Source organism: Lissotriton helveticus, chromosome 1_2 (assembly GCF_964261635.1).
Source record: "Lissotriton helveticus chromosome 1_2, aLisHel1.1, whole genome shotgun sequence".
NCBI classification, from domain to species: domain Eukaryota; kingdom Metazoa; phylum Chordata; class Amphibia; order Caudata; family Salamandridae; genus Lissotriton; species Lissotriton helveticus.
In genome coordinates, this window is record NC_136058.1 from 228,553,789 (window position 1) to 228,625,877 (window position 72,089).

At 42.2% G+C, this 72,089-nt stretch overlaps 1 protein-coding gene across 5 annotated transcripts; it reads left to right on the plus strand.

Annotated features, from left to right (window-relative positions):
• The first annotated feature begins 26,301 nt into the window (after positions 1–26,301).
• On the plus strand, positions 26,302–59,233 carry TAL1 (TAL bHLH transcription factor 1, erythroid differentiation factor). 5 transcript variants are annotated; one of them, XM_078671530.1, is made up of 4 exons: positions 26,302–27,060; positions 33,111–33,590; positions 39,336–39,436; positions 42,228–44,880. In XM_078671530.1, the coding sequence occupies exons 1-4, from the start codon at positions 27,038–27,040 to the stop codon at positions 42,647–42,649; spliced, it is 1,026 nt and encodes a 341-aa protein (XP_078527656.1). In that variant the 5' UTR covers positions 26,302–27,037; the 3' UTR covers positions 42,650–44,880. The 5 variants fall into 5 exon arrangements, with proteins under 5 accessions (XP_078527656.1, XP_078527667.1, XP_078527681.1 ...); XM_078671541.1 differs by lacking the exon at positions 42,228–44,880 and adding an exon at positions 56,569–59,233 and having other exon boundaries at positions 26,402–27,060; XM_078671555.1 differs by having other exon boundaries at positions 26,402–27,111.
• The last annotated feature ends 12,856 nt before the right edge of the window (positions 59,234–72,089 follow it).

Genomic DNA, 72,089 nt, shown 5'->3' on the forward strand with positions numbered 1-72,089 from the left:
AGTTTTCTAGGGTTAGATATCTTGCTATCAATAAGGTGCTGGCGCAGCTCTGGAAAACAGTTATTAGACAAGTGCTCCCAAGCAAACAAATCATAAAGAGCATCATAACTTTCCACTTTGCTGCCCTTTACCCAACCATCCATGGCTCTGCAAAAATATGACACATACTCCACCCATGTGGTACCAGGCAACTTCTTACATTCTCTAAAGGCCTGTCTGTACTTTTCTGGGGTGAGGCCATACCTTAACATTAAAGCATCTTTCATATGAGCATAAGACGTCCTATTCTCAACAGGCATGTCTAACAGGGTATCTCTTCCCTCATTCACAAAGCGACCCCACAACCCCGCTCCCCAATCCTTCTCAGGGACCCGGTGGGCCAACAATGCTAACTCATATGCTTTAAACCATTGACCAATATCCTCATTCTTCTGAAAATCTTTGATCACATCTTTGGGAAAATAAAACCTACTTTCTGCAGGCACAGATGGGATGCTGCCACCAGAGGGATTCAATTCTAACTTTTTAGCTTGGAGCTCCAACTCCCTCAACTTGGTATCACGCTCAAAAGCTAACTTCTCTCTTTCAAACTCTAATCTTTTGATCTCCAAATCAGCTTCTCTCCTGCCTCTTGCATTCTCTATCTCCAACTGCCCATTTATCTTAAGTTTTGCCATTTCCATGTTGTAGGCTCGCTCCTTCGCCCTTTCTTCTCTTTCTTCAGGGGAAAGACCTTTGGAGGAAACACTGCTGCCAGGAGGGGATACAGGCCCAGTCACGGGCACTTCCTCCTCCCCTTCCTCTGTCGGTACCACCACCGGATCAGAGGGATCTCTGGCCTCTAACCAGGCCTGCAATGCTTTGAGAAATTCTGGTTTGTTTTTGCAGCCTGTGGTAGGAACTTTAAATTGCTTGCAAAAGGATTTCAGATCCTGTAACTTGTAATCCTTTATCTTGCTCCTATCAAACTCCTCCACAACAACAACAACAGGGGCAGTGACTCCGGCGTCACTCATGGTCAAAACTGGCAGTTTCAAAAATCAAGCTTCAGGAAATTGGAGAACAAAAATAGAATATCCAACCAAAACAGATTGTGGCTGCGCTATGGTCTGCTTTCACTATGTAGCGCACACTAATCACTGCACATGGGTCATAAATGCAAAGTTCAAAATCCCACCGCTGACCCACCAATGTTAGAAGCGGCTGTCTCTAGTTGGCAGAGGTATACACTTCTGACAAATAGGGACACACCTTTTCTAGTCAGGGCAAGGAGATCACACACTTAGATAACCCCTGCTCACCCCCTTGGTAGCTTGGCAAAGCAGACAGGCTTATCTCAGAGGCAGTGCGTTAAGCATTTATGACCACATACAGTAATAAAGTGAATACACTACAAATGGACACGACACAGTAGTATTATAAAAATATGGATTTTTATATAAGGTTTAGCACAAGACCAAATAACGACAAAAATATACCACAATCTTAATAAATACTCTTGGAAGGAAAAAATAATAGTTCAAGCACGGTTTCTTCTTAGCACAAAGTCTTTAGTATCAAAAGCAACTCTTCTTCTCTAAAACACAGTTCTTGGCAACAATGTAACCCACACGGGAGTCACACGACGTCGAGGCAAAGTTAATCCAAAGGTTCGGCGTCGACCGCGAGGAGCGCTACGTCGAGCCCGGAGTCGCACAGACCCCAACAACACAGTACCTTGGAAAAAGTGAAGCACTCGATGATCAGCGGCGTCGAGATGTCCGGCGTCGCGTCTTCGGCGTCGATCGGGCCTCGGAGTCGGGGCGATCTGCAGCGGCGTCGACCGAAGTCAGGCGGGAGCAGCGCTCACGGGATGAAGCAGGATACGGCGTCGTCGATGTCGATGTTGCAAGAGTGAGCAGCGCTCACGGCGTCGAGAGGGCTCGAAGTCGATGCGATCAGCAGCGGTGCAGACACGGGGTCACTTGGAGCTGGAGCCGAACTCACTACTCACTGGCGTTGCTGCTGGCGTCGATCGGGCCCGGCGGCCGGCGTCGAGGAAGCGGGACACTGGAGCCGTTACTCACGATGTCGAGCTGGATTCGGCGGCGTCCGTCGGCGTCGAGATTGCTGGATTCTTTCAGAGGTGCTGGATTCACAAACTCCAGCAAATAGCACTTTAAGCAGATGAAGTCCTTTAGCCCTGTGACTTCAACAGGAGACTGGCACTCTTCCAGCCCTTGGAGATTTTCTCAGCAAAGAGTGAGAGTACACACACAGTTCCTCTCTCCTGGTTCCTTGGCAAAAATAAAGAAGCAATGCAGGATTCCCCCAACAAACAGCACTCTGGCAGAAGGGGTAGGCAGTCCTTAGATCAGCAGGCTTCTTGTCCTTGGTTCAGGTTTCCTTGTCAGAAGTGATCTGAATTCTTGGTTCAGGGGTCCTTCTCTTATACCCCTTTTTGGCTTTGATCCCTTTGTCCATGCAGGGGAATTTCCCCCCATCCTGGGTTTGTTGTGGGTGTTGCCAGGCCAGAGCACCTGGCCTATTCACGGGGCAGGGCAGAGTCCTCAGCCGCCCAGCAGGAGCGGAGCCAGCATTGTCACTGGCAGGGGCAGGGCCATCAGCTGCCCGGCAGGAGGCGGGCCAGGAAAGTCCCAGGCAAGCACAGAGTCATCAGTCGCCTGGCAGGGGGGCGGAGCCAACATTGTATCAGGCAGGGCAGGCTATCAAGAGCTACTCTCCCCTACTCTCAATGCAAATGCCCCACTCATCCCACACTGACTCATTCAGACTCTCTGGAGCCACCCAGCTCCTGTCACACGCACACCAGAACCAGCAGAGACCGGTAGACAGTTAGACAAGAAAATAGCTACTTTCTAAAAGTGCTATTTTCAAACACAGAGTCCAAAAACCATCTACACAAACGGATGCGTTATTAAACCCTGAGTTCAGGGATACCAAACTCGACATTGCACCATGCTCCCCGAGCCCGCTAGGATTATAGCATTAATAATCCTGGCAGCCCATTCTAACTGATGGAGAGCAGGTTACCTTACAATAGTGAAAAACGACTATGGCTGTAATTCACTATTAGGACATGCCAACCTTGTCAGGCTTGTCCTACCTTATGCTTACAATGCACCCTGCCCGTGGGCCTACCATAGGGGTGACTAACATGAAGTTAAGGGAAGGTTTAGGGACTGGCAAGTAGGTGTACTTGCGCAGTCCTCGTGACAGTCAGACTGCACGTGGTCTGGCAATGGCAGACCTTCAGACATACTTTTACTAGGCCGCTCTTGTGGGTGGCACAACATGTGCTGCAGGCCCACTAACAGCATTTGTATTTACAAGCCCTGGCACTCCTGGTGCACTCTACTAGGGACTGATAGTAAACCAAATAAGCCAAACATGGAAGTAAATCAATACAGCAATTTCACATAGGGAGCACTTGCACTGTGGCACTGATCAGCAGTGGCACAGTGCCCAAAGCATATACCAGCAAAAACATCGTAAACAGAGGAGGCAAACAGAAAAAAAATGGAGGAGAGACTCATGCCAATGATGCCAGGTCTAACACCTGCCCTTCCTGATACAATGCTGGCTCCGCCCCCCTGCCAGGCGACTGATGACTCTGTGCCTGCCAGGGACTTTCCTGGCCCCACCTCCTGCCGGGTGACTGATGGCCCTGCCCCTGCCAGTGACAATGCTGGCTCCGCTCCTGCTGGGCGGCTGAAGACTCTGCCCTGCACAGTGAATAGGCCAGGTGCCTCGGCCAGGCAACACCCACAACAAACCCAAGATGGGGGAAAATTCCCCTGCATGGACAAAGGGATCAAAGCCAAAAAAGGGGTATAAGAGAAGGACCCCCGAATCAAGAATTTAGATCACTTCTGACAAGGAAACCTGAACCAAGGACAAGAAGCCTGCTGATCCAAGGACTGCCTACCCCTTCTGCCAGAGTGCTGTTTGTTGGGGGAATCCTGCAGTTGCTACTTTATTTTTGCCAAGGAACCAGGAGAGAGGAACTGAGTGTGTACTCTCAAACTTGCTAAAGAAAATCTCCAAGGGTTGTAAGAGTGCCAACCTCCTGTTGAAGTCACAGGGCCAAATGACTTCATCTATTTGCTAAAAGTGCTTGTTGCTGGAACCTGAAATCCAGCACCTCTGAAGAATCCAGCAATCTCGACGCCGACGGACGCCGCCGAATCCAGCTCGACATCGTGAGTAACGGCTCCAGTGTCCCGCACCTTCGACGCCGGCCGCCGGGCCCGATCGACGCCAGTAGCGACGCCAGTAGGTAGCGAGTTCGGCTCCAGCTCCAAGTGACCCTGTGTCGACGCCGACGCTGATCGCATCGACCTCGAGCCCTCTCGACGCCGTGAGCACTGCTCACTCTTGCAACATCATCATCGACATCGACGACGACGCCGTATCCTGCTTCGCCTCGTGAGCGCTGCTCCTGCCTGACTTCCGTCGACGCCGCTGCAGATCGCCCCGACTCCGAGGCCCGATTGACGCCGATCGACGCCGAAGACGCGACGCTGTACATCTCGACGCCGCTGATCATCGAGTGCTTCACTTTTCCAAGGTACTGTGTTGTGGGGGGTCTGTGCGACTCCGGGCTCGACGTAGCGCTCCTCACGGTCGACGCCGAACTTTTGGATTAAATTTGCCTCGACGTCGTGTGACTCCCGTGTGGGTTACATTGTTGCCAAGAACTGTGTTTTAAAGAAGAGGAGTTGCTTTTGATACTAAAGACTTTGTGCTAAGAAGAAACTACGCTTGAACTATTATTTTTCCTTCCAAGAGTATTTATTAAGATTGTGGTATATTTTTGTCGTTATTTGGTCTTGTGCTAAGCCTTATATAAAAATCCTTATTTTTATAATACTACTGTGTCGTGTCCATTTGTAGTGTATTCACTTTATTACTGTATGTGGTCATAAATGCTTAACGCACTGCCTCTGAGATAAGCCTGTCTGCTTTGCCAAGCTACCAAGGGGGTGAGCAGGGGTTATCTAAGTGTGTGATCCCCTTGCCCTGACTAGAAAAGGTGTGTCCCTATTTGTCAGAAGTGTATACCTCTGCCAACTAGAGACGGCCGCTTCTAACAGTAGTCTTAATAATCTGCCAAGAAATTCTCTAAAAGGTTTCAGTCCGTACGAACTATTGTTCGGGACTAGAATGCATATCCAGGACCTCGATAGTCAAACTTCAGTGGTAGAAAGAAAATGCTTTGATATCAAAGATCGTTTGGCTATTTTACAGGACTTAAATGAAACAAGAAAAGACCTGAGCAACATAAAGTTGAAACAACAGCCAACAGCCACTGAAGAGAAACCACCTGTCCCAGCAAGGCCTGTCTGGATTCCAAAGATTGGGGATCTGGTCAGAGAGAAAATCGCGGTGAAGAAGGAATTTGGGCTTTCTTACAGAAAAGCAGTACCTGTCTTAGCTGTCAACGGAACAAGATCAGTTGTACTACCGCCCCTTGCTGGTAAAAAGGAGAACCGAGTTGTATCCATCGACCTGGTTAAACCACAATCATGTGGCCAATAATAAGTAGTAGGCCAAGTGGACTCCCAAGAAGTAGCAGAACACCAAAGTTTGCTACAAATCAAGAGGTTCAAACTGAGAGACTAATCACATTTGATAAACCTACAGTGAATCAACAAGGACTATGCAACAAAGCCATGGAACTTATGCCTCTTGAAACCCAAATTACAACAATTCGTCAAGAAACACCTGTCTACAACAATGTACCCACAGACTATGCTAATAAAACAAGGAAAAATCCAGAAGCAATTCCAATAATTGACAGAACTGCGTCAGGCTACTTCATCAACTTCGATGACTTTTTCGAGGATCCAAGCGAACCTGAGGAACAGCCAACATCAACAACAACTTTTAAAGACAAAACTAAAAAACTCTTTCATCAACTAAAGGAGACCTATCTGATTTCCCCATGGATTGAACTTTGGGTGGTGCTAGGTGTACTTTTCCTCCTGCTTTGGCTCATCATGGTATTATGCTTGGGACACTTCATTGAGGGAAAATATGGTACAATGGACACAGCAAGCCAGAACATCAACCTGGTCCTAAAGCCACACAAGTCTTCACACATCGAGAAAAGAGAACTTTCTTTAGTGAACTTCACAGCCAATCCATTACCCGGTGGGGTAGCATGGGACAAAACAGATTACGATATATATGGCCCAGTCGAACTCTTGAAGTATCCTCATCAATTTAAGTTTTCATTAAGTGACTTTGTAAAACTGAGTACATTCTCTGATAATTGGGACTTTGAAAGTATTAATGATATGATGTCAGACTTAGTTATGTCAGCAAAATTTACAGAACATGATTATTTACAGGGTTCATCGAATTATGATCAGATGTACTGCTACAACCACTATGGTAACCATTATTTGCATAAATCTGCTCAGCCTAGAAATGTTTTAAATTATATTCAATGGGAACATTGTGCAACTCCACCAAAAGGTAGTTAAAAAAACATTCTATGAGAAATTTCCATACTTCTCAGGGTTTAACACAAGTGAAGCAGAAACATTTTATTTCGAACTGTTAAATAAGACAGGAATGAAAACCATGCTAACAAATACAAAATTAATCTATTCAGAATCATTTTATGAAAAAATGAATGCATTTGGTTTTGATTTCTGGAATGATAACATTGAAACAAAAACAATCTGGGGTACTAAAGACTGGCAAGTCCGAGGTATAGAATCATTATTCAGAGCCTGCATGATCCCGGAACAAATTATATTTTTGAATGACACAATTCAACAAACAACCTGTCTTGGCCTAGCCAAAATTAAAGACTTAAACAAACCGTCTATTCCAAAGCCATCACCTGATAGTAATAGCACTACAGATGTTGAGATAAACGTAGCCCATATTTTTAACCAAAACAGAACACATCCTGATTGGAAAAAATGGTTGATCTGGCCCACAGACACAAATAACTGTCAAGATAGATTCCTGAACAAAATACAGGGGTTCAAATTGACCAGGCCAGACGCTAGATACTCCCAGCGACAACATCCAGGGATTGTAACAACCTACAGTGCGGGTAAACTATGCCTCGAATGGCTACATACATCCACACTGGAAGAAATTAAGCAACACTTAACTTTACTTAAAGAAGGTGCTGACTTGCGTGATTTTATTGTGGGACCACGCAAACAGCGTCAAAAACGTTTCATAGCGGCCTCTATATATGCAGCTTATAACGAAGATTGGAAAGTAGCTCAAATTAAAACAGCAGCGAAAATACGGGAAATTGACCGTATTCATTTGGAAAAATCACTTTCTGTTGTGGACAATGGGTTAATGACTCTGTCTTCCAGAATATATTCACTGGACAGTATTGTATCATCTGCAATCGATATAACAGAACAGGACATGCTAATGTTACAACATGGTCAGTCCCAATTGTGTTCTATTGTACAGCTTAGCTGGACGTTACAAAATCTGCGTTCAGGCTACGTGCCTTGGCGTTTAATGAACACAACGTCACTGTTCTCTATCTTTAACCTTACTGATATACAAATCAGATTGGCACAAAAGGGAGCAGAATATACAATTCTGAGCATTGAAAAACTTGAGAGATTACCATTGACAATGTCAGAACGACCTGTCATTGAATGGATAATACACGGGATAATAACTATTCCGATAACGACTTTCCAATTTCGATACTGCCAACAGTATATACAGAAAAGGGGGTGGTGATGAACAGAGTGTCTGAATTAAGCAGACCACTCTTACCCAGTCCAAAGATCAGGGCTTGATCCATCACCATTTTTTTGCTCACTGCACCATCCCAGCTCAGAACCTGGCTACATGCAAATTAGTCTGTTCATGTCCCAGTGCATGATGGGAACAGGGCAAACCAAACTACCAAGCCAATTCTTATACTGGGAAGGAAACAAGCTTCCGGGGACCGGTTTCTGGCATTTCAGCCGTCGTCGGCCCGGATTGCTTGAATCCTGATGGTGCAATGAGCAAGGGACTCACATCTGAGTATACCCTTCCACGCTTATGGTGGACAAAATGATTCAGAAAAGGGGGTGGTGATGAACAGAGTGTCTGAATTAAGCAGACCACTCTTACCCAGTCCAAAGATCAGGGCTTGATCCATCACCATTGTTTTGCTCACTGCACCATCCCAGCTCAGAACCTGGCTACATGCAAATTAGTCTGTTCCTGTCCCAGTGCATGATGGGAACAGGGCAAACCAAACTACCAAGCCAATTCTTATACTGGGAAGGAAACAAGCTTCCGGGGACCGGTTTCTGGCATTTCAGCCGTCGTCGGACCGGCTTGCTTGAATCCTGATGGTGCAATGAGCAAGGGTGATGGATCAAGCCCTGATCTTTGGACTGGGTAAGAGTGGTCTGCTTAACCCCTTTTCTTAATCGTTTTTGGCCACTATACGTGTAGCAGGGTATACTCAGACATGAGTCCCTTGCTCACTGCTCCATCAGGATTCAAGCAAGCCGGGCCGACGACGGCTGAAATGCCAGAAACCGGTCCCCGGAAGCTTGTCTCCTTTCTGGTGAAGAATTGGCTTGGTAGTTTGGTCTGCCCTGTTCCCATGATGCATTGGGCCAGGGACAGACTAATTTGCATATAGCCAGGTTCTGAGCTGGGATGGGGCAGTGAGCTAAATAACGGTGATGGATCAAGCCCTGATCTTTGGACTGGGTAAGAGTGGTCTGCTTAATTCAGACACTCTGTTCATCACCACCCCCTTTTCTGAATCGTTTTTGGCCACTATAGGTGTGGCAGGGTATACTCAGACATGAGTCCCTTGCTCACTGCTCCATCAGGATTCAAGCAAGCCGGGCCGACGACGGCTGAAATGCCAGAAACCGGTCCCCGGAAGCTTGTCTCCTTTCTGGTGAAGAATTGGTTTGGTAGTTTGGTCTGCCCTGTTCCCATGATGCACTAGGCCAGGGACAGACTAATTTGCATATAGCCAGGTTCTGAGCTGGGATGGGGCAGTGAGCTAAATAACGGTGATGGATCAAGCCCTGATCTTTGGACTGGGTAAGAGTGGTCTGCTTAATTCAGACACTCTGTTCATCACCACCCCCTTTTCTGAATCGTTTTTGGCCACTATAGGTGTGGCAGGGTATACTCAGACATGAGTCCCTTGCTCACTGCTCCATCAGGATTCAAGCAAGCCGGGCCGACGACGGCTGAAATGCCAGAAACCGGTCCCCGGAAGCTTGTCTCGCTTCTGGTGAAGAATTGGCTTGGTAGTTTGGTCTGCCCTGTTCCCATGATGCACTGGGCCAGGGACAGACTAATTTGCATATAGCCAGGTTCTGAGCTGGGATGGGGCAGTGAGCTAAATAACGGTGATGGATCAAGCCCTGATCTTTGGACTGGGTAAGAGTGGTCTGCTTAATTCAGACACTCTGTTCATCACCACCCCCTTTTCTGAACAGTATATACAGGCAGGCCAGTATGAAAGGTTGGGTAAAGGACACATCAAGTCATCATGGAAATTACCTTACACACACACATGTTATAGTGAAAAAGGACAGAATGTATTTCGTAGTGGTGATAATTGTGAAAAATCACTAAGTGGTGTACTTCTGTGTCAGGGCATGAATTTGCATGGGGCCTGTGAGGGGACTTCAAATAACCTTTCATGTCACCAGCTTGGCACACCTGCAACTCGAATAGAGCCATTCTTTAGACGGCTTTCTAACGGGAGCTACATTCTAATAGTGGACCACAGATGTTGTGGCCTGTTGCCAGGAAAAGCTTATCTCGTAAGTGTAACGTCCAGGGTCACTTGCTGTGAGCAAGTATTGTATCCCAACGACACTCCAGACAGGGAGGGAAACATTTGGCCCAGTCTGAAAATCTCTTCTATTCGAATTGATACTTTAAGCAGAATGAAGTCTGTTCTTCTACATACGCCAGTGCACTTGACGTCATCAAAAGAAACGTATGATCTCCAAGTTGCAAGGACAACGGCAGAGATACATAACCTTTTATCAACAAATTGCCCCCTACACTTCGCAGAAATGCTAAATGAAATCTTAAACATTTCTGATACAAATGGTATCGCGAGTGTATTTAAGTCAATTTTTTCGGGACTGTTGACACCTTTCAAAGCAGTCCTGGGCATCTTTCCTAATTTTGTCCATTCACTCTTTGGCGGCCTTCCACTCCTGTTGGGACTCGTAGCAGGCATTTTATTTTGGACTCTCCTGCTTCGTTATGGCAAGCCATGTCACAGACAAGACTCCAGCAACAATGGAAGAAACGATCCTAGCAATACACTATCGGGACCGCATTACTAAAGTCCTTGGATTAGCCCGGCTAAGAGATCTGAATATGACCTGGTTTCTTTCAATCAGACCCATCTGGCAAAACTGTATCTTACCTGTGTTAAGATGTATGCTGTGCGGAGAAGAATGCATGTTAGACGTCTGTCTTACACTACAATCAGAAGTACCATTGGATACAGATACTTTGCTGAACCCAGTAAAGGCTCATGCATCGTGTTGTCCCCAGTGGTTACCCATCCTGATGACGGCATTCGTTGAGACTTCACCACTGCGATTGAAGGGTAGTGAAGTGCAAGATGAGAGCAGCATCAACCAGGTACGACCTTCTGTGAGCAATGCTGATCAATACATCGATGATAACAATCATTCTCACGACTGCACAGTTGCGGCATTTTCCAACTTAGTCGAACTTTCACCTGAAGCGGTAAACTGCTTTTTTGAAAATCTGTCTGAAATGATGTTCTCCCCCGAACAGAAAGAATAAACTTTTAAGCAAACGAGCACTCAGCGTTCCCTGAACTCTGAATTTGGCCTTCAGCTTTGAATAAACAAAAGCTTCTGAAAATATTTGGAACTGTTTTGACTTCTTCCCATGAAAAACGAAACTATTTTTTTCCCCGATTCCAAAATATTTACTTTTTTTTGGCACTCATCATCTGCTTAAAGTAGAACTATTCTTAGAGAACAGAGCTTCTATTTTTAGGATCTCTAGTGACAATATATTAACTCAGCCTCTAGCATATTTACAAAAAACTGTATTTATATGTGATGGAATGGTCTCGCACTTTTCTTTTCTGTATTAAGAGTCATTTCATGTGTAATTTTCGCAAATCATTCATGCTGATATATATGTGCATCATTTTTTAATGAATGATTACAATGCTTGAAAGCATACAGTACCTATACTCATTTTCGTGTATTTCGCATATACCATTTCAGATGCAAAAAAAATGTATTTTTGGGGTGGATCGGTATACACATGCACCGTTAGATATGTTTACTATTGCTTAGTTTAGTAATTATGGACATGAATTCGTGGAGTGGGTGTAGTGTGTTTTATCTAGGTACCTGAATCAATATCCTATTCTTTGCCCTTGTCCGGTTATAAATCAATAATATCCCTGCAACGGCACAGAAACCTTTTTCATAATTCGGTCATAGCGCATGCTGTCACATTAAGCAAGCCTATTCCTCCAACCCCCTAGAAAGCACACCGAGTTCTTAAACAAATCCAAGCCTCCAGCAACCTGAGAAATCCCCGCTGCTATTGTTTTGATTTCGTCCGAGAACTCCTGTAAAGCACTGTAAGAATGACCAGTCCTTAGTGACATCTTTATTGACGTCTTATGTCCATCCTTACGTCAACCCCGGCACCTTTTCAGGTATAAATATACCAACGTTGCCTTAAGCAAACACACGGTGGTAATCCTGGAGCAGAGCAGCTACTACTTCCGAAGAGCCCAGCTGATGCGAGAGTCCACGGACGCTGCCCCTCCCTTTTGACGAGCTGAGAAAGACGCTGTCTTTTCTCTTGCCGAGAAATCCAGCCTCTGGCGTTTCCAGCTTACCCTTGCGGGTGACTGGGATACCGAGTCCTGAGAGAGAGATACCAGCCCTCCTGCCTTCTAATACCCAGGTACTGAACTGACTAAACCCTTACAGAGAATTCTTGAGTCAGATTCTTGGCAAAACAAACTTAACTTAAACTGCTACTTACTTACTCCCTCCCATGTATTAGGCTTAGGTCAGGTACACCGGGGTAGGCGTAGTTAGAAGCACCAGTTGAGTACGATTAGTCAATGTATATATGTATGTATCTATTTTATCCATTTTAAAGTATCATATGGCTAAGAAACCATATCAATGCTTTTACAGTATTATTTAATAATCCTGCTTTTACTGTATGCACTTTACTTAACTATAAGTATTGCAATTGTAGCAATTCATTTCTCTTGTATGAGGAAAGAGACTGCTCAATAAATAACACCTTTTATTGAAAACACCCGTCTCTCTTTTTCTCTGCAATCTGGTGAAACTAAGTACGCACTTATTGACTGAGTGAAATAGCTGTCTTTTGTTTTCACACGACTCTAGAGATATACTCTTATTCAGGGAGAGCAAAGTTGTCATGTTTTATGGTTGTCAGAAACTAAATCCCTTCTTGTCTATCCAGGGAGGTTAAACTCCTCCTCACTTATTCGAGAAAGTTTATAGTGAACTCTGAGCTAGCTGGCACAAAACTTAAGTCTAATATAGTCAGTAGAGACCTAGTTAACCTCAGTCCTACGTCTACACTACTGAATATATTATTCCAATGCGCAGAGCCTATTGGGACTATAGGAACTACACTACAGGGTCTTGGGTCAATGTCCGCGGACTCGATAATTCTCGCTTAGGTGCCTACGCTAACCATGGGTCCCACTCTGCAACTCTGGGCAATAGCTTGCTTAATCTCCACAACGGCCCCAGCAACGCCGGGGATGCCTGGCTTCACCTTGGGGTGCCCTCTCACAGGGAAAGCCAGGACGGGTTCCCCAGCGGTATACAGCGCCAGGACGCCACATAACGAGGTAACAGTGCGCTTTACAAGTATACATACATTACATTACACAGGAAGTGTTGTAACAATTGACAGTCCTTCACTCTCTTTAAATATAGTTCATGGCTAATACAGCTTCAGCCTCAAGTTTTCAAGTGGGGATCTGCCTCCTCAACAACGGAGGCAGATCCCTACTTGAAAACTTGAGCCTGAAGCTGTATTAGCCATGAACTATATTTAAAGAGAGTGAAGGACTGTCAATTGTTACAACACTTCCTCTGCGGGTCCACGTCTGTGGGCCCCCCTCCCCGAAAGTAAAGACCTGCAATTGCTGTCTATTGCTTACAAATCGTCTTGGCCACACAATATTGAAAACCAGATTGGCAACCACTGCTTGTCACATATTGCTGATGGTCACATCAAACCGGCATAATGCAGTCTGTTCGTGAGAAAGACTAACCCAGCCCTGATGAGAGTGCGGCAATTGATTTAACCGGCACTCGAAACGCGTCGACAGACAAAGGAACTCAACTCCTTGGTTAAATATTGTAAATACACCCCCTTATGTCCCTGATATTTCAGAGGAATTGGTTTATCCTAAATATAAGGGTGTTAGTTGTCTAATTTATCATTTTGTATGACAACTTTGTATTTCGTATTCTGTATATATTGATTGTTTTTTGTGACATTTCATTCGTTTGTATTGATGTTTGATTATTATGAGTTTATTTGTAATTGTATGTCAAAACACGCTTTCACGCTGTTCATTTTCACTGTGTAAGTACTAATGTGGTATTTCATTTAGTTGACTATGTGTTCTTTTTGTGATCAAAGACATTAAATTAAAAAAAATAATGAAATAAAAGGCAGAAATTACTGCTAAGGTAAACGTATTAGTTTGCGTTCATCTTACTTCATATGAATAAGTGTTGTGAAGTCACTAGAGGCATAGGTAATTTTTTTCTTATGCAGTGTAGAGATTTGGCATAAAGTGGCGGAGTTCTGCGTTGAAGCGCGCATTGAAAGTAACCACAATCGTCTGGTCGTAGTGCTAGACTTCCAGATGGGGGAATAGGTCGAGGCCCTGAAAACCCGCATCGAAACAACTTGGTTGTTGTTGAAGGAGGGAGGCGCATTCGATGGGCCACAATTAATCAATCGCCGGAAATATTGTTAAAAATGTACACTAGTATCATACCTTTGTTGGAGAAGGCAAGTCTTATGTCTGACAATCCAACTAATTTAGAACCCGATAGTGACCTAGGGAAAATTCACCAAGAAATGGTTCTAATTCTGGTGGATTTTTTTTTAATAGCGGACCTACTAATAATAATTCTGGCAGTGATCAAAATACCTGGTTAACAGGAATTGCAGGGAAGCAAAGCGAGCCCTGTTGTCATCACTCAAGGGCAGTGACAACGTTCGTATTAGGGAAGCTAGGGCTGTTTTTAAGAAAACTATTGTAAAAGCAAAATCTGATTGGGAAGCAGATAGATGGCAGGCCATAAAGATGGCTTTGGATTCAAAAGATAGTAGAGGTTTTTGGAACCTGGTCCACAAGGGAAAAATTGAGGGTAGGACCACTATTGATCCAAATATTGATGTGGAAGCCTGGCATCTATATTTTAAGGAATTATATTCAAGTCCGTCTATTGGTTTGAGTGTGAGTGAGACTCTGGTGCGTTGTCCCATCTCTGAACCCTTAAGGGATATACCCCCATGTACCATGCTTGAGGTATAGATAGGACAGATATCCTAGCAAAGCTTCAACCCAATAAAGCAACAACATTGGATAGAATCCCTGAGGATTTGTATAAAAATGAACAGGTAGTGTGGGCTCCATATCTATTATTACTTTTTAACACAATTCTTCATGGCCTTCCAGCACCGTCTACCTGGGCCGGTGCAGAGATCATCCCGATCTATAAAAAAGGTTCCCACATTGAACCTGCAAATTATAGACCAATTAGCCTCATCGATGTTACACAAAAAAATTTAGCAAGGGAGCTATTAGGAAGACTACAGGATTGGATAGAAGACTGTGGTGTTTTAACTACGTTGCAAGCAGGCTTTAGAGCTAAAACTTCAACTGTAGACCAGTTGTTTAGGCTTCAGTTGATATATTGGAAGCATGTGGTTCTGGAAGGTGGGAGCCTGTATCTTACCTTCGTGGACTTGAAATCAGCGTTTGACATGGTGGACCGTGACCAGCTGTGGAGTATCCTGTTGGACATGGGAGTTCCACCATATCTCTGCTTCCAGGTTAAATGACTTCATAAGGGCACAAACGCTAGAGTAAGATACGGCAAGAATGGGCAATTAACGGCTCCCTTCCCTGTTGGTAAGGGGGTGAGGCAGGGCTGAGTGCTTGCGCCGACCCTCTTTTCCCTCTTCCTAAATGGACTAATTGAAGATCTACTTTCCGCCAAGGATCTAGACTCCCCTAAAATAGCATTCCGCAAATTCCCCGCACTAATGTTTGTGGATGTCACCCTGCTCCTCTCGAAATCACCGATGGGGATGCAGCGAGTGTTAAAGGAATTTAGCCAGTTTTGCAAGAAGAGGAACCTTGTAATAAATATTAATAAAATAAAATACATGGTCTTCAATGCCAATCTCACTAATTGCCCACACCCAATGATGGACGATAGGCCTCTCGAGCAGGTCCATATTTTTGATTATTTAGGCCTTTCCCTAAATGTCAAAATGGGGTGGGGTCCCCAAATTAATAAGGCCAATCTGAAGCCAACCCAGGCAATTGGGGGAATTCTAAAAGTCCAGCAGAGTTATGTTTTAAAGGTCATAAGCCCACCGCTAGAAATATACAGGGCCCGATTCACAGAATGAACTTAAGACTCAATCCTAAACTTACTACTATTTTGGTATTCACAGAATGAACTTACTACTTTTGGTATTCACAGAAGTTAGGATTTTGTCTTAAGTTTGTCTTAAGACAGACTTAAGACAGACTTAAGACAGACTTAAGACAAAATCCTAACTTCTGTGAATACCAAAAGTAGTAAGTTCATTCTGTGAATACCAAAATAGTAGTAAGTTTAGGCTTGAGTCTTAAGTTCATTCTGTGAATCGGGCCCACAGAGTACAAGCCCGGTCGGCTTCTTTTTATGGGGCAGAATTGTGGTGGCACAGTCCATCTAATGCCCTGACCCTAACTGAAAATAAGTTAATTAGACAAATCCTAGCTCTTCCATCAAACACACCCCTAGTACTGCTGAGGATGGATCTGGGTATCCTCCCAATGGTGGATTTAATCTCGCTCGACCGCTGCTTTATTGGCGACGGCTTTGGAGTACATCAGAGCTGAAACACTATAGAGAGGAACTCAAAGCGGTAATGTCATCATTGGGGGCTGTGGGTAGTATACCCTGGCTGTCTTTTGTTAGGGATTCTTTCCGTGCAATGGGCAGGGAGGATCTATGGATCGCTCCTGAAGAATCCTGCCTACCTATCTCTAAAAAAACTTTAGCAAAAGCCTTGAAAGAGTTTAAATTGACTAGTCTACTACAGGTAGTCAAATTCACAAGTTTAACATACGGGTTCTTGGATTTTAAGTCACAATACCAATTCGAGCAGGTGTTAGATTTAATACAACCGCTATTAGCAAAGAAGTTGTTTCTGCAATTCAGATCTGGGACGCTCCCGCTCTATGCAATAACCAATAAGTTGGCCGGCGCAACCCATTGCCTTTGTCCTGGATGCCTAGCGGAGAAGGAAACAGTAATTCATGTATTGTTCTTCTGCCCAGCATATAAACAGGCTAGGTTTAAATGGGTTATACAATTATGTAGAAATTTGGGTATTAGGAACTATCGAGAATTCTTTAGGATCCTAAAATCTGATACTGACCCAGTTTATGTTGCTGTTATTTCAAAATTTCTCTTTGCTATGTGATCTAAACGAAGGTATTTGTTAAAAACTGATCTGACTCCTAGTAACACATAGTTCTGTTTTTCTTACATGCTGTGATTATCCAATCTGTAATAATTAACTCTGTAGCTGGCATTGGGAGTTAATTCTATGTGAGAGATAGAATTAACCCCATGCCGGCTGGCGTATTGACCATGGACTTTTTAAAAGATTTTGGACGTGTTTAATTATGTTCTCATATGCTTTTATTGTAAATTATATTTTTTATGTAAGTTTTAATTTTATGAATTTCCCACCAATGATGAGTTTGTACTTCCCAATATTTATTGTGGCTTGTGTATCCCTACACGTGTATATACCAGTGTTCCTAACGATCTTCAGGGCCGGACTGGCTACCGGGCAGTTGTGTGTGCTGCCGAGCTAGGGGCTAATTTCTCTGTGGTGGGGGCTTATTTCGTTGATGGGGACCTGCGTGCGATTTGAAATAAAAAAAGCAAAACGAATTTCATTTTGCCCACGCAGGTCCCCATCAACGAAATTAGCCCCCAGCACGGCAGCACACACAACTTCCCGGTAGCCAGTCCGGCCCTGACGATCCAGGGACCAGGAGCCTGTGCGAGATACCACCTGTGAGGAGGCCAGCCTCCACACACACCGGCATATATACCTATATCCGGTTACCGCAGCGCGGGACGTGCCGGACGAAGCCCAGACAGGGGCCGTACGGGGCCGGATGAGGCTGGGCTGGGCCACGAATTCTGGTTTTGCAGCTGTGGATTCAAATCCCCTAAGTGAGATTTTTAACTCTTGACTTTGGGCAGAGCCCTGTTTTCAGTCAGTTTCTTAGGACACATGTTTGTAACCCTTATATTAGGGTAATTTCCATTTTAAGTCTGTTTTGTTATTGAAACATTTAAATATTTATTGAATGATTTGATCATGTCTTAATCTAAATCTAATAAAACCGCATCTGGGCTGGCTACAATAGACAAATACTTAGTGAAAGTGGTCAACAAAATCAATAATGACCGGAGAGCCTCGCTGGGACGGGGGAGTCCCCCTGCTTTACACCCAGTCACTCCTACCCCACTGCTGGCACTACCAGTGGATGATAGCTCTGATCTGGGTAATCAGGTACCTGTAATGACTCTAGCGCAGGTTCACTCTGAGCCTCATCAGGATATCCCGGATACATCTATTGAGGCAACGGAACAGTGCCCGCCAGTCCCCAGAGTAGTGAGGGCTTGTAGGAAATTACAAACTAAACGTGGGGGGAATCGTAGTAAAAAAGCAGAAACAACCCAACTACCCCATAACAGCCCCTCTGGTGGAATTGATCCACAGGAAAGGAAAAGCGTAGCCAGTGTAAATATAAACCTTGAACAATTTGATTTACTAGTTTGTGCCATAGAAGCCAAGATAGAGGCTAAGATGGAAGAGTTGATTAAACCCCTAGTTCTCAAATTGGATACTGTTGCTCTAGAAGTTAACAGACTAGGAGGTTTGATAGCAACACATCTGGCCTCTGCTGAAAGAACTAAGGCTGTCGCTAAGGGTCCTGCTGGAGAGGGGCAGGGTACTAGTAAAAGTACTTCACATAAATCTACCCAGTTAATACCAGCAATTGAAACTGTTTTGCCTGATCCAACATTAATAGGTTGTCAGAACAAACAGTCTATAGCAGTACCAGAAAGTCAATCGGGTCTTAGAGTGGCAAGGAAAAGCCGCTTCATTAATCTTCCCCCTGACTGTGCACCCTATGTGGTTGTCCTAACCAATGTCCCGCCTATTGATCATCATCCTGCTCAGCCCCATGAGGAATCTCACGAGTTACTTAAAAACAAAACAGTGTCATGGCTGAACAAGAGATGTGGCTTTCCAATTACCTACTCTGAGCAAATATTGTCCACCAGAAGAGTAAATTGGATTGGCCCTTCTAGAAAGACATGCAGTGGGGACTGTGTTATTGTTAATTTTAAACACCCGCAACATGTTGCAACAGCCTTGTTAAGAGCAGCCTCCTTAGTCTATGATGTGAATAGTATATGTGTACGACCACTCGGCTACTTCTACACTCATCTCATTAAAGCGCCTCCTGATCCGAGTAGAAGTAGACCACTCAATCCTATTCACTGTCTTGCCCCTGTAGTTACACAATTTAATAATCCTGATAACTGCAGTAGGACTGGGTGCAATGTGTGACGCAAAATAGATTTGATCTACTTTCAGGCCTAGAGGCGTGTGATTGACGTGAGGACTCTGTGGAACAGGGTAGGGAGATACCGTCTGACTTGGGATGCATAGAAGCTACATGGGTAAAGAGGAGTCATAACAATGTAATTTCCTGGAATATTGCAGGTCTGGATGCTAAGATGCAGGACTGTAATTGGATTAGGTACATTAAACAATATCATATAATTTGTTTGCTGGAGACCTGGTCCATTTAATGCAATCACTTTTTAGAAGGGTACAAGGCATTTTACGTCCCCGCCATTGCAACCACCAGGGGAAGACCTAAGGGGGGGATGGTTATGTACATTTCGGTTGCATTGACTTGTAAAGTACGTAGAGTACCATCTGCTAACCTTGGAATTATCGGTCTAATTTTAACTGGAGAAAACTGTATAGCTGGTCTGGTTAATTTTTATAATTCTGTTAATTCACGCTCAGAATCTAGGCATTTATCTGCGCTAAATGTTTTTATTAACACTTCAATGAAACAGAGCCTTCATAACCTTATGATTATGGGCGACTTTAATGTCCACCCCTGTGGCAACCCCCTTTTTAAATGTATTCTGGATCTGAACTGTCCACGATCTAATGGTTTACATTTAGAACACACAACTGAGGGGGAACTGTTTAACGACCTATTGAAGGATCTCGATGTGACACCGACCATGGCACTGATGGATCCTGTTAAGTGTTTTGAGATTCCGACTTTTAAGGGGCATGGGAGGGGAACTTTCATTGACTATATATTAATCTCATTAACAATGCAGTCTTTTGTGGACTCTTTTACTGTAGAAGATAGTGAATTCAGTGATCACAATCCGCTCACTGTTCACTTGTCGGGACCGTGGATAGCCAAAGAAGGGTCGAATCATACTCAGGGTAGGGTGAGCACAACTGATGGGAGACGCCGACTGAGAAGGTCCAAGATCACCCCAGATCTGCTGTATAAAGACTTTAAAGTCATTTGTGCAGATGAAATCACTACCTGCACTCAAGAAGGCGTACAGCCGAGTAAGGTACTTAGTGCGTTCCAAGGACTCTCAGATAAGGTCTCTAAGCTGCTGTCAGTAACAGCAAAAAATTCAGTCACTGTGGGACCAAAGTGGTTTAACCATGACTGTTCCAAAGCAGCAAGTAACCTTAGGCTGGCTCTAGTAGCTAAACCAAGAGTACAGGCGACTGTTCAACTTTGTCGAAAAGAATATAAATCTACTATTGCCAAACATAAGGAATTCCTATGGGCAGAGGCCTGGAACGAGATCCTTGATCCCACTGTTTTGAAGTGCAGTACCAGATTCTGGGCTGTAATGAAAAAACCTTTTTTGGTTCATGAGCCCGGTGATGGCTTAGAATGTTACATACCAAAGGGGGAGTGGGAAGCACACTTCAAGCAATTATACTGTTGCCCGCTGGATGAAACTTCTAACCTACCACCTTGTACTTCCGGTGAGCAGATCAGTATTGATAGGGGTGAAATCATTGAGGGTATTATGGGATTAACAGCCGGGAAAGCACCCGGTCCTGATGGGATCCCTCCTGACTTATTCAAGTCTGAACCAACCTTTTGGGCTCCTATACTAGAGTCTGTCTTCAACGCTGCAGTGAAAAGTGGTTGCCCACAATCGTGGGGGGTCTCCAAGATTGTCCCGGTCTTCAAAAAGGGTGACAAGTCTAGTCCACACTGCTACAGACCTATTTCATTAATAGACTCTATGGTCAAAATAATAGGAAGGATACTACTGCAGAGACTCTCAGACTGGGTGGTGGAAAACAACATCATGTCCATCTCCCAGTATGGATTCTGCAGTGGTCGCTCGACAATACCCCAATGCCTTAACCTATTTTTAATCCTAAGCAAGTACACAGTGGCTCACAGGGGCACCATCCACCTCGCCTTCATGGACTTGTCCTCAGCTTTCGACTGCGTGAACAGGGGGAAGTTGTGGCAGTTCATGAGGGCGAAGGGGGTGGACAGTGGTATTGTTGATTTTCTTACAGATCTTCACAGCAATACCAGAGCTAATGTCAGATACTCTCAATACTTGAGCGTAACAAACAATTTCGACATTAGAAAGGGTGTTCGCCAAGGATGTATCTTGGCCCCCTTCCTTTTTAATTTATACATTGATGATCTTGATAGTGTTTTGCAGAAGGTACCGGCTGACTGTCCTAGAGTCTGCAGGCGGGGAATTCCAGTACTTTTATATGCAGATGATGCTGTTTTAATATCTAGAACTGAAAGGGGCCTCCAAGTTTTATTAAATGCTTTTAAAACCTTCATGACAGATAGAGACCTTATGATTAACAACTCGAAATCATCTGTCATGCAAGTTGGGCAACAACCAAGTAGGATTTTTTTATTTAAAATTGATGAAGCAGTAATCCCGATATCAAAAACGTTTTCCTATCTTGGGGTTCTTTTTTATACCAAACTAAATTGGGGTCCGCATCTCGTTAAAAAGAAAGAAGAATTGGTCAGGGTGAATGCCTCCATCTTTAACTTTGCCTCGAAACCAGGGAAAAAACCTACCGGTGCCATGTTGAAACTTTATAACGCTAAATCTGTGGCATCGGTTACATACGGTAGTGAAATATGGGGGTATGTCAGTGGTGAGCAGCTGCAGATTGCTGAAAATTCCTTCATGAAGCGTCTCCTATGTGTCCCCGCAGGCACATCCAATCTTGCAGTACACGAAGAACTGGGGATGCAATATTTATGTGACATTTTCTCCTTACGCCCGTTGACTTGCTGGATAAAACTGTGGCTTAATCCGGATATTCCATTGACACATTTGATTGTGAGGGACTGTTTGTCCCAGGACAAGGCCCTGGCTATCCCTTGGATAAAATACCTGAAATCCAGCTTTGCCAGGCTGGGGCATCCTGATTTGTTTGAACATCCAAGCCGGATTGTCAAGGGGGATCTGGAGGTAATCAAAAGGGCCTTCCTTATGGATAGGAAGATCCAGAGGGAAGGAGTGGAGCTCCAGAAACAAAGTGTGAGAAAATGTGTCATGTTGAAAACGTGTGTTACCACGAGCCATATTTATTGGGCTCCCTGACCTCCCATGAAAAGTTCCTACTAACAAGGTTCAGGTTGAATCTTTTTCATCATCTGCTGGCTAAGCCAAAAACTGCTAATTTTAACAAGACTGCAGTACCTTGCGGCTGCGACGGGAAGTCTCCGCAGGACATGCTGCATTTTATATTTGTATGCAAGTTTTATGAATACCCCCGCAAGCGCTATTTGGTGACTCTTTTAAAAAAACTTAATTTTATTCAGATCAGACCGGCGTTAATTTATTTACAACTTTTACACAGTGATAGTATTCTCAAATTACTGAATTTTTAAAATTAAGTGTTATACTGAGAAAATGTTTGGATCAGTAGTGGATTCTTGCATTGAATTTTCTTAATCTTTTGATTCGTATGTAATGAAGACAGTATACTCTTGCACTCTTTGCACTTTATCAGATATGTCTCTATAACAAATGTATTTTTAATTGTGTTATTATCGTATATGTACTTTTATGGTTTGAACAAAAACCGAAATAAAGTTTTCTAAAACTAAATTATACAGCCTGCATTATGCCATTGAAATGGCTTTACAACTTCCGTCGCGTGTGATGCCTTCTCACCCTGGTGTCAAGGATTCTATCATGTGCCACAGTGTTGTCAGTAAGAAATAAGCAATATAAGAATATATTATGTTTTATTCTTAATAATGAAATGCATTGGAAGTATGTTGTGTATGGCTGGAGGTGTAGACAAGGTGCTGACGGAGTTAAAAGCTTGTGCTTTGTCGGATGTGTTTGCATGTGTGTGAAATAACTGCATTTATTGAATGATCAGGCATTCAATAAATAATCTCCCTGCTTTTCTAGATTGTCTTGAGTGGGTGTAACAAAAATCTGTTTAGTCGTGCACTGTTGCATATTAATATTGGGTAATGTGATGGGTGAATCTGGTGGTTTTACCCATCTAAGTGGCATATCTGTTTCAGTGGAGGATGCATGTGTGGTGGTGTTTGTAATATTTTGTGTTAGTAGTTCTTGTATGTTATGTATTATCCATTTAGTCATTAAGTGCCACTGCAAGCATGTCTGCACTGTGCTGTTTGTTTGTACAGTTCTGTGTAGTATATTCTGTAGGAGGCGGTGTGAGCATTGAATGCTGCTGGGACTCCATAACATCGATTGAAATCATGTCTGAGCTGCGTTGAGTGCATGTGCTGTGCTCTATTCAGGTGCATTGTGGGACTAACCTGTGAAGCATCACGAGCAAAGTAATCAATTGCCTTAACAATGCAAGGTAACCCGTATATATTGCACTTATTTTCACCAAGAGGAATGTTTGAATGAAAGAAGGCATAGAAATGCAACATGCGAGACCAACCAATGTAAATGGGTTCCCAAGGCCACTCATCTCCAGAAGTGGAAGTGCCTTGTGCGCTTTACACCTAGCTCTAGCGTGGGATCAGTGAGCATCCATGAAAGATGGCGGACCAGGGGGCAGGAAAGCCTTAGTTCTTCTCTCACCCTTCATCATAAATGCACCTGCCCTCCATGTTATCTTTGTGCACAGCTATAAAGAATGATGACGAAAGCTTACTTTGTGTGCATTTTAAGGGAAGCATATTCGGGGATGAAAAAGGGGTGTAACTCCCACTGGTGCAGCAGGTGCAGTGGCACCAGGGCCCATCAACGACCTGTAACAATGCTGCATTTTACTACCCGAACTACAGTCAAAGTAGCCATTTTGCTTGCTTGCACCCGGGCCCATGCACCAGTGCTACCTTACTGGATTTAAGAAACTATGCAGAGATCGGCCTGGCTCCCCACTACCACTATCCCACCACCAGTGCCAGAGGAGCGCCATCATGGTGCTGTTGTCACTTGTCCCATCAGTACCACATGCTCTCCACTGCTGTAGAGGACAGCTCACTCACAGAGCTCCTGGTTACACAGAGCCAGGCAGCCGGACGTCACAGCCACTCCCTCAGCAGTCAGCTGGTGAAAGGGGGCCAGGCGTTATAGTGCAAAGCGGCGGGTACAGCGTTACACCAAGAGCACACCAGCCCAAATGACTTGTGGCCCGTTTAACCTAGAACCAATTAAAAAACCAATCGGTAGATTATGCAACAGGTTGTGGATTACGTGGAAAGTGTGGCAATTTCCTACTCAAAGGGTAAAGTCACTACCACTAAACTGATTTTCCATTGGCCCTCCTTATATGACTTCCCCAAATGGTACTTAGAGAGAACTGAATTTGCAAAATGCAAATGTACGTGTACAGCTAAAATAAAATGCAATATGCATAAACCTAATATGTGCATATATCAAAAGTAATTTGAAAACCGCTCATGTTTTCATCAGATTTTAAAGTGATTAAGCATAAAAATTGATTCAAGGAGGGCAACATAAATGCATTAAAAAAATATATCATAAATATAGTGGACGTTCGGAAATATATTCAGCATTTTCCCTTCTTGTGCCTAAGACATTAATAAGGTGCCCGTCAAAATGTGAAACCGAAGGACTGTTCTGTATAGTACGATATTTGAATTGCAGCCGAGGGAGTTTGTGGAGTCTACGGTGCTGTTTTGGAGATTTACATAACAGGAACTAGTGTGATGTAAACAGTTATTTTCCGTGGTTTCTCACCGAAGAGCGGGAGACACTTTGCAGCCAGGAATCTGTCTCACTGGTAACAATATGGCTGCAGAGGAGCGTTTTTTGTTCCACGAACATTTCCTTCAGGGCTTCGAGTCTTCGTGGAAAACGAGAGACACCGTTGGGCGCTCGCAGTTACCGTCCAGAGACAAGGGGCGATGCGGACTACTGGGCATCTGTGGTCGCCTGTACACCTTTGTTACACGCGACTAGATGCACCATTTTCTTATTACAAGAGAGTTCTGATATTAAAACGTGTTTGTAATTAGAAAATAGGTGATGAGCCTGCAGTGGGAGCTTGTAGTCTGTCTGATATCATATTACGTGATCGAATTAATACATGCATTAATATCTGCGTACAGCTGTATTTTACCCTCATACGTGGTAACAATAACTGTTGACCATATCTTTGTATTTTGAAGAATTGTAAAAGGTTTTAGATGTTTCCTTGGTGAGGTGGTCGGACGCACTAAGGGGGGTGGATTTTTACAACTGACTCCAATGCCCTTGTGCCTCTGGCCTAAGAGGGGGTATACCCTGAATAAAAATGTAATTGATATTTCAAAGAAGGCGCCGCCATCCCATATTCCTCCCCCATTCATCAGACCTCTCTCTACACCCCCCACCTTACATCTCACAGTGTCTCGTGTCCTATTTGCAAACGCATGGCGTCAGCCGCTGTTGCAGCTTCTTAGATAATGACTTCCTGTTCAGAAACCAACGGAAGTGTTGGCGATTCGTGTCCGATGGAGGGTCCTCGTGCAGTTATTAAGGAAATCGCCCCCTGTCTTTGCTTTCCCTCTACTTCCGCCTTCCATCCAAGAGCCAACACATACCGTTCACTTGAGATGCCCACAGTAATGCAGATACCGACTGGGTCTCCCAGTGGTTACAGATGTTTTATGTTCATGCTATATAGATTGTGCATTCTTGGCAAAATAACGGATTATAATCCCGGCCCACTTCTACTGCACTTTGTATCTGGCGTTTAGCACAAGGGAAGTATTGAGAGGAAACTGGAAACCCAGTGGGATTATCCTGCTAAAAATGTCATCTTCTAGACCCTTGTGTGTTAAAAAAAAGCAGTAATAAATACATTAATGACTTTAGAAAAACGATCTAACAGAAAAATAATATGCAACGTCCTCCTTCGCCTGCTTTGTTTATCATGTCTGTATGGTGGGCAAAAAGCATCTCGAAGTAATTTCCTCTGGCTCATTAAATGTAATTAAATGCTGGAGTAGGTGCTCAATGTTTAGTATAAAGGCAGAAAAAACGCATCAGGACGCAATAACCTTCATGTGAAAAAAAGAAATGAATTAGAACAAACCATACGCTGGTTAGGCATTGTGCATTTTTGTTTCCAAGCGCCACCATGCAGAGATGCACACAGAAAAAAAGTGCCCACCAGGCATAGAATCCAAAGATATTCCTAGGAATATAGCTGTGCAATATTCGCTCGCTTTCCCCCCACCGCTCACCGCCAGCACCTCGATAAAAATTGCCAAATAATAATGAATCATTTCATAAATAATGGGTTTAGGGGCTTATCGGGGCAGGCGGGCCGGGGCTGCCTCCCTTATCTCTGCCGGCCACATTGCAACAGTGTTCCTCTCCCTCCATAATAAGTAGGGAGCTGGGCGTGAGGCCACGCGGGGCTGAGCCCAGGCTGTGCGTAGCCGCGCGCCTCCCGGCCGCCACCTCCGGCGAGCGGGAGCGCGCGCGCGCACCAGCACCAGCTCGCGCTGGGCCGACCTGGACTGGCCACAAGATGGCCGCCAGCGCAGCCGCCAATGAGAAGCCGACGGTGAGCACGGCACGCGCAGCCTCCCGGTCGGCTCGCGCTTTTGTTTCAGGGTCTGGCGCGTGAAGGGCCGGGCGCGTCACGAGGCCCGTCTCTCTCTTTTCGACGCCCCTCGCGGCCTTTTCGTCGATTTCGTTTCATCGCCTTCGTTTTCCCATCGTCAAAGCCCATGGAGAGGAGAAGGCACCGCAGGAAAAATGGGATCTGACATTTTCCATAAATAAACCTATAGCAAAACGTGAGTTCCGCGGGGGCTTTGCCTATCTGCAACCGGAGGATGGAGTTTCCTGGTCTACGTTCTTGGGATGTGGATTCTGTAAGCAATTTCGGCCGGGATGTTGCAATTTCGTTATTTTTTGCATTTATAATTTGACATCAATTGTGGAAGGCCGACTAGGTCTTCTCCGGCAGAGAAGGGCTTCGCCTGCTTCTAGGCGCTTCAAAGACATAAACGTAAGAGCGAGAAGTGAACGGGTGGGCCCCTCTACTTCAAAGGGCGCTTGCAGGTGATGGAGCTGGGGGTGCCAAGTCCACAGCCGGGGGCGCAGTGAGGCGCTGTTGGAAGCATCGGCCGTGAAGCTGTCAGATGACACCGTATTCTTCGTCCAGGCAAGTGACCTATTGTCAGCAGAAAGATTGCAAATAAGGGAGGCCATATAAGTAAGATGTGTGCATATTTGATCTTTAGCTCTTTGGTATAGTGCCATGACACCAAATTTCAAGTATTTAGCGTCCCTTTATGAATTACTATAAGGATGCATGGCAAAAACAGGATAAATGCCCGTGATGGAGAACACCTCATTTTTTTTTCTTAGCCAGTACGTGTGCACTGTGTATATTCCCTCTTCGGTGATTTCTGGTGTGCGTGAGATGATACACAATTGACCCTGTTACCAAGATCAGTGTCCCGTTGACATGTGGCAAGTCAAACCGGGCAGGTCTCCCGGTGAAAAATTCTCCACCAAATCTTCTAAAAGAAGGACTTGCACTCAGAGTCAATACCAAAGGTTTGGTTTATTTCGCCGAAATAAACCTTTGGTATTGACTCTGAGTGCAAGTTCTTCTTTTAGAAGATTTGGTGGAGAATGTGTATATATATATTTTATACACACACACACACAAATATCCCCCAATCCCTATGTTTGCTTCCCTAAATGTTCAGGTATGCGCAAGTGTTGCCTGGGATTTCAAAAGATACAGCGTGTTTTACCTTCTTGTTTTCGTTTTTTTGTGTGGTCTTTGTCAGCATGTGTTAAGAGATTTAGTGCATTTGCTTTTGACGCTCTATGATGTCTTCTTACCTTTACATTCGAAACAACGAGTTTATGTTTGAAATTGGGGTGCAATGAAAATGTATATTTTTGTACATCTCACTCTTTCACAAACTAAAAACGTCACAGGCATTTTCCTCGTTCGCTTCTTTCTTTGCAAGGTGTGTGTGTTTATTTGCAGATGTATTTATAGGGGTTAATATTATGTAAAAATTCAAGCAGCGAACATTGCTTTATCCTCCCATATTCCTAGCAATACTCTGACGGCAGTGAGGCGCTCAAAATGTCGACATACGAATCCGGGATACTTCACATAACAGGCGAACGGACTCGATTGCGTGCATTTTACTAAAGATAAAAAAAATCCATAATGATACCAGGTTTGCAGTAGTGGTGTCTGCATGGATCATGGCATGTTACAGTTTCATTTATTCCGTTAATTGCTTCGTGCGTCACTGGGCATTCCTTCTCAGTGGCGAATGCAGATTTCCGATGTCCATAGGCACAGTGAAGGGCCTCCCATTGGACACTGTAATATCAAGAGTGCTTCTAACTAAACGGTTTCCTTTGAGCTACGACTCTGGACACGTGCTAATTTTACTTAGTGAAATGTCTAACCAGAACTTGTTTTCTGACAGATACAGGCAAATATATTCATATTTTTTCGATCCCAATTTTTAGGAATAATTTAACATGGCCACGTTTTGCATTTTTATCAATGTTTAGGGTGTTGTGCATTTGACAGCTCCGCGTGCGCCACGTGGTTGAAGACCGGGGCCTTTGGGCGCCTCGCCATCTCCAGTCGTGAGGCGCAAGGAGGCCTTTTTTTCAGCCAGGGCGCCCATGTGTCTGGCAGTCTGAGTCTAGCGCCTGGGAAGGTGGTGGCGCTGGATAGACGGAAAGATATATTATTGGCGACCTTTCTCCAGACGTCACAGACCTCCTTCCCCAATACCCTTAGCGCCTTTCAACTGGCTACACCCAATGCGTGGTAGGTTTTAGGCTGTTAAACATTCCACTTGCCCAGTTATAATGGTTTCTCCTGGATCCCGCTGCATGAATATATATGGATTGTTTTCACATTGCCTCCAGTTGGAAAACCGGTATTTTATGTGTGTGTAAAGAATAATGCCATGCGAAGCGAATAGACACCCAAGGACATCCGTAACCAGTTTCCAGGTATAACTGGAAACCAGTGAGCTTCTCTCAATAGATGTCCAAAGGGCAAACAGGAAGTGAATTCGGCACAAGGTCGGCGAAAGAGACCCTTAGCAACAAAAAAATATATACACACACGTGTGTGTGTGTGTGTATACACAGACACACACTCCTCCTCCTTGTCTTGGGCGACAGAACCCGTAAATATAACCCTAAATATAAAACTTATGGGCGGAGCCATGGTGTCTTGACATTGAAAACAATTAGTGGCCGCTTGTCAAAAGGAATTATGGATACAGGAATATTAGTACAGGAGTACTCTTTTACATACCCTTACATTTCTTTCTGAATCGCCCCCATGAGTCCAACTCATAATAAAAAAAGAAAGCAAGACGGGCACAGTTGTGTTAGTATACCCTTACTATTTCCATTTCATGTTTTGGGGCCAATTCACTTAAATGTGTAAGATCACCTGGAAGTGTATTATAGGAGCATGACTTTAGTACTCCGCTGGCACAGAGTAATGCTTGATATACTTGTTTTCACAAAATATCGTTAACCTACTACAGGCAGCCTTGTAACCTGGTGGAAATTCCAGTGGACCAGTTATACATTTTGCTCATGACCCTGGTGCTCATGTTTTTTGGGGGTTTCGCTGAGCCACTTGAAGCAAGGTCTGTTTGAAATCTGCGTCAATTTGTGTTTCCAGGTTTCAATTGTACTTTCTATCAATCGATAATCTCTTGTTTTTAAAAAAAATGAAATTAAATAGTCACAACCCCAAATTATGCACCTTTGCCGCTTAATAGCATTTGTAACTGATGAACTGGGTTTACGGCGGGGGCGTTGTTGCGTCACATGAAGCCTAGCCTGTCAGGGGCAGCGGGTGCACGTTGAGCGTACCCTGCGCGCGTCCGTGTGTATTCTTTGAGCCAAAGTGATGCTTGCTATGGGTTGCGCATCAGCCGCACGCGCGCCTTTGCGTGCTTGCGCGCGCCTCTCGGGGCCTGGGAGAGACTGGGGATGCGCTGGGTGCTGCCTCGAGCGCGGCGGCAGGAGGGCACGAGGCAGCGGATCACCAGGGTTTGGGTCAAACCTCCGAGGCATTGGATTTAGGTTCAGTGAAAACAATAACGCACACAATTGTCGGATGTGCACGGTTGTTTTACTGTATTTTATTGTTGGGGGAAGAGGATCTATCAGTCCCCAAATGGGGAGGCCCGAGGTAGTGGCGAGTAGGAATTGAAGGTACAGTGTATGAAATCTTAGTAGTAAGTACTGCTTTCCGAATGTTTTCCACGCTGCGTCTGTCTGTACTCCCATCGCTAGACAGATAACCTGCAGCATTACATTTCCCTCCCTGTCCCAGCCACCCCTTCGTTTTCTTGGTTACCGTCCCTTCCTTGTACAAACTCAGATGAGCAGCATTCGCACCCCACACTGTATCACAAGCATCAGTGACGGGTATCCCACCGTGCAGCTGTGATATCCGCCTGTGTTAGCGGTCATTAACAAATCAATAATGCACTGTTTACAGTATTCCTTTTGTCAACGTTTTGATTAAGGTGAATTATGACATCAAGGACTTCGACCGTATTTTTTGTCAAGTTTTGGTTGCAATGTTGATCTAATAATTGGTGGAGGAGACAGAGTGGATGAAATAAAAACTAGATAAATAAACCGACCGACAGAAAGGCAGATAGACTGATAGGCAGGTACATTACTAGACGGGCTGATCGATAGAGTGAGAGATGAATATACTGTAAGATTGGTAGATAGACAGGTATATGTGGACGGATGGAGGCGCCGTAGGATGGATGGGTAGGGTCCTTTTAACCACGAGTGCACATTTCAATAGATCAGCTTTAGCCACATTTTATAATCCATTTCTGCACATGTAATAGGCTAATCGCTACATGAAGAATTGGCATACAGTGCTGTGTTCTAACTGTAAGGGGAGAGGGCTTCTGGGCGCCCTGTGCTTCGCTGAGAGTTTTGGAGGGGGAAGAAAGAGTGCAAGGGCAGCAGGTACACAGGTTAAAATGCAGATTCTTGCTGTTAACGCCCGGCAGTCGCAACACTGAAAGTCGGCAGCCCGCCACTGCTTTTAATGTGCAAATCTGAACACACGCTGTATTGTCCGCACAGTTAATAACTGTAACATATTCCTCATTTCAATATGCAAACAAGTTAAATCATCACGAAAAAGGGACCGTGCCTACACAGCAGAGCATAACAATACGTCCACCGTACCTACCCGTAACCTAACACTACATTTTAAAACCTGTGGGTGGGGGGGGGGGGGTATGCCCCGCGTCACTCACAGTGTCACAACCTCGCACCCCAGGCTCTGCCTTTACTCATGCTTGCCGTCGTGCGCGCTTGTCTGATTGGTTCAATGGAAGCAGACCACAATTACGACTCCCAGAATGCACCCTCAGTACAAATAAAGCCCAGGCTTGGGGACATAGTGCTGTGACACACAGAGTGAGGCTGTACGCCCAAACAAGTGCTGACTAAAAAAAGCACGTAGCATAACATAGCATTACGTGGCGTGGTATACTACGGGAAAACAGCAAGGTACAACATAATCATAACACACCACAGCAGCAAAGCATAACATACAACAGAGTACTGCAAAACGGCCTAGTGTCGCATAGCATAAACATCACAACACAACAACACATAACATGCCAAAGCACGACAAAAGACATAGGGCAGTATAAAACAGATAAACAGCATAACACAGCAAAAGAGAACACAACCACAAACCACAATTTAGCATAACATAGTAACAGGCAGCAAAATAAATTGTAGGATAATTAACATAACAGCAAACACAACACAGCGCAAGATAACATCTCAAAGCATAACATACTTAAGCGTGAAATAAGCATAATACTACCTACCAGCTTACCCACGTGCACCAGAGCATAACTTAAGACGACATAACCAAGCAAATCAAAACATGGCTCGCACAATGCAGTACAAGACAATAGAGGGTGGCTGCTGCTTTCTAGCAGTCCCAGCCGTTCCTGGGGAATGTGCGTTCACTTTCCTGCCTTTAGTGGGCGTACTCGGAAGCGGCAAAGGGAAACGTGTGCCCAGAAGTCTTGAATAAACACATTCGGGTTTTGGGGACTTAGTGAAATAAACTGAATTGGATGGCAAATACTGGACCTTATTATCAAGAAAGGCCCGCTTCAGAAGACTCCGGGTAAATCATTAGAATGCAGGTGTGCTCTCCCTTATACCACATTCCTAGCGCTTTGATCATGTCGTCATCGGTATAGCGCACACCCCATAAAAAATACCGAACAGAGTGATACTTTTGAATGGGATGAAAGGCTGAGCTGCACTAATCTGACTCGCTCTTTCATCCATCTCCTTATTTCGTGCTGGAACCGCACATATCGACGCAGCGGGAGCTCAGTCTAAGATGGGACCAATCGCGTTCCTCATAGGAAAACAAGTGGGCTATTTCTTAATTTCAACAATTGTGTTAAATTGTAATCTCTTGCCGTCGCGCACATATGGGATTCATTCACTTAGCTAAAATGCCCTCTAATATTGCCTGTACATACCTGTTAAAAACACAATAAACATTTGAAAAAGCAACCACGCGTTACTGCGCAAATAAACACACAAAACGCTCTTGTATCATTTCATAGATCTAATTTTGAAAGATAGTTGCAATAAATAAACGCAGTTCTGCCGAATAAGGCGTTATACGTTGAAGCACTTTAGACGATGCAGCCGGGTTCATCTCGACATCCCTGTTAATGAATTTATTTCATGTAGTTATAAGGCGCTTGCCATGGAGGTATGCGCCCTTTGCAGCTCGCATCACTGCATACTTTGCATATGACAACACACATTGTCGTGCGAGAGAGTGAAATGTTAAATAAACATATTTCCTACGTAAGATACTACAAACCTATGGAATAGCATCTAGATACGTGCCCAGGACGTAGCGCCAAAGACAGCCGAGACATTCCCAGTCGTGACTGCTGCTGATCCAAATGTCACTTTGTTATTGCTGCGGTCTCTGTGGTTTGCTCTCCACGGTGTGGGCACATTTTTTCCACTTGTTTTCTCCGACTGCCTGTTCGCACCTCGTGTTAAAGTATGTTTTCCTCTGTCGGATGCACTGAAAATCTGCTCCCTGTCTGTTTTGTTCTCTGAGATATATGGGACTGAACGTGTATGTTTTTGTTTTCCCCTTCTTAGGATGATGGAGAAGGTGAAAAGTGAAGCTCGGGATGTCACGTCCCCTGGTCACGATCCTTCCGAGAGGAGAGCGGAAAGCACGAGTGCTCTGGGGGCGGGGGCAGCCGACGAGAGGCGGGGCGGAGCCCCCCGGTCTCCGGGGAGAAGCGGAGGCGTCCTGATGAATGGCGGCTCCGAGGAGGCGGGCACCCCGAGCTCCCCCGCCCGGGCCGTGCCTGTGATCGAGCTGGTGCGGAGGGGGTGCGCTCAGCCTATAAGAGCTCGAGAGACGGGGGCAGGAGGCATGCAGAGAGTGCAGACCACCGAGCTGTGCAGACCCCCGATCCCGCTGCCCTTGAGCAACCTGCCTGCTCCCCCCGCAGAGCCCCCCGCCGAAGCCCGCATGGTGCAGCTGAGCCCCCCCGTAGCGTCCCCTCTGCAGGCAGCCACCAGAGTCAACATGCTGTACAACCTGAGCCAGCCGCTGCCCACGGGCAACAGGTCAGTGCAAAGCCCGTCCGTCCGTCCTTCCTTCCTTCCTTCCTTCCTTCCTTCCTTCCTTCCTTCCTTCCTTCCTTCCTTCCTTCCTTCCTTCCTTCCTTCCTTCCTTCCTTCCTTCCTTCCTTCCCTCCCTCCCTCCCTCCCTCCCTTCCTTCCTTCCTTCCTTCCTTCCTTCCTTCCTTCCTTCCTTCCTTCCTTCCTTCCTTCCTTCCTTCCTTCCTTCCTTCCTTCCTCCCTCCCTCCCTCCCTCCCTTCCTTCCTTCCTTCCCCCCTCCCTCCCTCCCTCCCTCTTTCTTCCTTCCACTCACCATTACCCTTCTCTCACCTACTGTCTTCAAACTCACCTGATCCTTCCTCCGCCTCTTTTTTTCTAGCGCCACCTACTAGCCCTCCTTCCTTCACTCCACCCCCGTGCCATTCGCAAAAACCCTTCTCCCATCTTCGATCTAAACCTCCGTTCACCGCACTCCACGCACTCCACGCGCTCCCCATTCTTGCCCCGTCCACCAATCCTCCCCGTCACCCCCTCCCTTGTAGCCGCAGATTCTGCCCTTTAATTCAAGTACCCTCCTCTGCCTCCCCGTGACCCCTCCACCCTCGCCTCGTCCTTTTCATTCTACCCCCGTCCCCATCATTCAATCCTCCCCCTCTCGTGAATCTCCCCCCTCCCCTCTCCCCCCCCCGTAACGCGCATCCTCTCGCGGTGCGCTGCCACAGGTGGTTCTGCTCGTCCACCGCCCTTCTCTGCCCCCCTCCTGTTCAGCATGCTTGCATTTGCCCTTCATTATTGCGGCACCCCCACCCTCCTTTCTTTCGACTAACTGCAGGTGTCTCCCTGCGCAGTTTCTTTCCTGCCGCCTTTATTTTATTGTTGTTCTATTTCATCATTTTCTGTCTCCTTTAGCTATGCAAGTAGTTGTGTGGGTGGTGTGTAGGGGGTAGTGGAGGCAGGTACACGCAAGCGTTTGTGTGGGTGGTGTATACTGAGTAGCAGGGAATGGTATATTCAAGGGCTTCTATGTGTGTACTGGGCAACGGCCACTGGTACATGCACGCGTTGGCATGGGTGATGTGTAGTGGGTAGCAGAGGCAGGCACACACAAGCGTTTGTGAGATTGGTGTGTGGTGGGTGCCAGGGACTAGTAAACGCAAGGGCTTGGGTGGGTGGTGCGTAGTGGGTAGTAAGGGCAGGTATACGCGAGGGCCTGCGTGTGTGTTGTATAGTGGGTAGCAGGGACTGGTATACACAGGAGCTTGCATGGGTGGTGTGTAGTGGATTGCAGGGACAGGCATGCAGAAGGGTTTGCGTGGATGGTGTGTAGTGGGTAAGTAGGGACAGGACAGGTGCATTCATGGGCTTGCCTGGATGGTTTTAGCGGGTAGTAGGGACAGGTATTCGCAAATGCTTGTGTGGGTGCTGTGTACTGGATAGTGGAGGAAGGTAGATGCAAGGGCTTGCAGAGGTGGTGTATACTGGGTAGCAGGGACATTTACATGCACGGGGTTGTGTGGGTGGCGTGTAGTGGGTAGAAGAGACGCGTACATGCAAGGGTTTGTGTGGGTGGTGTATACTGGGTAGCAGGGATAAGTAAATGCATTGATTGTGGGTGGTGTGTACTGGGTAGAAGAGAGACGTGTCTATCTATGTCAGGATGTGCGTGGATGGTGTGTAGTGGGTAGCAAGGACCCGGCTCCTATTGAGATGCTTCAGCTAGCTTGGTGAGTGGGTGTGCTCGGGGGCGGGGCATAGAGAAGTCCAGGTGTTACATTCATATCCAATGTAAATATAGTTATGTTTTCCGCCTTTCACCTGCAACCGTGCTGCATTTAAGAACAGATGTTCGCCAATAAATTGTGCACTTGAGAATAGCAGGGACCATTTGTTTAGCACGCGCTGTGCAGGCGTCTGCAGCGCGTCTTGCTAGAGAGTGCACCCACTTCAGAAGGATAGGGGGCGTGATCTGGTCCTGCTGGGATTCAAGCTCGTGCTTTTCGAGTAACACAACCATTTTCCAACTGATGCATTGAGATAAAGCAGGTTCAGTCGCAACTTTCGGCTTAAAGAACACCTGAATACTTTAGGGTGCATGATTTAGTCCGACTGCTAGCACAGCGGCGGCCAGGGAAGTGCTACAAACGGTGCGGCGGGTGCAGTGGCACCGGGTCAAGGGGCGTGAGGGGTCCGGTGTAGCACAATTCTAGTTTTTTTTGGAACCACTAAAACGGGGTGGTGGGCCAGTTTCCTTTCTTGCATTAGAGCCCATAGCTCTCATGCTTCCCTATAGGTGAGGGTTCAGGGACTGACCATGGACACGCAGATTGTATGGTCACTTTATCTGAAGTTGCCCATGTAAGTACACAGGGCTTTAACAACGATGACAAATGTGGGATCTCTGGGAGGGGCATGGCCTATGTAGTTAGGGACTTGGTTTAAACACAAACCCCACTTCTGTGATTTCCATAGAGTGCCGCCTAACCAGTATTTTGGTTTCTTTGAGCTACGATATTGCATCCAAACATACATAACACAACAACTGACGTCCACATAGAAACACCCAGGACTATTGGCTTTGTCAGCAGGTGTTAGCTGTTTAAGACAAGTGAGAAATAATAATTTTCTTGTAAATAATATTGAAAATGTTTCAGTTCTGAAATTGTGAGACTGTGGATTGAATACAGCCGAGGCCTGTGGAAGGGGCGGTGGTCTTCAGAGTTTCTCAATCACTCCTCTTATGTTCATTCTGTGCTTGTCATGCACACACTTTTCTCTCCAAATCCCGTCTATCTGCATATCTTAAATCTGACCTCGTTCCTCTTCAGCATCCTGTTTTCACTCTCTCCTGAATGCAGTTCCTTGCATCTGCTTCACTCCATCAACCCCAAACACACAGCGCACCCAGTCACCCATAAGCATTGCATATTCTTTTATTCTCCCATTGTCAATATTTTGACAACTGTGTACCTTCTTCACACACATTTAAACAGAATCAAAACTGCAACTGGAATACAAGACCACTGTTGTATGCGATGTGCAGAGAGGCCACAGATTGGATGGCTATGCATTCTGAACCCCTTTTGGCCCACTGACTCTGAAAACCTCTTGCTGCCTTCAGCCTCAACGCTAGACCTCTAAATTGTGGCCTTTAGCATCACTCATTGGTAACTCAGTTCAAGGTATGCACTATACAAGAGTAATATACTACACAATTTTTTTTTTACAGAAAGACAACATTCTGGGAACAAAATACAGAAAGACAACATCTAGGAAATAGCTAACACTCATAGGAAATGCAGGATTAAGTAAACATATGAAATACAAACAGTAACTAAATCGCTTACGTGGATTAATTTAACATTTCTTACATTCATTGTTCACACATCGATCTGTGTTTTTGCAAGTAACGTTAGGGACATGAAAATGGAGCCTGATAGAGACCCCTTTCAATGTCTGTTTTTAATTACTGCCTGGTCTGAGACCCGGAGGGGGCTGGCACAGTTAAAGCCCTCCCCAGACATGCCATGGTACTCCTCACGATCATCGATCACCATAGCCTAGTATGAACACATGACCTGAATTCCTTCCTAGTTAGATACAAGTGGAACTGGGAATTCTGCTGCACTATCTTCCAGACATATAGGGTACCTTCTATATTAGCGCAAAAGGTATTACCAGCCTATGGATTTATTAAAGATCATACAGAACTTTTCTGCCCATATTTTGGTTGTAACATTGACAGTTCACAAGCAAAAAACACAATAGAATGGAATATGTCCTGTAGTAATTACTTTTGGTTAAGGTAATTGATTCATCTCATCTTTCACACTTTTTGTTTTTGTCAGTGAGTCGCCCTTGGTGACTTGGGCGTGTCACTTGCTCAGCGTGCCAAAAGGTTTCTCAAGTTGCACCTCACTGATGAGACCCTCCTGCTCACACACTGAACAAATGTGCTCTGGCAGTTTGGGCTGGACTGCCCTCTGGCTTGGTTAAGGTTGGTTCCGGTCCAGAATGACACAGTGAGCAACAAAACGACTGGATGGAATGTGACCCAGAGTAATTATTAGTATATGAGCAAAATGCAAGCATTCCATCCATCACTTTTTGTTTGTCTATATTGCTTTGACTTGGTACTTTAAATAGAATATTACCAGATAGGTTTGTTATCACATGCACCACTAATCCGACCAAAATGCCATAAAGGCCCCTCATCAGAACACCAGACGCCTATAAATACATGATAGCCTGTCATGAGGGAAATACTTGGAACATTTGAGGGTAGGGGCATAGAGATGTGACCTATCAAAAATGCCTTACCTGGACCATTGATCACAGATGGGCTGCATACTTCCAAACAGATATACAGGCACGAGAGATTGTCATAAAATGGCTACCAAGTGGCAGCCATCTTTAAGTGGAAGGGAACTACATCACGGGTGGGGGTTGGAGGAAACACGAGGAGGCTAAGAACTATTTTTCACTAAATGAATAAAACATCTCCGTCAAAGTGTCAGGGACAAAAAAATCCTAAATCAATTTAAAACAGATGCATCAAGGAGCACTGGTACTAAAATAAAGAGTAATTCAGACGACCGTGTATATGTCGTGGGGTGAAAATAGCACACAGGAAGTATTTTACCTATGGAAACAGGAAGACACATTAGGCAAACGGGAAGTCGGTTTGTGGGATGAGTTAATAGGGGCACGGGAAGACAGTGTTGGGTTGCAGCAGCCCTTACCAGCTGGCATGCACATAGGCACACGCATGCAAACTACCAATTGCAGATGTTTTGTCAAAATAATTGTAAAGTACAACAGTTTATAAACCAATTTATACTGAGCAATAATTTAACATACATTTATACTGAATAAAACATTTCTTTCTTACTTTTTGTTAACAAGAAAGTAACAAGCAAATGCCACACAGTATTGCAAGAAACTCGACATTGCTACATATCAAATGTACACGTCTGCTGTCCATGTCCAATGACAGGCAGGTAATCACAGTGAGCCGCGCTGTAACAGCAATGGCGACTGAAGTATTATAGTGGCGACCGTACAATGAGCGTAGAAGAACAGGAACTTTACAAAACCTACAATCTATAAGAGGTAGCATGCATGACAGTGGCGTGGAGTCTCTTGGGCTTATGAAGGGGCTGGGCGCGCGGACGTGGGGAGGAGGAAAACTAAACTGAGTGTGGTGGATGGGGGAAGGGAGAGGGTTCCAGATGGAAGGATCTCTTGATGTTTGTGTGAATGGGGCAAGGTTCGGTAATGACTGTCACCTGCATGTATTCGCAACGATTTCACGAGTCGTACCCCTGGAAAAGGGGGGGCGAGGGGGCACGGGGCAGCATTGCTGAGGGCAGTAAAGAAAGTCTCTTCAGGTGTCCTCAAGGGTCGGGGTGCTGCAGCAATCGTCTATGGCGGCCTGTCATCAGTTTTAGCTCCCACCCGACATCCAGTTTATACTTAAAGAGCAGAAGAGAAACAAAGGTCATTCCTTAGCATATCAATAATTAAAAAAAATACCGATTGAAAAAGACAAACAAACGTTACAGATTCTGTAGTATTATTATATGGGGGGAGACAGTAATACTCATGGAGATGTTTTCGGACTTTGCTTTATCACATGGCTTACCTCACTACTGATGTACACTTATGAACAAAAGTGACTGATGCTGCTGTTGAAATGTTTAGAAGCGTTTTTACCAATACTGACCATCCAGTGTTTTTGTGTGTCGATGCAGTGTGTACTACGAAGACACGGACCCTTTCCCAATATTCAATAACAACACCAGGGTGAAGCGAAGGTCCGGGCCCTATGAACTCGAGGTTGTCACTGAAGGAGGTATGGAGGAAATGCTTGTCATTTGGTATTATTGTTATTCACTTTTGTATAGCACACAATCTGTCATGAATATGTGTTGCTGCTCAGTAGTGCACAACTAGTTCTTAATTTGTAATGAGGAGCAGAAACCCTGCTTGCCTATTTGCATATTTCACGATTAATGCAGGTGTACACACGATATTGCCTCTTCTTGAACGTTAGTCAAGTGAATGACTGATTATTGCCATCATGGAATAATAATACACGCCCAATTTTCTTTAAAAAATGTCCAGTTTCTCAAAAGACACACTCGACTCTACTCATGCTGAATATTTTATAGGAAATTGGACTATCACTTTAGGCAGACGTCTGAAAGGCTGATGCACGAAAATCAAGATGCAACAGTTTATAAAATCTCGAAATATTAAAGTACAACTCACTTAGGCCCTGGTTGCAAGTGCTCTGGAGGGATAGTTGGAATTCACCTCCTGCTGATAAAAACTGACAACCCGGGGTTCAGAATTAATTGGGTGTCATATGTGATAAACTGTACCTGTTCTTTATTTTTTTGAGGAATAACATGTAGATTTTGTACCAAATTTTTACTTCCCCTCTTTTTACGTTCATTCTCCCAAGAAACCTCCTTCAGGAAAGCATTGAAAACTTGGATCTTTTCTTTGCCCGATGACATGTGTAGGACTCTGGTGTAATTGTGGTGTAGAATGCAGGACATCCTTTTTTCCACTCCAACTCTTCCACCTGAGTTGTGTGAGCGCCAAGATACTCCTTGGAGTGAAAGTTGCGCGTTAGAAATGTCTCTTACATTACATTACATTACAGTTACTTAATCACACCTGGTAATTGTTATCCAAGATCGCACCACTTATAATTTTCGATCCTTGCACAAAAAGGTGTAATGAAGCCCATTAAGCCTTGCCCAGCTCCTCCTGAGAGTTTATTGCAGCTGAGGAGTCGGGCCATTGACCAGAGAAAGCATTCCACATCAGTTGTGCATACATTACTTATGAGTGTTATACGAATATAGATCAGCACAAATCTTTGAAACAGTCCCTCCCACACTGCTCTCTTCTCACACTGTTGTACATACTGTACTAGCTTGCGTGCTATAGTAACTGATTGTTGCTCATGTTCCTTCAATTATACCTAATTTATTGACTACTTATTGTGTCCCAAGTGTGCCACAAGACCTATCAGACACTATCATAAAAACATTTTATTAAAGAGGTGTGGCCTATCACACTGTCATGTTTTTCAGCTACACTAACACTTTATTGTCAATATTTCTTTTTGTCTTTGATGCTGGACCCCAGTCTGCTACAATTTGAATATGTAGATAATGTACAAGAATGACGCTCAGTGATCTGAATAATCCTATCTGGTTACTAGTGTGATTTTTTTTTATTAATGTGATTCCCAGTGTAGGTGATGATGGGTAGTCAGTCTCTTTGGCTCTTGAAGAAGTTTCATCAAACGTTAGTATGTGCCACCCATCGATGCGAACTTTATGTGCAAGGTGTCTGCCCAGTTCAAAATAAACTTGAACGAATGGACCAAAGATGCCTTTACTCATTGATGGCTTATCCCTACCAGTTAATTTAAGATTCTTCTATAGGCAAGCCACACTATAAGCTTGCAAGTAGTTTTATGTAATGGTGGTACCATGAAAAATGTCCATTAAAATAATTTATTACTAAAATCCTAAATGTTATCATCTAAAAATTCAGGTTAATCAATTTCTCTTAGCAAAAGGGCAGGCAACTGACTGAAGATTGTTACAACTTTACTGACTGACTACTTTGTTGCACGAAGCAAGCGATTCTCTGACTATATGCCCATTAGAGAGAACTTTTAAATAGTTGCTACAATTAGGTTCTCTTCATTTTCTTATTATGGCTGCGTTTTTAATGTGCCTTCTCACTTTGTGTATTGATTTCCAAAGAAATTAGCAAATCTGTACTTGACTTTTTTGTGAATGCCTGATTAGCTAATTTCTTGTGAAATGCAGAAGTCCCATAATTGGGATTTATGCACTTCCAAGTGTGTGGATGCGGAGCATGCACAATATCCTCTATCGTGTTTTAAATGGGCTGGTGTTGATTGTCCATATGTGTAAACTAAGCATTAACCCTCTAAGATTCTCCATGCATCTTCACATGTATCCCAGGCCAAATAAAATGAAAGCCAGCAAAAGAAACCATTATTCTGGCCAACAAAATACAATAACTCATATCGGGAGATGTGTAGAGGAAGTCTGGAGTGTGCTACTCTGCTTTGACCTAGTGCCCTAATATTGGGGCTGCAACACAAACAGCCATTCCAGAAGCCGTACACCAATGCTCCATGTAAGTTGAGTACATTTCAATTAATTCTCTCTTCATATGAGCATCTTCAGAAAAAAATATTTTGGCTTGACCAGATCTCCCCAACAGCAAATTTGGCGAAAAATCTCAGATCTTACTTTTAGATCTTCTGATTTCTTTCAGAGCACAATTCAGTGAACATTGTCTTTGAGCGTGGCATCTCGTATAGTGCCCCGGAGCATATCTTCAGAAATATGACCTATGAGGATCTAAAACGTATGTTTCCTTTTCATGATTAAAGTATATACTTAACATTTGAAAGAAGAATCACAAACAAAATGACTTTCTAACAGATGACGTACTGATTCAATTCCATGTAAATTAAAAACATGACATCCATATACTTTCATAGCTATTCACTACAACATGAAAAACCACTAAGGCTTTATTTAGCATTACTTCTCTCAAAATATGATTATTTCTTTCTTCAGTAGGTCCTCATACAAAAGTGGTTCGACGAATTTTTACCAACAGCCGTGAACGATGGAGGCAGCAGAATGTGAATGGTGCTTTTGCAGAGCTCCGTAAGCTGATACCTACTCACCCTCCGGACAAGAAGCTCAGTAAGAATGAAATCCTACGTTTAGCAATGAAGTACATCAATTTTCTGGCCAAACTACTTAATGATCAAGAAGAGGAAGGTGGGCAGAGAGGCAGAATCAGCAAGGACACAGGTTTAATCCAGGATGAACTTCTTCAAAACATGATGTCCCCAAATTCCAGCTGTGGAAGCTCCCTAGATGGAGAGGGGAGCCCAGACAGTTTTGCAGAGGACCACGAACCACTGGACTCCAAACATTCAAGGGGGCTTCATTCAGCCATCCATCCTGTTGAGGGCAATGGGCAACGATGACTGCCTCAAGAACTAATCAGAGATGCACATGTGATAACACTGGAGATATGAGTCTGCAGCTCCTCAGATATATGTGTACTGGGCTAGCCTCCCTCCTGAAAACAATAATATTTGTCCTTCAGTTTGCCTTCTAATATTTTCATGAGAAAAGCAAAAGAAACATCTTCTGGTGGCACAAACATGGGTTCGTTAGAAAAGACAATACATATGGAATTATATCCGCTTTGGAACTGTAATGAACAACTACGTAGGTTGTACATTTGTGTATGACATTCGGTAAAGCAAAAAAAAAAAAACCAAACAATAATATCACTGGTACCTTTTACTACACAAAGAGGACATTTCTTGGTGACCGTAGGTTCAGAGAATGCTAAAAAGTCATGCTTTTGATGCTCCTCACTCTATCATCTGCGTTTGAGTTGGGTGATGAATCTCGAAACTTTTTTTATATTGTTTCACATTTATGGAAAATTAATATGCAACTTTTGCGTTGGGGAGTTATGGCAATATGACCAAAGAAATGTGAACTTTGGTTAACGTTTGTAGAACAAAATTCCTTTTCCAACAAAGGATATTGTTTCCTAATTTAAGACTTTGTAAAGCACATGGATCAAAGAAGTGCTAAAACATGATCTGGAATTGATGCCCCTTTGGTAAATGTCATGTTGCTTTGAGTGAACAAAAGGTACATCTGTTTTCCTTTTTGTCAAAACAGTCATTTCATTTCAACTCGAGTTGAAGTTCGGAAGTGGCTAAACTGGATTAAGGAGCAGTGTGAAGTACCAATATTTGCTTAGAATTGGCTTGTAAGGTGCAAGGTAGAATGGAAAATTCATTGTAAATACGATTTATAGCTTTATTTGAGTTATCTGATATGCGTTGTATAGTTTTCCATGTCAATTGTAATGAATGTTTCACAGGCATCAATTTTCATCATAATCACAATATGTAATGTCACCTTCAGGTGGATCTTCTTACAGCTACTTTTAAACCTATCCCACTAAGTCGATATGTTGAAATTTTACAAGCAATAACCCCATAAACCAGTAGAGTCTTAAAAGGCATTGTAGGACCTAGAGTTGGTTTAGGGTTTCCGAGGAGATACCACAGGCCCTGCACATTACAGCAGACCTCTACTGCCTTATCTGTAGATGTCCAGAACATATTTGAAATAGGATTGAGATTCCCCTGAGCAAATTCTGACACATTCTGTTTGACTCGGTGCAAGTTTTGAAGGGTGTACTCTGTGAAGTCTGGTGTAACTATGACAAGCTCTGGACATCTCCTAAAATGACAGCAAATCCCATTAAGTCAGGCACACAATGTGTAAAGGCTATGTCAACAATATAAGGACATCTGTCTGAGTTACCTCCTGCAGTCCAGTGTTGAATGTGCTGTCTTGTAATTGATCAAGGTAGCTTCCACCCAAGAGATACTAAGATGGGGTAGGAGCAATAGAAAAAGCATGCAAACATGGCTTCTCATTATTGGATGGAAAAGGACAAAGGGAATTCCTAGTATTTCAGTCTTGATGGTGCACTAATCCTAAATGAGGTGGTAACTCAAATTTGCACTGCAATGGGATTACAACCAGGGAGCACTTTTTTGCAACTTGTCACAAATTGTATGGGCATATAGTTCACATTCAAAGTTCACACGCCTCATAAGGGAGAATGCCAGTTAAGGAGTGTGTTAACAATTTTAATTTCATAAGTAGGTATATTTTAACAGTCCATAAAGCCAATTTCATCACAGAGGTCTCCCTTTAAGTGCTTTGGAAGACGCTGACTAAGTGAATGGAAAGACATGACAAATATATATTTAAGGTATTTTTGCACTTAATCAGTAGCACATTCGAGATTCAAAATGTTCTTTCCATGCTGACCTTATTCGCTAGTCTGCTACAGAAACATTTTTAACTACATTTTTAAATGCAGAGTTTTATTTTGCCTTTTTAAAATGTCACCTGCCCCATTAGTTACAGGTAGAAACAAAATGGAGGAATATTGTCGTTGACACTCATAGAATCATGTGCAGCCATTGATGCAGTAATTAGCATGGAATTCAAGTACTGCAAATTATCCTGTGTGGAAGTGGAATCATTTAGTATTAGGGTTATAATTGACACAGTTTGTCAAATATACTCCAGCTTGGACCCAGTATACCTTCGACATGGCCGTAGGTGGTACATATGATGGTACATATATATATATACATATATATATATATATATATATATATATATATATATATATATATATATATATATATATATATATATATATATATATATATATATATATATATATATATATATATATATATATATATATTCCAGACAATTTGCGAGCTATATCTTCCATATATCAATGACATAGAGTTTTATTTTTCAGCTTTGTATATAAGCAGCTATGTTTGTGTGTTTATCAAATATCAACCCCTATTCCCATTGGTGGAGCTCGTTGGTCCCTTGGTCTTCCTGGGTGTTCTCAACTTCTCATTTGGGACTGTGCGATAACTTTTGGAAATGTTTACAGACTGCCGGCATGCCTCTTGAGAAGGTCTCACTGTGCATGCATGATGTCTAGATCAGACCAGGCTGTGGAAACTAAAGCAGACTGAACAAACTAGCCTCTCCTGGACGTTGATGTCACTTCATCTGAAATGCCAGGGGATGGCAAGTGACATAACACAATGGTTGATCTGCTGATGTCATCATAGAGTTGACCTTCTTTCTTGCCCTTTGCTGCAGATGAGGCTCCAAGGGAAAGTGGTGGACATTCCAGAAAGTAAAGTTTCTAAAGTCCTTTTTTCTTTCACCTGCTTCTGTCAAAGCCTTGTGTGGAAAAGTCTAGCAAAAGCAGAGCGAGTTGTAGCAAAGAGCAGGTCAGAAGGGCTTCCTCTATTTGACATCTATGATCTTGGTAAAATAACTGTGGTAATGTTCCTCTTTCGCGGGGTGCAAAGATGGTTCAATCCCTGTTACTAAATGCATGCCATGCTGTATGGTGATTGAAAATATTTTGACAAAGGGCAATGTTATCAGTGTGGATACAGAGGAAAACACCTTGCGGACACCTTGACTCACTCATTTGCAGTTCTTTATTTTGTTAACTTAATCTTGTGTAAGCAAACTTTATAGGCTGTAAATTGAGTGGTAGGTAACGGCTTTACCACCATTCACAAGGGCACGTAAATATTCAAACTGTTGAATCAAAACATAGCATTGCCACAAGCATACAAGGAGTTCAGATAAGAAATTATGGTATGTTCCACCAATATTTTGTTCTTTTTCTGTTTATATCGTTTATTTGTGGTTTTTAATAAGCATCTCTTTCCTTACTGAAACACAGCATACACATACACTTGGTCATAATGCAAAACAACTGCAGCCGCAGGTGAAGGGCAGCACTTTTACAAGTAATAAGGAGAAGAAGTTGATGCAGCTTGTAGTTTATTTGTAGATAGGACCCTCAGATGTCACCAGTACAGGAGCTCAGCAGCAACTGACTCTCACATTCCTATGTACACACAGTGGTCACTAACATTCTACAAGAATTAAAGGAACAGTAATAATGTAGGAGAATGTAACACATCCCTCTTCTTAAAATAAAAAAAACAAATAAAAAAACTATGTACATTGCAATGACGCATTATATATATATATAGAGTTACATAACATAATCTTTAAGCCTGACAGGTTTCACAATGATTCGTCCAGATAACCTTCTGGAATTGGAAACATCTAACCTTGGAAGATCAGATGACGTGGGTTGAACACGCGGAGAATGAACGGAATAAGGAACAGATCTGGAACCAGACTCCTTTTTTAACCAGAGGTCAAGCTCTAAATCATTGCACTTAACAACATTACAAATATTCCACTTCTGTCCATCATCCAGCAGAACGCAATTACCCAATACTTTCAACACCTTCTTGGGACGAGACCACCTGGAAGAACCATCCTTGGACAACCCAAAACGAGAAGACTTGACCCAATCACCAATTTGGAAACTACATGCATGTTTTATAATTTTGTCGTTATGCCTGTCCACATACTTCTTTTGGTAAAGACTCATTCTACTGTCGAGATTTTCTTTATAATTACGGCCAGCAGAAACCTTGAGCATCCAAGCAGGAGTCACCTTGTTACCAGCAGAACGCCCCTTCAGAAGATGAAATGGAGACACCATGGTAGCAGAATGTGGAGTATTCCTATAACTCCAAACCAAGTTTTTGATAGCAACTTTGCAATCATCACCACCAGAGACAGCTAATTGTATACAATCCTTTAAAACACGGTTGAACCTTTCTACCATGCCGTTCTCTCTTGGGCAATAAACAGCCGTAGTGATGTGTCTAATTCCGCAAGAATGTAAGTAACTTTGGAACTCTGAAGCAACAAATTGTGGACCATTATCAGTAGTGATGCTCTCAGGAAAACCTTCCCTATGAAAAACCTCCTCACAAAAGTTAATTATGCTGGAAGCTTTAACTTCTTTAACAAAAGCAACTTCAGGCCATTTGCTATAGTAATCCATCAATACAATGGCAAATTTGCCAGTAATACTACCTACACTGAACGGGCCACAAATGTCTATAGCTAGTTTCTGCCAAGGCCCATCCGGAAATGCTACAGCAGAAATTGTGGTTTCTTGAGAAACATGAGATTTGTCACTGCACGTGCAAGCAGCGCAATTCCTTACACATCTGTCAATATCTTTGTCCATACCTGGCCACCAGAAATCACACCTACACCTTCTTTTCATCCCAGACATGCCTGAGTGCCCTTCGTGCATAAGATCCAGTAACCTATTCCGTAAGGAAGACGGTACAACAAGTTTGTCAGCTCTTCTAACCACACCCATCACAAGGTCATAAGAGAGTTCAGGCCAAACAGTTTTATATTCGGATAAGTCAGAATCACTCCAAGAAAAATTATTGAATGGTGATGCTAAACGTGTAATTACCTCCTTCAATACCACATCATCCTGAACAGCTTGTTTCCATACCTCTAAACTTATAGCACCACTACAAGCTTCATCCACAGAAGCAATTGACCAGTCTTCATCTTGTTCAACCGGAATATCCTCACCCCCAATAGGAAGTCGAGAAAGACAATCAGCATTGACATTTTTGATTCCAGGTACATATTCCATTGTAAAATCATACTCTTGTAACTTATATATCCACTTGGCAATTCTAGGCGTGGCTTTCCCTGCACCCTTAGTGGAAAAAATATCAACAAGGGGCTTATGATCCGTTCTCAACTCGAAATTAGTGCCCCAGACATAGTTCCTGAAATAATTAACACCCCAAAAACATGCTAAAGCCTCCTTCTCGATGACAGAGTAAGAAGATTCAGCACTCTTCAATGTTCGTGAGGCAAAAGCTACCACCCACTCAAATTTGTCTTTCCCTTGCATCAAGACAGCTCCAAGCCCATATGCACTAGCATCCACCACGATGATCGACCTCTTGCTGGGATCGTAGGGTTTGAGAGCAACAGCATTAGCAATCTCTCTTTTTACATCATCAAACACTGTTTGACACTCCGTGGACCACAAAAATTTTGCATCTTTTTTCATCAACAATCTTAAACAGAAAACTTTAGAGGCAAAATTCGGTACAAATTTCGAGTAATACTCGGCAAGACCTAAAAAGGATCGGAGCTGGTCTTTATCAGATGGTGCCGGAGCATTCTTGATCGCATCCAATAAATTCTTTTTAGGTTTAACACCATCTGCAGATAAAATGTGCCCAAGATATTCTATTTCATTGGTAGCAAATTTGCATTTCTCAGCAGCTACAGTCAAACCAGCCTTTTGAAGTTTACTTAATACATCATGCAAAATCATGTCGTGGTCACACTTGTCCGCACCCCATACAAGTACATCATCTTGAAACACTAACATGTTAGGTATGCCTTCTAGGACTTTGCACATGACTCTTTGAAAAACGGCTGAAGCAGAAGATAATCCAAAAGGCATTCTCAAAAATTGAAATGCACCCTCAGGAGTGATAAAAGAAGTTAGATGACGGGATTCTGGGTGTAACTTTATCTGATGATATGCATTTGATAGATCAATAGACGAGAAAAATTTTGCATCTTTAACAGAGGCAACCATTTCATTAATCTTGGGTAAAGGAAAGCGATCTACCCAAATATTTTTGTTTAAATCTCTCAGATCAACACACATGCGCAATTTTCCATTGGATTTGCGTGCCAAAACTACTGGACTAAGCCATTCAGAAGCTTCGATTGGTTCAATGATGTTCAAGTGACAAAGGCGATCTAACTCCACTTTGAGTTGAGACCTTAACACTAACGGTACATTACGTACTTTATGAACAATGGGGGTACAATCAGATTTAAGAACAATTCTGTGTTCAAATTTTTTAAGACACCCTAATTTGGGATTAAATAAATCAGGGAACTTTTTATGTAATTCTGACACACTGTTATCATCCTGAGTTACTAGTACTTCTTCAGAATTTATTTTACGCCAATTGGGAGATAGTAAAACTTGGTCAGGATGATTTGGATCAAGGGTCAAACCTAAATTCCATACTTCTTTCCATCCTAATAAGGCTCTTCCCTTTTCTACCACATAGACAGTTCCAGGAGTACTCCTATCTTTAAAAATGATCTCAGATGAAAAACATCCGATCACAGGTAGTCTAATGCATAGGTACACCACAGGAGATCTTTGTGAATGAACTAAGGTGGGTTTACCACACGTTTCCCACATAGTTTTATCGATAATGGTATACAGGGAGCAAGAATCAGCCCAAAGGAATAACTTGTGGTTGTTGATAGTGACTTCACATTTTGGTGGTTGAATTTCTTCAGAAATATGATTAACCTCATCCTCATTCCAAATGGTCATAACTTCAATATCACTATCGTCATCAGATTCATCAATAAAATTCACAGAGCTTTTCCAAGCATTGGGATTCCCAGACCTGCACATTTTGGAAAAATGGCCAGATTTGTTACACTTGAAACAAGTGACATTAGACGCCGGACACCAAGAATTTTCAGTGGTATGCTTGGCATTCCCACATCTAAAACAAAACTGCCTATTGTTAGGAAGCATAGTCTTATTAGAAGACATCTTGTTATAAGATACAGTGTTTTTGTTGGCACCAGAAAAATTGCGAGGTCTAATTCTACTATCATATCTGACATTATGCTTGGTGTCGAAAGTTTTTGGCTTACTGGATACCGCACATACTTCGCCAGAATCTTTACTGTCAGTTAGCTTTCGATCTGTAGTATGCGTAATGTTTAACTCTTTGACATAACGTGAATTATTTTCCACCCTCCTGGCAATAGAAATAGTTTTGTGGAGAGATGGATCTTTTAAGTCAAGTAATTTCTCCTGTATTTTAACATTGTTAGTTCTATTGATGAACTGATCCCTTATGATTTCCTCATGTAACTCTTTAAACCTGCAAGTGACAGCTAACCTTCTTAAGGCAGTAACATATTGTTCTACAGTTTCCCCAACCATCTGTGCTCTTGAGAAGAATTTATGTCTTTCTACAACAATACTAGTTTTTTTACCGAAATTTTCCTCTAGTGCATTAAGTGCATCTAGATATTCATCAGACAGAGGTGGTTCAAGTTTGGAACAATCAAACACAATTTCCTCTTCACTGAGATCTTCATCTCCTCCTGCACATACCTTTGAATTAACAGAAGATACAATAGGTAATGTTTTTAGTACTTTTCTACCTTCTACGCCAAGACTGTGCTTGAGTAAAGCTAATTTTCGTGATGCAAGAAATACCTCTCCTCCTATTGCCTCCAAATAAGTTTCGAAGGATTCACGCCAATCCTCCCAATTCATAGGAGGTATACCAGGGTCTTGTAAGAATTTGGGTGGAGCTAAAATATTATTAGTTTCCATGTCGAATTATGACAAATTAATATAAGATACACAATAACATCACAGGAATAATATTATAATCAAAGTTGGTATTTTGAACAAAATAAAATTAACCACAAAAGTAGTCACCGTTGTCTGCGTCGATTCCTAGAAGAATGCTGAGAAAAAAAAACTGTTTTCCAGTAAATTTGATGCTGAATACTGTTGTTTGTAAAACGAATAAAGTATGTTTTTTTTTTTTTTTTTTTTTTTTAAATGTCCCAGAATGCTTTGTAATCAATTTCCCAGAATACAATGCAGAGGAAACGAAGAAAGGCAGCAGGTGAGTGTCATATCAATGTTGTAGCAGTAGTCAAAGTTAAAGCAATAGTTAGTTGTAAAAATATAGTTGAAAAGGAAAGCTTGGCGAGTGCTCTGTTTGGTACGAGTTGATCGTTGTTTGCGTTTTTTTTTATTTGGAAGATAAACGCTGGGTTAACGCTGGGTTAATGTTGTTGAAATCGGTAAAAGACGCGTTGCTATGCAACTGGAGATATAAGATGGCCGCTACGCAACGTGATGCCTGACACTGTCTGCAGTTCGTGCGCCTGACGTATGACGCTTATGACGCTGGTGCAGAGTCAGCTGGAAGTTGCATGCCGATGCGCTCGAGCGTTCCAACAGATGCTTTGTCTTTTAAAGGATGCAAAAATGAAATTACACGCCTGTTGTGCGCTTACATGCCTGTTGTGCGCTTACTCAAATAAACGAAAAAGGTTGTTTAACGAGGCGTTTTAACAATTTATCAGCGCTTAGTAAAACACAATAATAGTTTTGGAAACAGAGTTTCTTGGCATTAACGAGCGCTTCCAGAGTTTGGAAATAATAAAAAAATGATAATATTATGACAACTCACTGCATGCGAAGCTGTTCTTGTTGAAAGTTGTTTTGCAGATGGGTTTTGGTTATTGATTCCTCAGTTGAAGGCGATTTCTTTGATTCCTTTTTTTTTTGCTTGTAGGAAAAAAAAATACAAGAAATTTTAAAATGAAAAGAACATCCAAGGGTCAAATGGGTCGTTTTCCTCGCTCGTCGCCACTTTTACAAGTAATAAGGAGAAGAAGTTGATGCAGCTTGTAGTTTATTTGTAGATAGGACCCTCAGATGTCACCAGTACAGGAGCTCAGCAGCAACTGACTCTCACATTCCTATGTACACACAGTGGTCACTAACATTCTACAAGAATTAAAGGAACAGTAATAATGTAGGAGAATGTAACAAGCACATTTAATAATTATATCACCTGCTATAACACAATCTGAACAGAGGTACCGCACTATGATTTGTAGACAGCTGAGGTTCTCCTTTAGGCTGTATGCTCTGCCGCGCGCCTGTGGAGCTATCCTCTGTGCTTTCCCAAGCATTTTCCTTTATTTTAAATTGTGTATGTTTTATGTTTTGCATTTTTACATTACCATGCTGTTCGTACACAACGAGCACAGTAAATAATATGATGCAGGGCACTCATTTTTAGCAACTATTCTTCTATTAGACCCTCCCAGGTAATTGGGGGGAAAAGGAGTCGGGACAAAAGCACACACACCTTGCTCTGCCAATGGGTTATCAGGAATGATTGAGTGCTTAAGGTTCCTATCCCAAATTTGCCTTTTATATGAAGTGATGTAGCAGTGGCAATTCCCATCATCTTTGAATATAGAGGTTGGTGGATGGGATACTGGTTAAAAATGTGATGGCTATGCCATCCTCTGTATCACAAGTGCCATGGGCTACAACTCACTTGTAATACAATCAGTGAGATATCCGCAATGTTTGTCAGGTTAGTCTGTCGACCAAACTCTTAATAAGGTCTTTAGTATTACAGTTCGTTAAGTTTGCAGTGAATAAACATCAAGTTTAAATACATTAAGGTCCGGTTAAACATCTGGATTCAATTCTTGATACATTCAGTGATCCTGTGAAAGTCATGTTATCCCCCGTTATCTAAATTACCATACAGTGAACTTAGTGAAACTAACAGCACCAAAATATATGTGCTCATAAATATGGCCCCTTCATAGCAGCTATTGTCAAGAGCAATGGAGCAAAAGAAGATGGTGGACAACATCTTACAAATCTGAGTAAACGGCGTTCCTGTGAATCTCTATTTATAATATTGGATAATTAGAGAATTGCACAGAAGTTAGTTTCAACAATGATATTGTTTCTCACCAAGGGGTTTTCAAATGACATCAAACACGACAAAAGGAAACCAAAAGTGTAAATGTCATACCAAATACTGAGGTAGAAATCTTCATTTTGTTGATACTTAACAGTATGCCATTTTACGTTTTTTGAGTCCCCTGCCCCATCGTAATAGCAAGTGCTGCCCTCTTGGAAAATTATATGAAGGGGCGAGAAGAGGTGTAGAGGAACCGACAAAGGGCGAATCGGGGAAGCTACGATATAGAGCTGCGGGTATAGTGCCGTCATTTTACCACGTTGAATGTCGAGTGCAGTGACGTTACAGCTTTAACATCAGCTGCCAGAAAAGTCTGTTTTATGTAATGCCTTCCTATGGAAGCCATGTACAACCGTACACCTATTTTTTTATACACTTCTATGAAAACAGAGTACAAAAACACAAGGGAAAATGTTCTTTTGAAACTAAATATATATTTTAGTGCCAAAATAACATGAAGGTACAACTATAACATCCAATACGAATGAGATTCCCATTACCGAAACTTATGAAAGGTTTACTATACATATATATATATATATATATATATATATATATATATATATATATAGATATATATATATATATATATATATATATATATATATATATATATATATATATATCCATGCTTATTGGAGATTTGAATGGTACATTCTGTATTTTTGATCCCGCCATCCTACTTGCTGTACGTCTTGATGTATCTATGACACCACAATAATTGTTTCAACAGCACTTTCAGTTTATATTGTACTGTACAGTAAGTGGAAATGTTTGTTTCTGCATTTTTTGCAGAAGTTAAGTAACCAGACCTGGTACATTTATCTTTGTAAAGCCATTTAGGCAAACAGTGGATGTGCTATCTAAAACACATTTTGTTGTAATATACATATATAATGTTATATCAAGGATATTTCTAAATAAAGTTTTACAACTGTGCAAAAAGGCCAACATCTTTGAGTGGTACAAAATTTGTGCTTTTCATTTCTTGTGAAAGAAGATGATTGGATAAAAGGTTGTTTGCATGCTATGGCCAAGGGGTTGGTAGACGTATGCTTGCTTTATAGATCTTGAAATCACTTAATTGACCCAACTCCTTCTTCCCCTGCCAATCAACCATTCCCAAAATCCCCATATCTTCGAAAAAATTCAAATTCACCAGCCTCGCCCTTCCCCTCCAACTTTCTGAAACACATTCTTGCAAGCACCTCGATGCAATTAAGTTATGATTTGTGTGCTATATACATATACATCCATGGCCATCAGTGTGTTATTTTAAGATTGTAGCTAGTAATCTCCTCCTGATGAATGCATCCATCCAAAGCTTGAATCCAAATTAAACCTAACTGGTCCTCCAGCATAAATATCAGCTAGTGTCATCCTCAGTATCTTTTCTGGGCCCTGACATTTGGACTACTTGTTAGATAATGATGTGTTGCTTGAATGAGGTAAGCTCCGATTCAATTTTTTTTTAGAAATCATCAGGTTTGAGAGGGTGGGATGACAAAGGGTTTCTGTTTGGGTACAAAAAACCAATACAAGTACAAATTTGTTCCTATGCAGAGTTTGACCTATTTTGTCAATATGTCCAGGTCTCTTGAGGACGATCACTCTGAAATGCTGACATATGGTTTACACTTATTCAGATATGCATCCTCAACTGACGCTGATGTAAATAAAAGTGAGTGTACAAAACAGTCACAACTATCTAAAACAATGACGAAAGAGTTATGATACGTACATAGAGAGCATGTTAAATATGTCATCACAAACAGTAGTGGCTGCTACTTGGAATTGGAAGTAGTGGTGGGACGGTCTTGGGTAAAAAAAAAAGAAAATTGGGAAAAACACGTATCTTTCCGGTGGCCGGCTCTCCTCCTTCCTCTTCGTCCGTGACGCAGGCAGGAAGAGGATGCACCCAAGCCCCCTCCCCTAAGCGAATCACAATGCTGCCAAGCAGCATTGTGATTGGTCTGAGCTCTGTGCTTCAGCACTCAGACGGGGAATTGAGCCTGGGCATGTCCTTCACAAGGCTGTGTAATGTAGCTTGGTGGGAAAAATGCAAAGTGTGCATGACTGTTTGGCCAGCCCAAGACGACCAGACAAACAGTCATACCCATTTTAGAGTGTGCTCTACACTTCTCTCCCTGCTCTGCAGTGGACACAGCCCCACCCGCACCTTTACAGGACACAACAATAGTGAAAAATAAAATGATAACATTGTTATTATAATTTTATTTTTCTTGTGGGGCGACGCTCCTCTGCCTTAGCAAAGGAGCTGCCACTGATCACATCTACAGATAACCTAATGAACTACCATTATCTGTGAGCAATTATTAGGCTACAAAGGCAATGCAGCATTGTTGTCTGAAGAAGAGAGGTAATGCATTCGCACAACTACTTTTAAAGCAGATGTCCCCAAAATATGTTACAGTTTCCAGTCTAAGTCTTCATTTTAAGCCTGAATTCTCAGACTCTTGTTACTGGGTGATAGTTCCACCCTATGGAGTAGCATTATCATGGTGTTATGTTTTTTTCTTGATATGGTATGACCTGCCATTCTGAATCTCTGGACTATAGGTTATTTAGCAACATTTCTCATCTCCTCTTGTTTTGAGCAGCAAAGCTCGGAGTATTGCTTCCCTCGTATCACATTTTGGGCTGTTTCACATCGCAAATTTTGACTTGGGAAAACCATCAGATATATGTACTTTTGGTTTATTAGTTAATTAAAACAATAAACATTAAAAGAAGATGCATGCATCAACCAATTTTTAAAAGAACCGTTCAATCAAAATTTAAAAACAAGATACAGGACACCAAGTTAAAAATAGAAATAAGAAGCTTTAAGCCTATTCCTAGAGGAACTTCTACTGGGACCTCCCCTTGTGTTCTCCGCTATAAAAGCAGAAATACCCAGAAAAAAAGACCCAGAGAATAACTGTATAGCCTATAAAGTGCACAAGCAAAGTAGTATAATCCTCTGAGGAGCCTCCCCCTGACCTACCTGAAATAGGTTTTGGATAAACCCCCATAAAAGCAGCAAACGTTGAAAGTCCTTGATCATAAACACCTATCTATCGTTTTTACAAGGTGCATAATACATGGAAAAGAGTGTGGTGCATACTAAAGTTCAAAGAGGGGCCATTCCCCTCCAGGCTCCATCCAGCAAATGTGTCAAAAGTCTGACCACAGATTTGATGGGCACATGTAACAGGTTTAAACAGATTGGGCTAACCATTCACTTCAACTATAGAGACATAATAAGGTTTTGCAAAAATGAGACCAATCGAGTGACATCAGATAGCAGCCAGAGTACTTATCCATGAATATGCTGAAGACACCATCTTAAATTCTCTCCCCCATCATAACGAGGCACTTGCGCTCGCTATGCACTTGGGGCCTCATTTATGAGGCCCCTTGCGCTATCGGAACATCACTTTTTGTGACGTTCCATGGCGCAAAAACCTTCGTGATATTTATCAGGCAGCACTATGCCACTTTTTTTGGCTTAATGCTGCCTAATGAATATCAGTCCCTTTAACACATTGTTCTGCGTTAAAGGGGTGTTCAATGGGTGTTGCTGGCAGCGTTCCCAGAAACATCCATTGCCTTTTGACACTGCCCCAGATTTACGAGAAATCATAAACAAAATGACTTTCTAACAGATGACCTACTGATTAAATTCTATGTAAATAAAAAAATTGACATCCATATACTTTCATAGCTATTCACTACAACATGAAAACCCAATAATGCTTTATTTAGCATTGCTTCTCTGAAAATATGATTTTTTCTTTCTTCAGTAGGTCCTCATACAAAAGTGGTTCGACGAAGTTTTACCAACAGCCGTGAACGATGGAGGCAGCAGAATGTGAATGGTGCTTTTGCAGAGCTCCGTAAGCTGATACCTACTCACCCTCCGGACAAGAAGCTCAGTAAGAATGAAATCCTACGTTTAACCATGAAGTACATCAATTTTCTGGCCAAACTACTTAATGATCAAGAAGAGGAAGGTGGGCAGAGAGGCAGAGTCAGCAAAGACACAGGTTCAATCCAAGATGAACTTCTTCAAAACACGATGTCCCCAAATTCCAGCTGTGGAAGCTCCCTAGATGGAGAGGGGAGCCCAGACAGTTTTGCAGAGGACCATGAACCACTGGACTCAAAACATTCAAGGGGGCTTCATTCAGCCATCCATCCTGTTGAGGGCAATGGGCAACGATGACTGCCTCAAGAACTAATCAGAGATGCACATGTGATAACACTGGAGATATGAGTCTGCAACTCCTCAGATATATGTGTACTGGGCTAGCCTCCCTCTTGAAAACAATAATATGTGTGCTTCGGTTAGCCTTCCAATATTTTCATGAGAAAAGCAAAAGAAACATCTTCTGGTGGCACAAACACACGTTCGTTAGAAAAGACAATGCATATGGAATTATATCCGCTTTGGAACTGTAATGAACAACTACGAAGGTTGTACCTTTGTGTATGGCATTCTGTAAAGCAAAAAAAAAACCAATAATATCACTGGTACCTTTTACTACACAAAGAGGACATTTCTTGGTGACCGTAGGTTCAGAGAATGCTAAAAAGTCATGCTTTTGATGCTCCTCACTCTATCATCTGCATTTGAGTTGGGTGATGAACCTTGAACCTTTTTAAATATTGTTTCACATTTATGGAAAATTAATATGCAACTTTTGTGTTGGGAGTTATGGCACTATGACCAAAGAAATGTGAACTTTGTTTAACGATTAGAAAGCAAAATTCCTTTTCCAACAAAGGACATTGTTTCCTAATTTAAGACTTTGTAAAGCACATGGATCACACAGTTTAAAATGTTCAAAGTGCTGAAACGTGATCTGGAATTGATGCTCTTTGGTAAATGTCATTTTGGTTTGTATGAACAAAAAGTACATCTGTTTTCCTTTTTGTCAAAACAGTCCTTTCATTTCAACTCGTGTTGAAGTTCGGTAGTGGCTAAACTGGATTAAGGAGCAGTGTGAAGTACCAATATTTGCTTAGAATTGGCTTGTAAGGTGCAAGGTAGAATGGCAAATTCATTGTAAATAAGATTTATAGCTTTATTTGAGTTATCTGATATGCGTTGTATAGTTATCCATGTCAATTGTAATGAATATTTTACAGGCATCCATTTTCATCATAATCACAAAATGTAATGGCACTCTCAGGTGGATCTCCTTACAGCTACTTTTACACCTATCCCACTAAGTCGAAACCTTGAAATTCTACAAGCAATAACCCCATAAACTAGTAGAGCGTTAAAAGGCATTGTAGGACCTAGAGTTGGTTTAGGATTTCCGAGGAGATACCACAGGCCCTGCACATTACACCAGACCTCTACTGCCTTCTCTGTATTTGTCCAAAACATCTTTGAAATAGGGTTGAGATTCCCCTGAGCAAATTCTGACGAATTCTGTTTGACTCAGTGCAAGTTTTGAAGGGTGTACTCTGTGAAGTCTGGTGTAACTATGACAAGCTCTGGACATCTCCTAAAATGACAGCAAATCCCATTAAGTCAGGCACACAATGTGTAAAGGCTATGTCAACAATATAAGGACATCTGTCTGAGTTACCTCCTGCAGTCCAGTGTTGAATGTGCTATCTTGTAATTGATCAAGGTAGCTTCCACCCAAGAGATACTAAGATGGGGTAGGAGCAATAGAAAAAGCATGCAAACATGGCTTCTCATTATTGGATGGAAAAGGACAAAGGGAATTCCTAGTCTTTCAGTCTTGATGGTGCACTAATCCTAAATGATGTGGTAACTCAAATTTGCACTGCAATGGGATTACAACCAGGGAGCACTGTTTTGCAACTTGTCACAAATTGTATGGGCATATAGTTCACATTCAAAGTTCACACACCTCATAAGGGAGAATGCCAGTTAAGGAGTGTGTTAACAATTTTAATTTCATAAGTAGGTATATTTTAACAGTCCATAAAGCCAATTTCATCACAGAGGTCTCCCTTTAAGTGCTTTGGAAGACGCAGACTAAGTGAGTGGAAAGACATGGCAAATATATATTTAAGGTATTTTTGCACTTAATCAGGAGCACATTCGAGATTCAAAATGTTCTTTCCATGCTGACCTTATTCGCTAGTCTGCTACAGAAACATTTTTAACTACATTTTTAAATGCAGAGTTTTATTTTGCCTTTTTAAAATGTCACCTGCCCCATTAGTTACAGGTAGAAACAAAATGGAGGAATATTGTCGTTGACACTCATAGAATCATGTGCAGCCATTGATGCAGTAATTAGCATGGAATTCAAGTACTGCAAATTATCCTGAGTGGAAATGGAATCATTTAGTATTAGGGCTAATAATGACACAGTTTGTCAAATATACTCCAGCTTTGACCCAGTATACCTTCGACATGGCCGTAGGTGGTACATATGATGGTACATATATATATATATATATATATATATATATATATATATATATATATATATATATATATATATATCCAGAATACCACGTCTTGCTTCCTATTTGCAGGCTCTCCCCCTGAACACGGAGATGCAGACACGGACCATCTTGTGCAAATATTTATTCAGCTCAAGTTTAGCGCATGACGTTTCAGCTCTCAGCGAGCCTTGTTCACATGGAATATATATATATATATATATATTCCAGACAATTTGCGAGCTATATCTTCCATATATCAATGACATAGAGTTTTATTTTTCAGCTTTGTATATAAGCAGCTATGTTTGTGTGTTTATCAAATATCAACCCCTATTCCTATTGGTGGAGCTCGTTGGTCCCTTGGTCTTCCTGGGTGTTCTCAACTTCTCATTTGGGACTGTGCGATAACTTTTGGAAATGTTTACAGACTGCCGGCATGCCTCTTGAGAAGGTCTCACTGTGCATGCATGATGTCTAGATCAGACCAGGCTGTGGAAACTAAAGCAGACTGAACAAACTAGCCTCTCCTGGACGTTGATGTCACTTCATCTGAAATGCCAGGGGATGGCAAGTGACATAACACAATGGTTGATCTGCTGATGTCATCATAGAGTTGACCTTCTTTCTTGCCCTTTGTTGCAGATGAGGCTCCAAGGGAAAGTGGTGGAAATTCCAGAAAGTAAAGTTTCTAAAGCCCTTTTTTCTTTCACCTGCTTCTGTCAAAGCCTTGTGTGGAAAAGTCTAGCAAAAGCAGAGCGAGTTGTAGCAAAGAGCAGGTCCGAAGGGCTTCCTCTATTTGACATCTATGATCTTGGTAAAATAACTGTGGGAATGTTCCTTTTTCGTGGGGTGCAAAGATGGTTCAATCCCTGTTACTAAATGCATGCCATGCTGTATGGTGATTGAAAATATTTTGACAAAGGGCAATGTTATCAGTGTGGATACAGAGGAAAACACCTTGCGGACACCTTGACTCACTCATTTGCAGTTCTTTATTTTGTTAACTTAATCTGGTGTAAGCAAACTTTATAGGCTGTAAATTGAGTGGTAGGTAACGGCTTTACCACCATTCACAAGGGCACGTAAATATTCAAACTGTTGAATCAAAACACAGCATTGCCACAAGCATACAAGGAGTTCAGATAAGAAATTATGGTATGTTCCACCAATATTTTGTTCTTTTTCTGTTTATATCGTTTATTTGTGGTTTTTATAAAGCATCTCTTTCCTTACTGAAACACAGCATACACATACACTTGGTCATAATGCACAACAACTGCAGCCGCAGGTGAAGGGCAGCACATTTAATAATTATATCACCTGCTATAACACAATCTGAACAGAGGTACCGTACTATGATTTGTAGACAGCTGAGGTTCTCCTTTAGGCCGTATGCTCTGCCGCACGCCTGTGGAGCTATCCTCTGTGCTTTCCCAAGCATTTTCCTTTATTTTAAATTGTGTATGTTTTATGTTTTGCATTTTTACATTACCATGCTGTTCGTATACAACGAGCACAGTAAATAATATGATGCAGGGCACTCATTTTTAGCAACTATTCTTCTATTAGACCCTCCCAGGTAATTGGGGGGAAAAGGAGTCGGGACAAAAGCCCACACACCTTGCTCTGCCAATGGGTTATCAGGAATGATTGAGTGCTTAAGGTTCCTATCCCAAATTTGCCTTTTATTTGAAGTGATGTAGCAGTGGCAATTCCCATCATCTTTGAATATAGAGGTTGGTGGATGGTATACTGGTTAAAAATGTGATGGCTATGCCATCCTCTGTATCACAAGTGCCATGGGCTACAACTCACCTGTAATACAATTAGTGAGAGATCCGCAATGTTTGTCAGATTATTCTGTCGACCAAACTCTTAATAAGGTCTTTAGTATTCCTGTTCGTTAAGTTTGCAGTGAATAAACATCAAGTTTAAATACATTAAGGTCCGGTTAAACATCTGGATTCAATTCTTGATACATTCAGTGATCCTGTGAAAGTCATGTTATCTCCCGTTATCTAAATTACCATACAGTGAACTTAGTGAAACTAACAGCACCAAAATATATGTGCTCATAAATATGGCCCCTTCATAGCAGCTATTGTCAAGAGCAATGGAGCAAAAGAAGATGGTGGACAACATCTTACAAATCTGAGTAAACGGCATACCTGTGAATCTCTATTTATAATATTGGATAATTAGAGAATTGCACAGAAGTTAGTTTCAGCAATGATATTGTTTCTCACCGAGGGGTTTTCAAATGACATCAAACACAACAAAAGCAAACCAAAAGTGTAAATGTCATACCAAATACTGAGGTAGAAATCTTCATTTTGTTGATACTTAACAGTATGCCATTTTACCTTTTTTGAGTCTCCTGCCCCATCGTAATAACAAGTGCTGCCCTCTTGGAAAATTATATGAAGGGGCGAGAAGAGGTGTAGAGGAACCGACAAAGGGCGAATCGGGGAAGCTACGATATAGAGCTGCGGGTATAGTGACGTCACTTTACCATGTTGAATGTGGAGTGCAGTGACGTTACAGCTTTAACATCATTTGCCAGAAAAGTCTGTTTTATGTAATGCCTTCCTATGGAAGCCATGTACAACCGTACACCTATTTTTTTATACACTTCTTTGAAAATCAGAGTACAATAACACAAGGGAAAATGTTCTTTTGAAACTAAATATATATTTTAGTGCCAAAATAACATGAAGGTACAACTATAACATCCAATACAAATGAGATTCCCATTACCGAAACTTATGAAAGGTTTACCCTGGGGGTCACGAAAGTGAAGCAGCAGTCGTACTTGGAATCGAGGACGGGCCCAATTGTGGAGTCCATACAGGACTTGATTGTGTGCTTCCCGGACCACACTTCCCAGAATGCACAGTCTCATTTGAGCCTCCCATCGGTGGGTGTGTTATATATAAAATGGGGAAGTGGGTCGGCGGTTGCGCACACCGCTTCCGTTAAAGCCCCTGAAGAGAAGCATATGGAGCTTCGAAACGCGTCGGGCAGATCCCGTACGGAGCGGCGTCTACGAATGGATCCCCGTCCTCACCTATACATAAACCAAGCTGCTGTTCGCGTGCTACTCAAAGGTGGACACCTTGGAGCATTGATATATATATATATATATATATATATATATATATATATGTATATATATATATATATATATATATATATATATTTATATATATATATATAAGACCATGCTTATTGGAGATTTGAATGGTACATTCTGTATTTTTGATCCCACCATCCTACTTGCTGTACGTCTTGATGTATCTATGACACCACAATAATTGTTTCAACAGCACTTTCAGTTTATATTGTACTGTACAGTAAGTGGAAATGTTTGTTTCTGCATTTTTTGCAGAAGTTAAGTAACCAGACCTGGTACATTTATCTTTGTAAAGCCATTTAGGCAAACAGTGGATGTGACATCTAAAACACATTTTGTTGTAATATACATATATAATGTTATATCAAGGATATTTCTAAATAAAGTTTTACAAGTGTGCAAAAAGGCCAACATCTTTGAGTGGTACAACATTTGTGCTTTTCATTTCTTGTGAAAGAAGATGATTGGTTAAAGGATTGTTTGCATGCTATGACCAAGGGGTTGGAAAACGTATGCTTGCTTTATAGATCTTGAAATCACTCAATTGACCCAACTCCTTCTTCCCCTGCCAATCAACCATTCCCAAAATCCCCATATCTTCGAAAAAATTCGAATTCACCTGCCTCGCCCTTCCCCTCCAACTTTCTGAAACACATTCTTGCAAGCACCTCAAAGCAATTAAGTTATGATTTGTGTGCTACATATATATACATCCATGGCCATCAGTGTGTTATTTTAAGATTGTAGTTAGTAATCTGCTCCTGCTGAATGCATCCATTCAAAGCTTGAATCCAAATTAAACCTAACTGGTCCTCCAGCATAAATATCAGCTAGTGTCATCCTCAGTATCTTTTCTGGGCCCTGACATTTGGACTACTTCTTAGATAATGATGTGTTGCTTGAATGAGGTAGGCTCCGATTCACTTTTTTTGGAGAAATCATCAGGTTTGAGAGGGTGGGATGACAAAGGGTTTTTGTTTGGGTACAAATGATCAATACAAGTACAAATTTGTTCCTATGCAGAGTTTGACCTATTTTGTCAATATGTCCAGGTCTCTTGAGGACGATCACTCTGAAATGCTGACATATGGTTTACACTTATTCAGATATGCATCCTCAACTGACGCTGATGTAAATAAAAGTGAGTGTACAAAACAGTCACAACTGTCTAAAACAATGACGAAAGAGTTATGATACGTACATAGAGAGCATTTTAAATATGTCATCACAAACAGTAGTGGCTGCTACTTGGAAGTAGTGGTGGGATGGTCGTGGGTAAAAAAAAAGAAAAGGGGGAAAAACACATATCTTTCCGGTGGCCGGCTCTCCTCCTTCCTCTTCGTCCGTGACGCAGGCAGGAAGAGGAAGCACCCAAGCTCCCTCCCCTAAGCGAATCACAATGCTGCCATGCAGCATTGTGATTGGTCTGAGCTCTGTGCTTCAGCACTCAGACGGGGAATTGAGCCTGGGCATGTCCCTCACCAGGCTGTGTAATGCAGCTTGGTGGGAAAAATGCAAAGTGTGCATGGCTGTTTGGCCAGCCCAAGACGACCAGACAAACAGTCATACCCATTTTAGAGTGTGCTCTACACTTCTCTCCCTGCTCTGCAGCGGAGACAGCCCCACCCGCACCTTTACAGGACACAACAATAGTGAAAAATAAAATGATAACATTGTTATTATAATTTTATTTTTCTTGTGGGGCGACGCTCCTCTGCCTTAGCAAAGGAGCCGCCACTGATCACATCTACAGATAACCTAATGAACTACCATTATCTGTGAGCAATTATGAGCCTACAAAGGCAATGCAGCATTGTTGTCTGAAGAAGAGAGGTAATGCATTCGCACAACTACTTTTAAAGCAGATGTCCCCAAAATATGTTACAGTTTCCAGTCTAAGTCTTCATTTTAAGCCTGAATTCTCAGACCCTTGTTACTGGGTGATAGTTCCACCCTATGGAGTAGCATTATCATGGTGTTATGTTTTTTTCTTGATATGGTATGACCTGCCATTCTGAATCTCTGGACTATAGGTTATTTAGCAACATTGCTCATCTCCTCTTGTTTTGAGCAGCAAAGCTCAGAGTATTGCTTCCCCCATATCAAATTTTGGGCTGTTTCACATCGCAAATTTTGACTTGGCAAAACCATCAGATATATGTCCTTTTGGTTTATTAGTTAATTAAAACAATAAACATTAAAAGAAGATGCATGCGTCAAACAATTTTTAAAAGAAGTAAGTAAATCCACATTTGTAAAGCGCACAATCACCCGTAAGGGTCTCTAGGCGCTGGGGGCCGTCAGGAAGATTAAGCAAGCTATTGCCCAGAGTCACATGGTGCTGGGCTAATCTGCCGCCGGTGCCGGGGATCGAACCGTGATCCCCAGATTCCGGAGTCAGTCGCCCTGGCCGCGGCGCCACACCTCTTCAATCAAAATTTAAAAACAAGATACAGGACACCAAGTTAAAAATAGAAATAAGAAGCTTTAAGCCTATTCCTAGAGAAACTTCTACTGGGACCCCCCTTGCATTCTCCCCTATAAAAGCAGCAATACCCAGAAAAAAAGATCCAGAGCATAATCGTAAATCCTATAAAGTGCACAAGCAAAGTAGTATAATCCTCTGAGGAGCCTCCCCCTGACCTACCTGAAACCTACCATAAAGGCAGCAAACGTTCAAAATCCTTGGTCATAAACACCTATCTATCGTTTTTACAAGGTGCATAAAACATGGCAAAGATTGTGGTGCACAATAAAGTTCAAAGAGGGGCCATTCCCCTCCAGGCTCCATCCAGCAAATGTGTCAAAAGTTCGACCACAGATTTGATGGGCACATGTAGCAGGTTTAAACGGATTGGGCTAACCATTCACTTCAAATGTAGAAACATAATAAGGTTTTGCTAAAATGAGACTGATCGATTGACATCAGATAGCAGCCAGAGTGCTTATTCCTCAATATGCTGAACACACCATCTTAAATTCTCTTCACGTCATAACGCGGAACTTGCGCCCGCAATGCACTAGCCCCTTTACAGTTTATTGTTTTGTATTCTTTATAGCTTACTTTTAAACCTATCCCACTAAGTCGAAACCATGAAACTTTACAAGCAATAACGCCATAAACCAGTAGAGTCTTAAAAGGCATTGTAGGACCTAGAGTTGGTTTAGGATTTCCGAGGAGATACCACAGGCCCTGCACATTACACCAGACCTCTACTGCCTTCTCTGTATTTGTCCAAAACATCTTTGAAATAGGGTTGAGATTCCCCTGAGCAAATTCTGACGAATTCTGTTTGACTCAGTGCAAGTTTTGAAGGGTGTACTCTGTGAAGTCTGGTGTAACTATGACAAGCTCTGGACATCTCCTAAAATGACAGCAAATCCCATTAAGTCAGGCACACAATGTGTAAAGGATATGTCAACAATATAAGGACATCTGTCTGAGTTACCTCCTGCAGTCCAGTGTTGAATGTGCTTTCTTGTAATTGATCAAGGTAGCTTCCACCCAAGAGATACTAAGATGGGGTAGGAGCAATACAAAAAGCATGCAAACATGGCTTCTCATTATTGGATGGAAAAGGACAAAGGGAATTCCTAGTCTTTCAGTCTTGATGGTGCACTAATCCTAAATGATGTGGTAACTCAAATTTGCACTGCAATGGGATTACAACCAGGGAGCACTTTTTTGCAACTTGTCACAAATTGTATGGGCATATAGTTCACATTCAAAGTTCACACACCTCATAAGGGAGAATGCCAGTTAAGGAGTGTGTTAACAATTTTAATTTCATAAGTAGGTATATTTTAACAGTCCATAAAGCCAATTTCATCACAGAGGTCTCCCTTTAAGTGCTTTGGAAGACGCAGACTAAGTGAGTGGAAAGACATGGCAAATATATATTTAAGGTATTTTTGCACTTAATCAGGAGCACATTCGAGATTCAAAATGTTCTTTCCATGCTGACCTTATTCGCTAGTCTGCTACAGAAACATTTTTAACTACATTTTTAAATGCAGAGTTTTATTTTGCCTTTTTAAAATGTCACCTGCCCCATTAGTTACAGGTAGAAACAAAATGGAGGAATATTGTCGTTGACACTCATAGAATCATGTGCAGCCATTGATGCAGTAATTAGCATGGAATTCAAGTACTGCAAATTATCCTGAGTGGAAATGGAATCATTTAGTATTAGGGCTAATAATGACACAGTTTGTCAAATATACTCCAGCTTTGACCCAGTATACCTTCGACATGGCCGTAGGTGGTACATATGATGGTACATATATATATATATATATATATATATATATATATATATATATATATATATATATATATATATATATATATATATATATCCAGAATACCACGTCTTGCTTCCTATTTTCAGGCTCTCCCCCTGAACACGGAGATGCAGACACGGACCATCTTGTGCAAATATTTATTCAGCTCAAGTTTAGCGCATGACGTTTCAGCTCTCAGCGAGCCTTGTTCACATGGAATATATATATATATATATATTCCAGACAATTTGCGAGCTATATCTTCCATATATCAATGACATAGAGTTTTATTTTTCAGCTTTGTATATAAGCAGCTATGTTTGTGTGTTTATCAAATATCAACCCCTATTCCTATTGGTGGAGCTCGTTGGTCCCTTGGTCTTCCTGGGTGTTCTCAACTTCTCATTTGGGACTGTGCGATAACTTTTGGAAATGTTTACAGACTGCCGGCATGCCTCTTGAGAAGGTCTCACTGTGCATGCATGATGTCTAGATCAGACCAGGCTGTGGAAACTAAAGCAGACTGAACAAACTAGCCTCTCCTGGACGTTGATGTCACTTCATCTGAAATGCCAGGGGATGGCAAGTGACATAACACAATGGTTGATCTGCTGATGTCATCATAGAGTTGACCTTCTTTCTTGCCCTTTGTTGCAGATGAGGCTCCAAGGGAAAGTGGTGGAAATTCCAGAAAGTAAAGTTTCTAAAGCCCTTTTTTCTTTCACCTGCTTCTGTCAAAGCCTTGTGTGGAAAAGTCTAGCAAAAGCAGAGCGAGTTGTAGCAAAGAGCAGGTCCGAAGGGCTTCCTCTATTTGACATCTATGATCTTGGTAAAATAACTGTGGGAATGTTCCTCTTTCGTAGGGTGCAAAGATGGTTCAATCCCTGTTACTAAATGCATGCCATGCTGTATGGTGATTGAAAATATTTTGACAAAGGGCAATGTTATCAGTGTGGATACAGAGGAAAACACCTTGCGGACACCTTGACTCACTCATTTGCAGTTCTTTATTTTGTTAACTTAATCTGGTGTAAGCAAACTTTATAGGCTGTAAATTGAGTGGTAGGTAACGGCTTTACCACCATTCACAAGGGCACGTAAATATTCAAACTGTTGAATCAAAACACAGCATTGCCACAAGCATACAAGGAGTTCAGATAAGAAATTATGGTATGTTCCACCAATATTTTGTTCTTTTTCTGTTTATATCGTTTATTTGTGGTTTTTATAAAGCATCTCTTTCCTTACTGAAACACAGCATACACATACACTTGGTCATAATGCACAACAACTGCAGCCGCAGGTGAAGGGCAGCACATTTAATAATTATATCACCTGCTATAACACAATCTGAACAGAGGTACCGTACTATGATTTGTAGACAGCTGAGGTTCTCCTTTAGGCCGTATGCTCTGCCGCACGCCTGTGGAGCTATCCTCTGTGCTTTCCCAAGCATTTTCCTTTATTTTAAATTGTGTATGTTTTATGTTTTGCATTTTTACATTACCATGCTGTTCGTATACAACGAGCACAGTAAATAATATGATGCAGGGCACTCATTTTTAGCAACTATTCTTCTATTAGACCCTCCCAGGTAATTGGGGGGAAAAGGAGTCGGGACAAAAGCCCACACACCTTGCTCTGCCAATGGGTTATCAGGAATGATTGAGTGCTTAAGGTTCCTATCCCAAATTTGCCTTTTATTTGAAGTGATGTAGCAGTGGCAATTCCCATCATCTTTGAATATAGAGGTTGGTGGATGGTATACTGGTTAAAAATGTGATGGCTATGCCATCCTCTGTATCACAAGTGCCATGGGCTACAACTCACCTGTAATACAATTAGTGAGAGATCCGCAATGTTTGTCAGATTATTCTGTCGACCAAACTCTTAATAAGGTCTTTAGTATTCCTGTTCGTTAAGTTTGCAGTGAATAAACATCAAGTTTAAATACATTAAGGTCCGGTTAAACATCTGGATTCAATTCTTGATACATTCAGTGATCCTGTGAAAGTCATGTTATCTCCCGTTATCTAAATTACCATACAGTGAACTTAGTGAAACTAACAGCACCAACATATATGTGCTCATAAATATGGCCCCTTCATAGCAGCTATTGTCAAGAGCAATGGAGCAAAAGAAGATGGTGGACAACATCTTACAAATCTGAGTAAACAGCATACCTGTGAATCTCTATTTATAATATTGGATAATTAGAGAATTGCACAGAAGTTAGTTTCAGCAATGATATTGTTTCTCACCGAGGGGTTTTCAAATGACATCAAACACAACAAAAGCAAACCAAAAGTGTAAATGTCATACCAAATACTGAGGTAGAAATCTTCATTTTGTTGATACTTAACAGTATGCCATTTTACCTTTTTTGAGTCTCCTGCCCCATCGTAATAACAAGTGCTGCCCTCTTGGAAAATTATATGAAGGGGCGAGAAGAGGTGTAGAGGAACCGACAAAGGGCGAATCGGGGAAGCTACGATATAGAGCTGCGGGTATAGTGACGTCACTTTACCATGTTGAATGTGGAGTGCAGTGACGTTACAGCTTTAACATCAACTGCCAGAAAAGTCTGTTTTATGTAATGCCTTCCTATGGAAGCCATGTACAACCGTACACCTATTTTTTTATACACTTCTTTGAAAATCAGAGTACAATAACACAAGGGAAAATGTTCTTTTGAAACTAAATATATATTTTAGTGCCAAAATAACATGAAGGTACAACTATAACATCCAATAAAAATGAGATTCCCATTACCGAAACTTATGAAAGGTTTACAATATATATATATATATATATATATATATATATATATATATATATATATATATATATATATGTATATATATATATATATATATATATATATATATACATATATATATATATATATATTTATTTATATATATAAGACCATGCTTATTGGAGATTTGAATGGTACATTCTGTATTTTTGATCCCACCATCCTACTTGCTGTACGTCTTGATGTATCTATGACACCACAATAATTGTTTCAACAGCACTTTCAGTTTATATTGTACTGTACAGTAAGTGGAAATGTTTGTTTCTGCATTTTTTGCAGAAGTTAAGTAACCAGACCTGGTACATTTATCTTTGTAAAGCCATTTAGGCAAACAGTGGATGTGACATCTAAAACACATTTTGTTGTAATATACATATATAATGTTATATCAAGGATATTTCTAAATAAAGTTTTACAAGTGTGCAAAAAGGCCAACATCTTTGAGTGGTACAACATTTGTGCTTTTCATTTCTTGTGAAAGAAGATGATTGGTTAAAGGATTGTTTGCATGCTATGACCAAGGGGTTGGAAAACGTATGCTTGCTTTATAGATCTTGAAATCACTCAATTGACCCAACTCCTTCTTCCCCTGCCAATCAACCATTCCCAAAATCCCCATATCTTCGAAAAAATTCGAATTCACCTGCCTCGCCCTTCCCCTCCAACTTTCTGAAACACATTCTTGCAAGCACCTCAAAGCAATTAAGTTATGATTTGTGTGCTACATATATATACATCCATGGCCATCAGTGTGTTATTTTAAGATTGTAGTTAGTAATCTGCTCCTGCTGAATGCATCCATTCAAAGCTTGAATCCAAATTAAACCTAACTGGTCCTCCAGCATAAATATCAGCTAGTGTCATCCTCAGTATCTTTTCTGGGCCCTGACATTTGGACTACTTCTTAGATAATGATGTGTTGCTTGAATGAGGTAGGCTCCGATTCACTTTTTTTGGAGAAATCATCAGGTTTGAGAGGGTGGGATGACAAAGGGTTTTTGTTTGGGTACAAATGATCAATACAAGTACAAATTTGTTCCTATGCAGAGTTTGACCTATTTTGTCAATATGTCCAGGTCTCTTGAGGACGATCACTCTGAAATGCTGACATATGGTTTACACTTATTCAGATATGCATCCTCAACTGACGCTGATGTAAATAAAAGTGAGTGTACAAAACAGTCACAACTGTCTAAAACAATGACGAAAGAGTTATGATACGTACATAGAGAGCATTTTAAATATGTCATCACAAACAGTAGTGGCTGCTACTTGGAAGTAGTGGTGGGATGGTCGTGGGTAAAAAAAAAGAAAAGGGGGATAAACACATATCTTTCCGGTGGCCGGCTCTCCTCCTTCCTCTTCGTCCGTGACGCAGGCAGGAAGAGGAAGCACCCAAGCTCCCTCCCCTAAGCGAATCACAATGCTGCCATGCAGCATTGTGATTGGTCTGAGCTCTGTGCTTCAGCACTCAGACGGGGAATTGAGCCTGGGCATGTCCCTCACCAGGCTGTGTAATGCAGCTTGGTGGGAAAAATGCAAAGTGTGCATGGCTGTTTGGCCAGCCCAAGACGACCAGACAAACAGTCATACCCATTTTAGAGTGTGCTCTACACTTCTCTCCCTGCTCTGCAGCGGAGACAGCCCCACCCGCACCTTTACAGGACACAACAATAGTGAAAAATAAAATGATAACATTGTTATTATAATTTTATTTTTCTTGTGGGGCGACGCTCCTCTGCCTTAGCAAAGGAGCCGCCACTGATCACATCTACAGATAACCTAATGAACTACCATTATCTGTGAGCAATTATGAGCCTACAAAGGCAATGCAGCATTGTTGTCTAAAGAAGAGAGGTAATGCATTCGCACAACTACTTTTAAAGCAGATGTCCCCAAAATATGTTACAGTTTCCAGTCTAAGTCTTCATTTTAAGCCTGAATTCTCAGACCCTTGTTACTGGGTGATAGTTCCACCCTATGGAGTAGCATTATCATGGTGTTATGTTTTTTTCTTGATATGGTATGACCTGCCATTCTGAATCTCTGGACTATAGGTTATTTAGCAACATTGCTCATCTCCTCTTGTTTTGAGCAGCAAAGCTCAGAGTATTGCTTCCCCCATATCAAATTTTGGGCTGTTTCACATCGCAAATTTTGACTTGGCAAAACCATCAGATATATGTCCTTTTGGTTTATTAGTTAATTAAAACAATAAACATTAAAAGAAGATGCATGCGTCAAACAATTTTTAAAAGAAGTAAGTAAATCCACATTTGTAAAGCGCACAATCACCCGTAAGGGTCTCTAGGCGCTGGGGGCCGTCAGGAAGATTAAGCAAGCTATTGCCCAGAGTCACATGGTGCTGGGCTAATCTGCCGCCGGTGCCGGGGATCGAACCGTGATCCCCAGATTCCGGAGTCAGTCGCCCTGGCCGCGGCGCCACACCTCTTCAATCAAAATTTAAAAACAAGATACAGGACACCAAGTTAAAAATAGAAATAAGAAGCTTTAAGCCTATTCCTAGAGAAACTTCTACTGGGACCCCCCTTGCATTCTCCCCTATAAAAGCAGCAATACCCAGAAAAAAAGATCCAGAGCATAATCGTAAATCCTATAAAGTGCACAAGCAAAGTAGTATAATCCTCTGA

What these genes read in the sequence shown, in the direction of transcription:
- TAL1 (XM_078671530.1), top strand. Translation starts at nt 27,038, where the DNA reads ATGACACCGTATTCTTCGTCCAG. An exon ending in ACACCGTATTCTTCGTCCAG is followed by an intron (nt 27,061 to 33,110) that starts GCAAGTGACCTA and finishes TCCCCTTCTTAG; the next exon opens with GATGATGGAGAAGGTGAAAA. An exon ending in CCGCTGCCCACGGGCAACAG is followed by an intron (nt 33,591 to 39,335) that starts GTCAGTGCAAAG and finishes GTGTCGATGCAG; the next exon opens with TGTGTACTACGAAGACACGG.